The 72,089-nt window shown below is 37.3% G+C and overlaps 4 pseudogenes across 1 annotated transcript; 2 read left to right on the top strand and 2 right to left on the bottom strand.

Annotated features, from left to right (window-relative positions):
• Positions 1–28,631: 28,631 nt before the first annotated feature.
• LOC149160785 (12-oxophytodienoate reductase 1-like) lies at positions 28,632–30,451 on the bottom strand (annotated as a pseudogene). The gene is made up of 3 exons (XR_016261812.1): positions 30,137–30,451; positions 29,645–29,845; positions 28,632–29,508 (listed from the first exon to the last, which is right to left on the bottom strand). The product of XR_016261812.1 is annotated as a 12-oxophytodienoate reductase 1-like (transcript).
• On the bottom strand, positions 30,167–42,663 carry LOC149160784 (berberine bridge enzyme-like D-2 pseudogene; annotated as a pseudogene).
• Position 42,664: 1 nt separating this feature from the next.
• On the top strand, positions 42,665–58,580 carry LOC149160783 (AUGMIN subunit 2-like; annotated as a pseudogene).
• A 4,016-nt stretch (positions 58,581–62,596) lies between these two features.
• On the top strand, positions 62,597–63,584 carry LOC149160782 (AUGMIN subunit 2 pseudogene; annotated as a pseudogene).
• Positions 63,585–72,089: the final 8,505 nt, after the last annotated feature.

Here is a 72,089-nt window from a genome sequence, read left to right as displayed (position 1 = left end):
ATTACTTGCTACTTGTCATGTAATTGAATGGTGTGTATCATGTGCATAACTAAATCTTATTTAGAAAATATCTATGAGTTAAGTTGTTCGTACGTGAATTTGAAACCATTACGTTCAGTCATGTTCCTAGAGCCCAAAATGACTATGTAGATACCATTAAAAATAACATTCTAGATTGGAATTTATCACATGTATACCACAGAGGACAACCATAAACAAACACATGGAAAACCATCCTTGTCATATCAAAATGCATAATCATATTATGCATCATAGAAGTATTTGGAGCCCATATCTCTAAATACATCCTGTACGCCCACAACATACTTGGGGGGCACATAAGCCCCTACATCTCCTTTGGAGGTTTCCATGCCAAGTTGTGTTGAGATGCTTGAATCCCTTTTTCGAGCACTTGGAACATAATGTCACTCCACAAACTCCTCCTGCTACGGGGGCATCATTCCACCATTGCATACCAGATTAGCATCCCATGCTTGGGGGCATGATGTTTTTCCCCTGTCCATATTCTTAATTAAGTGTCGGCCTTGATCCCACCAAATCTAAGTATGGTCGATTATCCTCCCTTTTCTTGGATAGTTTTTCCTATCGGCCTCTCCAGTGAGCCATATGCACATCGCATATCATATACATTTGATACCATATCTTCAAATGTTCTACTCCTTTACCACCTAGCCCCCATTTTTGACTTAGTGGGCGAGGATGATTCTAGAACTCCTCTAGTAGTTCATTCTCATTTTCCTATTCCCTTAATTCTTCACCAGGAAACATCGTTCCAAGAAGCATTCAAGCCATCTTTAGATAAGTAAGGACACTTGCCTGAAAGTTGTAGATCCCGCTTCCAATGTTCATTTCTTCTACTACAATCTCCAAAAGATTTAGGGCCTTTTCCTCCTCTCCAAATTCACCACAGCTCACTTAGAAAATGAATCCAAATTGGAGGGAAAATGTCCTTTCATCGAAAAATACCCAATTTTTCTATCGCCCATTGAACTATACCATATCTCATCTTGACAACCATTAAAATCATTGGAAAGCTCTCACCAAGTTCTATAACGGGTCTTCCTTAGTTTTTGATGATTTGACACTTCACCAGGAAGCCATGAAAGGTCACTTTGTCACCTCTCAAAATCGAATTTCATCATAAAGCGACACATGTACTTCGAGGTCCACATCACCTTAATACTTTTCATATCATTTGTTGATTTTTTCCATGAGTAACCCTCATTTACTCGTGCTTTGATGGTCCCCACCGGGCCTAGTCTGTGTGGCAGCATCATCGAGTCACCCTTGAATTCTTGGAGTCTATTTCATATCCCATCATATCATGTCATAATATTCCATGCATATTTGCATACCGTTCATCCTATGTTGCCCATTTTTGCCTCCAATCATACTATCCCCATCCCCTCCAGAGTTGAGTCAAGCGTTGTTTCTAGGTCAACCATGCACTTTATGCTCTGACAAGGGTAATCATCTATTTGTTCCTCAGTCCCACTTTTTCCCCATTATCCCTAGTGTCAATCCATCAGTCACATTACTACTTTCCGTCGTGCTTTAGTTGAGGATCCTAATTGCCTCATCTATTGCGGGCCCTATTCTGTCAACATCAGCTCATTTATTCTAGAAGAATGGCCTAGAGGGTGGTGTATCTTGGTTCCAGCTTCCATTCTTGTTTAGCACCTTGGATCGAGTAGAGGGTCTCATTATTTCCATTTCACTTGGTCGTTTCATGTTCATGATCCATACACTTGATGCTCCAGTGATGTAGCAGATTATACCAGTGATTCCTAGCTATGTGTGAGATGTTTCAGAACTCTAGAGGGAGAACATTGAGGGGAATCCTGAGACTGACACTAACATTCATAGGGACAAAGAGGAACACATATTAGTAGGAGTTTAGTCACATTACCATAAATCATTTTCCATAAAACCTCAAAGGAGCTAGGTAAAATACTTGTAAGCTTCAGATGTGTGTACTAAGCCTCTGTCGAGAGCTTGGGAGGAGAATTTTGCTGAAGATACCATAGATTTAAACACCAAAACCAAAGGAGTATCCAAACCTACACCTCTATCATAAGGTTAACTGAGCCATTAGCTCGAGGAAAATTCATAGGTAAAACGATAAGAACAACCTAGAAAGTAAAATCCATCAAGGGGAAAGAAAAATACAAACCCCAATTACCTGAAACCAAGCATTAAGTTAGAATTTGTTCCAGAATGAGAGAACATGGGCCAAAGAAATGATGAAATCCCCTATAGAGTTGGACCTGGGACAAATCGTGAAAGTATGGAACAAAAAACTGAGGTAACACCTTCTATTTTTGAGAAGACATCTAGGACATGGAACGAGGGAGTGTGACGAAAGGTTGAAGGACTCCTACAGGCTGCATGATGGGTTTTGGAGGCAGCAAGAGGGTAGATTTTCCACCTGAGTATTAGAACCAAACATGTAGGCTGATCTGCCTAGAGCGTGGTGCAGCAACAATGAAACCAGAAATGGCAAGGAAGAACTTCGCTTAGGGTTTTAGGATTGTCAGATTAGCATTCATTTTCGGATCTCAACCCTCGATAGTCGTTGTTGTTCATGACTCCAGCCTATTTAAACAAACATAGGGTCACCTCACTAGCCATGTGAACCCTATGATGTGGCATCAGAGCATTGGTAGATGCACAGACGCATTCATTCAACCCTTACGACTATGGAATTTAAGGGTTTAGAACAAACATTGACTATTTTCCATCCTCCACCACCTAGGTTGCATAATATGCCCTTGATATCATTAACTGTACAAATCAAGGGTTCAACCTTTGGTAAAGCATAGTTATAGAAGTAACGCCTTGTGAAAAGAACTATTTGTAGCCTTTGGTAAACTTTGATGTCTAGCTAGAAGCATTAGGGGATTTTTGAGGTCTAAAATGGGCCTCCTAAGAAAAATGTACAATCAAAATAAACTTTATATGAACCAATGAGATTCAAGATGATGATGTCAACCATGGGGGATGATTCACCATTTTTGGAGTAAAAGAGTAAAAAGATGAAAAAATAATAAAATAATAAAACTACTTTTTCAACTCATATTTTCAAGTTATCTCCCTAAGTTTTTACTCAAATTTTGAGCGGGAGTACTCATTGGACGTAAAATTTAATTCCTTATCGAAAGAGTACCCATGTTGTATACTTTCAATGGACCCTGCTACACAAACAATGAGAAATACATGAAAAAACATGATTACAATCACGTTTTTCATGTATTTCTCATTTTTCGTGTAGCAGGGTCCATTGAAAGTATGCAACATGGGTACTCCTTAGATTAAGAATAAAATTGTGCATCCAATGAGTGTTTCCACACTAAATTTGAGTAAACCCATAGGGAGATAAGTTGAAAATAAGAGTTGAAAAAATAGTTTTTTCTTTTTTCCCGCTAAAATTTGATGATGTCATCTAATCTTGTTTTATTATTTCCACTATTATCTTATAATTTCCTTAGGAGGCCCATTTTAGACCTCAAGACTCCCCTAATGAAGGGGCATAAATTTTATGTGAAGCCCCAATTTAAATATTAGTTATCCAATGTTAACATAAAACCCTTAATCATAAAGATCAAGTGTTCCTTAGTGATGGTGCATACACATATAAAATGGTAATATAAACAACCTACATAATCCATGTAGTTAACATGAACCTGGCAGCAAATAATTCTTTGAAATACATATGTATACATGAAAGAAAGAAAAATAAAATTATGTAGTGTGTGGAAGGGAGATCTGACAAATGGTATCAGAGCCCATGTTCTTCATTGGGCCTTAACAAACCACCACAAGAGAAAAGTATACACAGGAAATGTACAATAAACTAAAAAATGATTTATTGTGCTGTGTGAATTGCAGGTTGAATAAGTTAAGGGATACAATCAGAAATATGATTGGGGATGCACCTACTATCCCTGCAGAAGGTGGGCTAAATGTAGAACTAGGGGAAGGAGCCACTCCAACTACAAATCCATTCATGGAGGTTATAAAAATTTTACAATGGGAGTTATCACATTTAAGGGAAAGTAATGAACCATTGATACGCTCTAGCGAGGAGCAAGAGAGGATGATCAGAACTTTGATGGAGAATTCAAGCCATAAAATAGTGCAATCGGAAATAATAAAAAGAGAAGAGATGGAATCTAAAAAATATGAGAGTAGAGGGGAATCAGATAAAACTTATTTCTGGAAGTCTAAGCAAAAAATCCAGCTAGAACTTCAAGGATAATTATGAAAGATCAATCCCCCCACTTTTGATGGGGAAAAGGAGGAGGACACAGAGGCCTGGTTATTAAACATGAATAAGTGTTTTCAAGTTTACAATTATGAGAATAACCTGAAAGCTAGGTTAGTTGCTCATAAACTAAAAGGAAAAGTTTCCTTATGGTGGGAAGAGGCAAATAATGTACAAGGAGTCGAGGAGAAAACAATATTGTGGGAGGATTTTTGTAAACACTTCAAGAGTTGCTACTTGAATGAGCGATATTATGATGACTGTACCAAAGAATTACATGAGCTGAGGTTGTGATAGCCCACCATAGATGAGTTTGTGTCCAAATTCACTAAGTTATTAAGATATGTCCCATATCTCAAGGAGGAAAAGGATAAAGTGCAGAGGTCCATGAACTGTTTTCCTACAGTGTACAAGGAGAAGATCGAGTTTGAAAACCCAAAAACCATGGATGAGGTCATGAGAAAGGTCAGGTTATGTGATCCAAAAGCTTTTTCTTATAGATGTGTTAAAGAATTACATGCATAAACTATAGCTTAACATAGAAATTTAATGTGCACATGAGAGAAGAGGAGAAACACATAAAGCATGAAAGAAGACAACAAGACTTGATAACGGAGTTCGTTCGACTTGGACTATGTCTCCAGGCCCTGCTCAATCAATGGGGAGGCCTTCATTCATTAAGTGGGATGAGAAAGCAGAGTACAAGCATCAGTTACAAAAAATGAGTTTTATACCTCCATACTGATAAATGGCCAAAAAATGAAGAACTCTGAAGGAGAAATGGACAACACCATTGCATTCGTGGCATCCAGAAATACTGAAACCATATAAAATTTGTCAAAGTCTGACAAAGTGAAAATTTTGTCCTCCTACAAAATTTTGCCTCGAACTGCATGCACTGCCTCCTCTTTCCCTGGGCGCACTGATAAACTGAATTTAGATAATAAATGTGGGAAGATTTCTCAATAAGTTAGTTGTGTCATGTTGGTGGAAGATCCAGTTAATATGGAGGAGGTCGGGTGGTCAAACCCCACCTCCTCCCTTTTTTTCATAACCGAATGTTAAATTTAAAGTTAGTTTGGGCTAGGCCCACCTTCGGTGGCCCTCCCACTCCACCTACCTGGGTTGTTTTCTTATTAAGGCGGAAGGGTTGGGTCTGTGTTCCAAGGGCCGACCCACCTTTCCCTTGTCGTTTCAACAATGCTGTGGGAGTTCCATTATGAGGGTTGTGGGGTGGCGGGGTCATGGTCGCCCACCCCGTTATGTTGGTTTTGTGGGAGGGGTCGAGGGTCGTGGCCTGTCCCTCCACCAATATGTTGATTGTTACATGGTTATGAGTTGGGGTGGTAGGGTTGGTGGCCCTCCACCCCTTTTTTTATATTTTTTTTGTTGTATAAAACAAAGTGTGCATTTTTGGAAATTCGGTTTTTGACCAAAGGAGTCATTTTAACCAGGCAATGATTTTGCCCGGAATCTGGACAGAGTTGGCCAGAGTCCATCCACCAGAAAAATTCCAAATTGTGCCTTCATTAATCCTACCCAATCATCAAAAAGTCAACCCAAATTTGATTGCCTCTATCTCCTTCATCCGGACTCGGATTGGAGTGTCGTTTGCACTGTTGGAATCAGGGTGATGAGCACTTCAATATGTTTTCAAGTTCATCATCTTTCCGCCACTTTGAATTTTAAGCCTTTTCCATGCCACTGGTGTTTGGAGATCCACCTGGATCATTATTCTACCTATAGTTTAAAAGAAAAGAGGAAGGACCCAAGATTTGACCAAATAAGGATAAGACCAAGGTCAAAATGGGAGGAAGACAACCAAAACCAGGATACCTCAGGAATTTTGGTTGGGATCATCAGTGGAAAAGGTTGACAAAGTGACTGTGAATAAGCAAGAAACTTTTCAGGAAGGGTCAAAAATCACTAATTTAAATGTTAGGAAAGGTAATGGGGATAGAGCGAAGGGATTGCTGAAATGATGGGGATGTGGTGAGCCTTATTTACTGAGAGACTTCCCATATAGTCCCAAGGCTCTACAGAATATACAAACTATTCATGAGGCTACTACAGTAAATGACATGGCAAGGATCATTCCAAGGATAAGCGTAGCCATGGAGGATATACAAGAAAAGCATGAGTCTGCAATGATTGATCTAGAAGGTACTCTTGCCAATCACCATGTCTCTATATTAATTGACCCAGGAGCTAGTCTAAGCTATGTTGGACCACAAATAATAGAAAAATATAAATTGAAAATAGAAAAATACAAAATAGCTTGGTTGGTACAATTGGCCACTGGTACCAAGAGAAGAGTCACTAGCCAAGCGAAACATTACGAATTGAATCTAAATGCATACTGTTGTAGCGGCTACAAACACCCTCCAAAATTTTACCTTAGCTTCGTTTTGGAGTCTCCCTACCAATCTTCACAACAATATGTCTCGCTTTGTCAAGTACACAAGCTCCAATGATTTTATTGCCGAAAGACAACATGTCGATCAAACCTTGATGCATTCCCCTCACAAGCTGTTCATCCAGACTTGATCCAGCAGTAGGCTGAGCAGCTCCTTCAAGAATTTGTGCAAATCTGGAGGAAAACTAGCCTTCCCTCCAAAAATTATGCAATCCTGACTGGCAGCCTATTGGGCCCTAGAATTGTGCAATTTTCCTGAGCAAGATTCACCCAGAAAATTGCGCAATCCTTCCTAGCTGGGCTGCTCAGCCCAAAATTTGCACAGATCTGGGTAGCAGTCAGCTGCTCTGCACAAAAATTACGCAAATATTTTGAGCAACCAACCTAGCTCCCAGCGAGAAGTGTGCATTTTCTCCCATCAATTGAGAAACCTCTTGCATGTGTAGCTGAGTTGACCAGTTCCCTCTAGGACCAACAAAAATAGACTTGCATGTATGTGCTGCTTCTAGCAAGGTAGCAGCAAAGGCATCCCTTGTTTTAGGGGTCTACTTTTTGTAGTTGGAGGTTACATTCAAGGATCATTTCAGAAACCTCCCACCAAGTGTCACTTTCCCTAGATTTGTAGCATGCGCGTCACAACCTCGATTTTATGAAAACTCATCAAATGGACGTTGCACAGCTCATTCATCACATCATCCTTGTAGCTTTGACATCCCACATTACATCTAGGAGTTGTCGACACATTCAACTCAACTATTTTGGGGTAAGCCCGCTTTCCATGTCTTGTGTTGCATTTCTGGCACTTTTGTGTTTCGCTTCGTATGAACATTGTCTACTTGATTTCACTAAGCGATTGTTGTCATTTTGATACATACTAGCTTGTACTAGCACCACTTCATTTTTCATTAACATTTCACTGTTGTCGCATGCATGAAACTATTTTTCACGAATGGTCACTGATTCGGCAAGTCGCCCCACCCACATGCATGTTGTTCAGTTTTCTAAATTTGTCATCCAATATTTGCATGCACGATCATTCACTTATGTTTAAACTCAGTATCGCCATGTATTCACATTCACATTCACTTTCAATCGTCCGTTGGCGAGTTTGGGAAACCTTGGCCCGAACTCTGCCTCACCAAGATAGCATTGCACAATCTTGAGAGGGAAGGCTCTATCTTCTTCTCATGAAATGTGCATTTTTGCCAAGTCACTATCCTCTAGTCTTACATTGTGCAATTCTAAGGGACAGTGACTGCTGGCCTAGAAAATTGTGCAATGCAGTCACTGACCCTACAACCATTACCTGCTGAGATTGCGCATTGCGCAATTACAGCGGTCAGCAGCCAGACTAGACTATGCATTTCGTAGTTCTAGCAGTTAGTTAACCTCCCAACAACCTAGATTGTGCCTTAAGAAGTCTTGGCACTCAGTCTCCCGACCTCTTGAAGGAAATTTCACAACCTTCATGATCAGTCACACAGGTATGTTGCGAGTTAGTTCTCAAGTTCATTTTGGTTTCAATTGACAGATTTGTTACCATGAGTGTTTCCATGTCTCCAGGTATCACAGGTGTTCATCTGCCTCTTAGTAGTACAGGTATAATGGTTGCCAAGAGAGTAGAGTTGAAGACACCATTAAGAGCACACTTGGGGATGCAATAGATCAAGTGTCTATGGAATTGCCTACCCACGAAGACATCAAGTTGTTCTTAGACAAGGACATCAAGATATGATGACAGAAAAATCACGGTGAGCAACATCATGAACAACATCTGAAGGAAGCATATCGAATTAAATGAATTCAAGAGGAAGGTTGTTGACAACACAAAGGTGGAACAAAGTTTTAGGCTCAAGCAGATCCACTGATGATGAAAGAAACTCTGGAGACTCAAACTATGAGGGGATGACATGACATGAAGATCGCAGGAAGATAGAGAATGGAACAAAGAAGGAGTTGCGTGTGCTGAAGCGGAAACTCAAGGAAAAAAATGAGTTGCACAGACAAGTGAATGAGTTGCAGTAAGAACAAGAACATCAAAGGGCACAACATCCACTCACGGATGAAACTGTGCCCATACAAGCTATAGATCCATCACAACAACTGTTACGAAGCAGACATGGTGAGTAGTGTTGTTGATCGTATGCAAAGAAATGCAGTAGCATGCATGTCATTGTGCGCACACATGTCATTGTGCACACACATGTGATCCTACCCATTCAGCACACTCACCAAGTCAAAGACAGGAAGAAAGTCCAACTTGAGCTGAACATGTAGTTGACAGTTGATTCGCATGCCCACCATCACACACTAGAACATTAGCATGGATACTATGCATCAGTGTGTTACCGATTCGGGCATGCCAAGAAGACCATGCACATGTTAGTAAATGAGGTGGATGGAGGAACAATATCAGTGCACCCAGATGCAATGAAGGCAAGAGTTCACTTCAACAAGATGTCACAATTAAGCGCATAGACACCATCATGGACAACAAAGCTTGGCATCAGCTCATCACCTTTGACCATCAGAAGCATGTCAAAGAGTTGGTCTTAGCACAACAGACTGAGTGTCAGTGATGTATTGCATGGCTTTCTCAAACCATTTTGTCTCACATGGGAACATGTGAATTGCAATGTAATGTCTTGTCAAGTGGAAGTTCAAGTGTCAATAGTTGGATGTAACAGTCATAGAATAGATGAAGAGTCATGAGGGTAGATGAACTATCTCAAAGGGGAATCTCAAGGGTCACCCCACCCTTTGCTATAAATACTACATCATAACTTGTTGTATAGGCTTTTGGTCAGCCAAGCTTTTGATAAGGCTATCATAGAGAGAGTTTGGATAGTATTGTAACGAGCCTTGGCTTCTCCACTACACAAAGCTAGTACATCTCTTTGGAGGAGTAGGCGGTTATGGCTGTAACATTCCACTATTGGAACTAGTGGTTGGACATGGATGTTATGGCTGGAACTTACACTTCTTAATATAACAGAGCCAACATCTTTCATGCATATGCTGTATTGTATTCTATTCTATCTATTTTACTCTAAATGATATATGTATTGTTTGCTTACGCATGTATGTATGGAATATTATGTATAAGTATATATGGATCCTTCTGAAATTTGTTGTTGGTTTAACCATCACTTTGGATTGCTCACTAACTTACTTTCCATCTTGTGATGCATCTTTGCTCGTGTGTTCCCTTCCAAGCCAAGTACTATTACAGGTTTCCAAGGGGTGCACTCATCTCAACCCCCATGTGTTAGAACCTCTCATGCACCTTCCTTGACTCACTACAGTTGTCACAACCTTGATACCAATAGATTTCTCTTACCTGCCTTTGTACAAAATCACAGTTAACGCATTACCGTACAACCCACTGCTGGGACTCCTACACCAAGCAGTCTGAGGTCTAATCGAGACTTATTACTGGGGAGATCCCTTGAAATGTTGGCGGGTCCAACACCATCAACATTTCTGGTGTTAGAAGGAGGGCCAGATGACAAGCTGTGTCTGCTTATCCTATTTTGAACCTTTACATATATTTCATGGATTCTTGCACTCTCATCCCTCCGCGATGTTTCTCGAATCATGAAGATGTCACCATCATGAGCAAGTTTTTTGATCACTTGTCCACTTACACGTATGATGGCAAAGGCGAAGTGGCATGGCCTGATTACTTACATGACTTTCCTTACATGCTTCATGAGGAAGATGGGTGTTCTGACAAACAGACCAACTTGCTTCTTGCATACACACTTCACGAATATCCACTTCGATGGTTATGCAGCCTACCAACTAATAGCATGCACTCACTGGAGCACTTATGTGATCTCATTGAAGACACTTTCTATCATTTTGATCCAGACCATATTGACCAAAATCTATTACAACAACGGAAGCCTCTGCATGAATCGATTATGGATTTTTGGGAGTGCTTCTGTCACTTACAGTTTCAAGCTTTGAGGAGCCAGATGAATTTTTTCTATCTTTGGGACCGATTCGAGTATTGCCTTAAGAAATATGCTCATCCCAACAAGATGTTTGAAATCAAGCATCATTCAACATTCTTCAGTGATGGAGCTGCGCAATCTTAGCTACATGCGGTCACTGTCACGGGTGACTATCTGCCATCCCCTCATCAAACAGCTCCACCACTGCCAAGTGATGTTGAGGATCATGGTCACATACTTGTTCAACTTTCACATCCTCCCAACATCACTTCACTCAATTTTCGTGCAGATTTGGTTGTGAGTCCATCAAGTTGTCATATGCATATTTTTCCATGACCTCCATCTTCACACTCGGTTGTTCCTCTAGATGATACTGTCTTGTTTTCTTCGATTTCAGACTCTACACTTGTTATGAATGAGGAAAAAGACACTGATGGAGTTCGTGTTACATAAACAACATGCGCTATTATTCATGAAGAGTATGAGTGGGAGCTTGAGCATCAACACTCGGCGAAGGATGACTCCATTCCGTCCGAGCCTCCTCCATTCTTTCCTGACATCTTTGGTGAACTTGCCATCCATGATTTTGCATGTATATCTCCATCCACGGATAAACCCATTGTTGATCACTCGCAGGACACATTGGATGTTGGTCCATCATTCGACAAAGGAGAGGATAAGTTATTCATTAAAACTCCACTTGAGCATTCATCTGCCTTTTCCGGAAACACAGAGGATGAATTTGTTCACTTCTCATCTACCACTATGTTTGGTTCATCTGATCATGAGGATGTCGATGAAATCATTGATTTTTCTGATCGTGGCTGTTGTGATCCATTCACTTCCATATTTGATCATGATCATGACTCTATCACAGTTGATCTTTCGAAGCCATTGGTTTGTGATGATCTATCTGACGAGGAAGTTGAAACACCCAAGACTATCGAGGCACTTCAGCCCGAGCTGATGGTTATGTCATGTCCTCACTCTCTTGAGGTTAGTCTCACTTCCGATCAGGAAACTATTCAATCACCCGAGGCTCCTCATCACTCATATGTATGCATTGAAGATCAATCTCACACATAGATCATGCTTCCTCCACTCGAACTACATGATCCTATCGCTCATGCATTGGAGGAATCTTACATTGAAAGCACGCGTGCACGATGCAAGTTATCTTTGTTTCTTTTGTTTTCTTGCATATCACAGTCAAGAGTGTGTTTATGCTTCAAAGCTGCACACAGTGTCGCACAACACCATGGTAAGTCCACAGACTGCTCTTCATGCACTTGCACTCACTTATGTCCCACGATCACCTTGAACCACGAAGTGTGGTTGTATTCATTGTTATGTCTTTCTTGCTTGATGGTTCACACAACTGGGTTGCTCGGGGACCAAGCCTTCACTAACATGGGTCAACCAATGTGCCAGTGGATACATTGGAAATATCACTTCACGTGATTAGGCCCATGCACCATTAGTTTAGGAGTAGGAGTAGTGTTTGCTTTCAGTTGTTTTCTTGCATGCTTGTTTGCTTACTTGCTTTGTTTGTTTGCTTGTCTGCTTGCTTGTTTCTTACTTGCTTTGATTTTTCTTTCGCTTATGTTCTTCCTTTGCTTTGTTGTTTGTTAGTTTGCTTGTTTTTTTCATAGGTTAGTTTTGCATGAAACCATGTATGACTCTTGAGACAAGGTGGGTAAAGTATAAGAGGCCTTGTACAACTATCACTACTTGGTTATCTGTCATCTTGCCTATGTATGAAGAACTCATTACTTTTAGTCCATGATATGTCAGAGGAAAATACGTACTGTTAGAAGTGAACCTTGGTGAAAACACAATGCTTGTGTGCTAACTAGTGTCACCTACTCTAGTCAGTTGTTTTTGGGTTAACCCTTGTAAGCTCAGTCAAGTAGAGTAAGGTGAGCGAGAAAACCTTAACATGCACGTCAGAGATATAATAAACTACTTCTCTGCTCGAAAAACCTATTTTGCTCTCAATAAGTGGGGATCCCTTTCCCACCTATCAAATGAATAAATGCCATGCAAAATTACGAAAAGAAAAAAATGAAAAAAAAAGCGAAAAAAAGAAGTTTGAAAAAATGAAAAACGAATAAGGTGAAAGAAGAGAAAGGCTTCCTATGTAGAGAGGTGATGGAAGTAACTCCGCTGGGGTACTGACCAAGCTCATTGGTAGCAGAGCCATGCTTGTGTTCCTTTGTGACTACACCAAGTACTGTCCAGGCCTGCTAACAGCAGAGCAACACCAAAGATGAAACTAAGACTCTGACGATTATAATGCTTGTGCGTAAATATACCCCTCAACCCCAATCGAAACAACTATGTTAACTTGGCTTGAAATGTGTGTAAATCGATGAAGAGCTTGGCAGATGCTACATCTTACAATCAAGCTAGTGTGAAACCAAGACAAGCTGATAACTGAACAATACTTCCAGAGGTGTTAGACGTTTTCTTCAATAACAAGGTCCGTTCAGAGCGCTGAAGTTCTACTAGTGTGTCCCCAAGTTTTGTAGCGACTACAAACACCCTCCAAAATTTTTCCATAGCTTCGTTTTGGAGCCTCCCTACCAACCTTCATAGCTGCATGTCTTGCTTCGTCAAGTACACAAGCTCCAGTAATTTTCTTGCCAAAAGATAGCATGTCGATAAAACCTTGATGCATTCCCCTCACAGGATGTTCATCTCGACTTGGTCTAGTAGTAGGCTAAGCACCTCCTTCAAGAATTTGTGGAAATCTAGAGGGAAACCAACCTTCCCTCTATAAATTGTGCAATCCTAACTGGTAGCCTATTGGGCCCCAGAATTCGCAGTTCTGCTTAGCAAGCCTCACCCAAAAAATTGTGCAATCCTTCCCAGCTGGGTTGCTCAGCCCAGACTTTGTTTAGATCTGGGCAGCAGTCAGCTGCTCTACCTAGAAATTGTGCAAATATTCTAAGCAGCCAACCTAGGTCCCATCTAGAAGTGTGCATTTTCTCCCATCAGTTGAGCAGCCTCTTGCATGTGTAGCGGAGTTGACCGGTTCCCTCTAGGACCAAGAAAAACATACTTGCATGCATGGGTTGCTTCTCCCAAGGCAACATGCAAAGGCATCCCTTGTTTCAGGGGTCCATTTTTGGAAGATGGAGGTTACATGCAAGGATCATTTCAGAAACCTCCCATCAAGTGTCTCTTTCGCTATATTTGTGGCATGCATGTCAAAACCTCGGATTTATCAAAACGCATCAGCCGAACACTACGGAGCTCATTCCTCACATCAACCTTGCAGCTTTGACATCCCACATCACATATAGGAGCTGTCAGCACATTCAACTCAGCTACTCTAGGGTAAGACCACTTTCCATGTCTTGTGTTGCATTTCTGGTGCTTTTTCTATTTCGCTTCATATGAACAATGTCTGCTTGATTTTAGTGAGTGCTTGTTGTCATTTTGATTCATACAAGATTTCACTAGCACCATTTCTGTTTTCATTAACATATCACTGCTATCGCATGCATGAAACTGTTTTTCATGAATGGTCGCTGATTCGGCAACTCGCCCCACCCACATGCATGTTGTTCTATTCTCGGAATCTGTCATCCATTGTTTGCATGCATGATCATTCACTTATGTTTACACTCAGTGTTGTCATGCATTCACATTCACATTCACTTTCAGTCACTCGTCGACAGGTCCGGGCAACCTTGGCCCAGAGTTTGCCTCACCAAGACAACATTGCACAATCCTGAGAGGGAAGGCTCTTTCTTCCTCTCAGGAAATACACAGTTCTAACATATGACTGTCCTATAGTCTTGCATTGCACAATTCTGAGGGACAATGAAAGCTGGCCCAAAAAATTGCGTAATACAGTCACTGAGCCTGCAACCATTGCTAGCAGAGATTGCGCATTGTGCAATTACAGTAGTCAGTAGCCAGACTAGACTATGCATTGCATAGTTCTAGCAGTTAGTCAACCTCCCAACAACCCAGACTGTTCCTTATGTAGTCTTGGCAATCAGTCTCCCGGCCTCTTGAAGGAAATTGCGCAACCTTCATGATCAGTCACACAAGTATGTTGCGAGTTAGTTCTCAAGTTCATTTTGGTTTCAACTGACAGATTTCATGCCATGAGTGTTTCCATGTCTCTAGGTATCACAGATGTTCATCTACCTCTCAGCAGTACAGGTACAATGGTTTCCAAGAGAGTAGAGTTGAAGACACCGGTAAGAGCACACTTAGGGATGCAATTGATCAAGTGTCTATGGACTTGCCTACCCACGAAGACATCAAATTTTTCTTTGACAAGGACATCAAGATATGACGGCAGCAACATCACAATGAGAAACATCATGAACAACAGCTGAAGGAAGCATACCGGATTAAACGAATGCAAGAGGAAGGTTGTTGACAACACAAAGGTGGAACAAAGTTGCAAGCACAAGCAGATCCACTGATGATGAAAGAAACTCTGGAGACTTAGACTATGAGGTGATGATGCGACATGAAGATCGCATGAAGATAGAGAATGGAACAAAGAAGGAGTTGCATGCGCTGAAGAAGAAACTCAAGGAAGAACATGAGTTGCACAGACAAGCAAATGAGTTGCAGCAAGAACAGGAACATCAAGGGGCGCAACATGTACTCATGGATGAAATTGTGCCTGTACAAGTTATAGATCCATCCCAGTAGCTGGTACATAGTAGACATGTTGAGTAGTGTCATTGTGTGCATGCATACAATCCCACCCATTCAGCACACTCACCAAGGCGAAGACAAGAAGCAAGTCCAAATGGAATTGAACATGTAGTTGATAGTTGATGTGCATGACCACTAGCACACACTGGAAGATCAACATGGACACTATGCATCATTGTGTTGCTGATTCGGCCACACCAAGAATGCCATGCTCATGCTAGCAGAAGAGTTGGATGGAGGAACCATATCAGTGCACCCGAATGCAATGAAGGCAAGAGTTTGCTTCAGCAAAATTTCACCATTAAGCGTACGGACACCATCATGAACAACCAAGCTTGGAATCAACTCATCACCTTTGACCATCATAAGCATGTCAAAGAGTTGGTCTCACCACAACAGACCGAGTGTTAGTGATGTCTTGCATGGCTTGCTCAAGTCATTTTGTCTCACATGGGCACATGTGCATTGTAATGTAATGTCCTGTCAAGTGGAAGTTCAAGTGTCGATAATTATATGTAACAATCATAGAGTAGATGAAGATTCATGAGGGTAGATGAACTGTCTCAAAGGGGAATGTCAAGGGTCACCCCGCCCTTTGCTATAAATAGTACCTCATAACTCATTGTATAGGCTTTTGGTCAGCCAAGCTTTCAATAAGGCTATCTTAGAGAGAGCTTGGAAATTATTGTAATGAGCCTTGGCTTCTCCACTGCACAAAGCTAGTACATCTCTTTGGAGGAGCAGGCGGTTGTGGCTGTAACGTTCCACTATTGGAACTAGTGGTTGGACATGGATGTATTGCATGACTGGAACTTACACTTCTTAATATAACAGAGCAAACACATTTCATGCATACGTTGTATTGTATTCTATGCTATCTAGTTTACTCTAAATGATATATGTATTGTTTTCTTACGCATACATGTATGGACTATTCTATATAAGTATGTATGAATCTTTCTAAAATGTGTTGTTCATTTACCCATCACTTTGTATTGCTTGCTAACTTGCTTTCCAGCTTGTGATGCAACTTCGCTCATGTGTTCCCTTCCAAGTCGAGTACTATTACAAGATACCAAGGGGCACTCTCATCTCAACCCCCATGTGTTAGAACCTCTCATGCACCTTCCTTGACTCACTGCAGCTGTCACACCCTGGATACCAACAGAGTTATGTTACTTGCCTCTGTGCAAAATCACAGTTAAGGCATTACCGTATGACCCACTGTTAGGACTCCTACACCAAATGGTCTGAGGTCTAACTGGGACTTCTTACTAGGGAGATCACCTGACATGTTGGCGGGTCCAGCACCATCAACACATACCTTACCATAGTAGAATTAAATGTACTTCCCGTTGGGTCTTATGACATATTAATTGGAATGGATTGGCTAGAGCGATAGGAAGCACTCATAAAATGCCTAGCAAAAAATGTAACTTGTGTAAGCCCGAATATAAAAACTCACATCATTTAGGGTGTGCCAAAAGCGATTTCGTTAAGGGAAATTACCACTCTAGAAGTGAATAGGAGTGTCTGGAATGGATGCCAAATATTTATGTTTCAAACAAAAGAAACTGAACAACAAAATAAAGAATTGGAAGCAAATGTTGTTCCAGTTATTAATGAATTTTTAGATGTATTTTTGAGGAGATTCCCAGTTTACCACCCCATCGAGATATAGACTTCACCATATTGTTGGTACCAGGTGAAACCCTGGTGTCTAGAGCACCTTATAGAATGAGCCCACTAGAATTAATGGAGTTGAAGATGTAGATGCAAGAGTTGCTAGATAAAGGATATATTCGACCAGTGTCACCCTGGGGAGCACCTATATTATTTGTTAACAAAAGGGATGGTACATTTAGGATTGGTATTAACTATCATCAGTTAAACAAGGTGAATCTTAAAATAAATATCCCCTCCCTCACATTGATGATCTATTTGATCAGGTAAGGGGAGACACTGTTTTCTTAAAAATTGACTTGAGAACGGAATACCATCATTTGAGAATCAAGGATGAATATATTTATAAGACAACATTTAGGACTCGAGATGGACACTACAAGTTTGTAGTGTTACCATTTGGCATGACTAATGCTCCTGCAACCTTTGTGTGTCTAATGAATAGTGTACTAAACAAATTCTTGGATAAGTTTGCATTGGTATTTATTGATGATATTCTAGTCTATTCCAGGAATGAGGAGGATCATAAGGAACACTTAAGGTTGGTGCCACAAACCTTAAGAGAAAACAAACTATATGCCAAATTTAGTAAGTGTGAATTCTATAAAACTAGAATCCAGTATCCAGGGCATTTCATCTGGAAAGAGGGATTAGCAGTGGACCCCAATAAACTAAAGGACATGGTTAATTGGTCTATACCAAAGGATGTAGTTTTTGTCTAGTCATTTATGGGACTTGCGGTGTATTATCGTAGGTTTATTGAAGGCTTCTAAAAAATAACCTATCCCATCACATATCTACAGAAAAAGGGGTAAACTTTAAATGGTCAGCCGACTGCCAGTTAAGTTTGGATAAACTAAAGCATTTATTAATCGTGGCTCCTATCTGGAAACTGGCAGCTTTAAACAAAGAATTTATAGTGTGTAGAGATGCATGTATGGAGGGGCTAGGAGGAGCTTTTTTGCAAGATAATTATGTAATAGCATACGATTAAAGGACGTTACCTTCTCTTTTTGGAGAGCACTATTTAGAAATATTGGAATAAGTTAAATTTTTGCACATCCTACCATCCTCAAAGATATGGTCAAACTGAGAGGGTCAATTAGATCCTAGAGGATATTCTTAGAATGTATGTGATGGATAAGCCTACCCAGTGGGAGGAATTTTCACATTTAACTGAATTTGTGTATAATAAAAACTACCAAATCTCTATAAAAATGAAACCCTTCAAGGCATTGTATGGCAGGAAATGCAATATACCTCTCAGTTGGAGCCAACCAAAGGACTGGTTGATTTAGGGACTAGAACTATTTCAGGAAATGGAACAGATGGTATGAAAAATTTAGCAGATTTTTAAAGTAGCACAAGACCGAAAAAAGAGTTACATGGATAAGAAAATAAAACATAAGTATTTTAAAGTCAGGGAACATGTTTATTTGAGGGGAAACCTCAAAAACTCTCTTCGAACAGGGACCTGCTCCAAACTATCCTCACAGTTTTGTGGACCGTTTGAAGTTTTGGATCGAGTCGGACCTGTAGCCTACCAATTATCTTTGCCTAGTCACATTAAAGTTCATAATGCATTTCATGTATCTTTATTAAAAAAATATATACATGATGGTACTCATATTATTGATTGGAAAATTCTACAGGTGGAACTTGAAGGTGTAGAAAATATGTATGTAGGTTAACTGGATAATTCAATATAAATCAAAGAAGAATACTATAACCTACTTCTACTATCAATTTGCGGAAGCTTAAAGATCGAGCTGAATAATATAACTAGAAGAAGAAGAATCAATGCACAATACACATGAAAATACTTTGGGGAAAGCCTCAGCTAAAAACCCCACTATTTGTATTATCATACAAGGTGGAAATACATAGGAATTATACAAAACCTTAGCTCTCACAGCTAGCCAGCTCTCAGTACAATCCTCACAGATGCTCACAGGAAATCTTAACTGCTCTCCAACCTTCCTCTTTGCCCTCCAAGCTCCTATTTCCATATGTTGTTCCTCTGGGATGATTCTCCTTCAACCAAGTGGAAAACCTGATCTCACACACTGTCAGAACTGCGCAATCCTCAAGGAATGATCCTCGACTGCATGTATGAGTTTTATTTATAGGAAAACATATGCAACTGATAGTACAATGTCCTTGTCTTTAATCTCATCTGGGTCTTTCTCAGAATAGACATGCATGAGTTTCTGATGAGGGAATCTTCAATTAACTGGAGTACACTAGTTGAGTGCATGCATGCATCAACTGACTGTTAACTCTCTATTAGTTCCTCAAATAGTTTGGAACTAATTTAACTGGACTTAACTCAGTAAACTGAGTTAACTAATTAAAACTCAAATATAGCTCAATCTTATCTCATTAATTTAAGGGATAACTCTTGCATGACTTCAAAAAGACTTCTAACTTAAATTTCTCCAACTAATTAATTCAAAATGAATTAATTAATTATTTCCAAGTAGTTGTTAAAACTAAATTCAATTTTAATTCAAGGAAAAATTAAATTGGAATATTGTTATTGCCACATTTCAACAGAAGGCAATTTGGAAAGAACCTCTCAATATTCTAGACAAGAAAGATATTTGGCTCTGGAATCGAGTTGTTGCTCAGGTTAAGGTGCAATGGAGACACTATAATACTAAGGAGGCCACATGGAAAGTGGAAGAATAAATGTGAAGAAGTACCTAACATTATTTCAACAAACTGAAACTAAAAATTAAACATAAAGGATGGTGTAAATAAAAGGGAGGGAGAATGTAACACCTCTCCTCCTCTGAAAAAATAATTAGTATTTTTATTAGTGATTGGTACTTTTGGTTGATTGTTAAGAGTTTGAATTTTATGATATAATGATGTATATAAATGGTTATAGATAAATAAAAAATGAAATTGGAAACATTTGCAAGTTCAACATGTGTAAAAGAGATTGTGGATAAGATGGTTTTCCATGATAAGAATTCTAGAAACAATTATGGGTAAACTTGGAGATAAAGATCCATTAAGAACTTAGCTGGAGATAAATGCTAATTTTAAATTAGCATAAACTGTCACTAAAGGTAAAAAAAATGAGCTTTTGGCTAAAAATAAAGAATAAAAACCCTAAAAAGCGTGATGCCACTTTAGGGAAAAATCACACATGGAAAGAAGGCATAAAATGCCTATTCCAAGGATCAATGAGGTTGTTGATCTCCTGGCAGAAAAATGAATCTTTGCATGCGGGTGAACTGAAGAAGAGCAGTTCTATGGTTGGGAGGATGACAGTGCTCGATCTGTAAGTGTTTTCTGACCACAAAGTTTTTGTTTAGGTTATGATTTACATTACTTTTGATAACTACGGTTGTTTTTGGCTATGAAATGATTATTTTTTCCTAGATTAATACTTAAACATAATGTAATGATGTTTGTATTGGTGAATGCTTATAATGTAAGAAGAGTACAATATTTTTATGTAAATCCTAGTGTGTGGTGTTAAGGTCAAGATTATACTGAGTATATTAAGTATAGTAATGATGAATTAGATATACCTTCTATAGCATGTACAATAGAGAAATGGTGTATTGCAGAATGAAAAAAAATGTGCATTTTATTGACTTTTATAGTTAAATTATGTGCTAAACATGAGTAGCATATGCATTACATTACAAATAGAAAGGAATAATAGAAAATTAACCTTTAATCACTGCAATATGAACGGAAATGAATAACAGAGAAACACAACATTTACAATATTGCTAGACTTTTCTTATCCTTTTGCATATAGATAATGAATACACGTATATGATCAGGAAAGGCATTGATAGGTCAAATAGATGAAAACCTTAAATAACTAATGCAAAAACAGTTCCCTAATAGAAAATAAGTATGCCAAAGAAAAATTGAGTTATGTACAAGGGTAGACTACAAATGGAATATCAGTTTTTGAAAGTCTATAACTATAAAACAAGAAGAAATATAACATGAAGAGAAGACTTAGATACAAGGCCAAGACATTGACCAAAAGAGTGGGGCATCCCTCTCACTTCATAGTTGCTCAGTTAGGAATTCTAAGAGGGCTCTTAAATATTAACACTACACACTGGCAGTTATAGTCCTCTAATAAGTGTGTAAGCATTTCATAATTAGCAGTTAACATGAGGTCGAACCCGAACCATCCATACAATGAATACCCAGGATGTTAACAAGTACACATATGTATCTAAAGAATAAAATCAAGAAATTATATCAGTATACAGATTAATTAAATAGGTAGAGATATACAAAAATTGCTAGAGTAGTAAACAAACACAATACTACTTTTTCCCAGTAACAAGAAGTTAATAAATTTCACTCAAATATCGCACATAATGATGACACAACACAAGGAACTATGACTATTTGGAAAAACCATCATAACCCAACAATGATATTTGCATAGAGAAATTCACATGGTTCTATATTTGTATATCAAACCATTACAACCTTGGAGCATGGTTGCAGTATACAAGATTTTATAAAAGAAAAAAAAAACTAAATTCAATGACCTTGAATGAAATGCCAAAAACCTCATATTGGGCTTCCATAATAAAAATATACATCCTCCGGTTCACTCGACATAGTTCGCAGTGAATCAATTGAGTAATAGGAGACTACATGAACAACTACGGGAAAAAACCCGCAAACATTACTTTATATCCAGAAATAAATACAACTAGCAATTGTCCCAAAAGGTGCAAAGAGAGGCTGATAGGATTATTAAAAGGAAGACACTTCTATAGATAGTCAAGCATATATAAAGCTCACTAGTGACCAAGGAAATAACCACGATTTGATATTAAAAGAACAAAACCAAAACCAAACCATTCATATCAATATATTAAGTCTAAAAGAACAAAACCAAAACCAAACCATTCATATCAATATATTAAGTCTAGAACGCGTTCATACTTAAAACTCAATAGATTATTGGCAACACACTTTATTTTTTTAAATAAAAAGTAAATTACAGCGTTTTACATGGTAAATGAAAAGCAGAGAAATTTGTGATTTGCAAATATTAAAACAAATCACTTACATTGCTGGTTGACACTACAACTAAAACATTAACTAATTGTAAGATGCTTTTCCTAAACATTATTATTATTATTTTTAATAAAATTCATTTAATAAAAATAATTTAATTAATTATGAAAATTAATATTATTAAAATTTTGAAACTCATTTTAAATTCATATATTCTATTTTTCAAAGTATTTTGGAAAATCTTCTTAAAATAAGTAATGCAATTGCTTATATAACCAACTTGTATATAAAATATTTTTTTTAATAAGTAATTGATTTTAAAATTAATATATTTACTACTCATTTAGCCTTATATAAACCCACGATAGCCTCATATCAACCTCAACAATTTGCAAGGAAACTTCGCCTCGTCTATAGATGAACCAAAAAATAGTCTTGTGCAAATGGATGCCTCAACTTTCCCTTGTATTCTTTGAAGGCCAAACCCTTGCAAGGAAGTAGGGTAAATATGACCTCTAGGACCTGTGCATGTAGCCTCAGAAAGGGTCCATAGAAGTCTATTAAAAGACAGCGAAATAAGGGACAAAAAGCCCACTTAGTTGATTCCAAAATCCCAACAAAAAAACATAACTAAAAACATAAAAGATAAACCCAATCAACTCCAAAAATGTGACCTATTACTACATGTGTGCGTGATTACAGAGACAATTGGTTTTCACATTGTTGTTGTTTTGGGGAGAGTTTTTCCTTATCACATCTTCGCCTTGGACTTGGGGTGAGTCTTTGGGATTTCTACATCTGGGTGGAAACAATATACAACATGTTGGAAAAAAATTATGTGCGAATGTTATTCTAGTGATAGTAGCATGCAGTTGGGCTCCAAAGAAAATTGTATTCTAGGAGCTTCAATTTCATTTCTTGGAAGTTGGAATCATATTTTGAAAATTTAAATCCAGGAGCTTTAACTTCATATATTGGAATCATATTTTTAGTTGAAGAGCAAATAAGATACAGAAATTTGAGAGTAACCCACTAAAGTTGAAATGGCCCTTACAGAGTTCATGTTCCATTCCCCAAGGATAGAGTTCCAAACACATTACAAGGATCTATCAAAATGAACTTAATAAATATCATAAAAGTAACCTTAACATGACTTGACCAAGAAGGATGTTCAGAGATCACTATCATTATAATTTTATATAGAAGGAAACCATTAACAATTTAAAATTGAAAACTTTAATATTTGGAAATACAGAAGCCCTTACTTTCAACTCCCAAGAGTTTTTTTTTTTTTTTTAAATTGTAAATAGCAATAGATAAGAGAAATTTGCAAAGGACAAATGAATCTGGAAAATACAAATTTGCAACTCCATGGGATACCTGGTTAACTATGTGGATGAGCCGAAAACAAAAAGAACCATGTGTCATGATTTCATACAATATCTTTCAACTTGGATAAAAAAACCAAAATATGGCTTCTTATCATTTGGATTTTTGTCCATATCTGCAAATTTCTAAGCAATTGAGAGTATTAGAATACAGATTAATAGCAGTGTGCAACCCATTATGAGTGTCTGGAGCATCTTCCAAAGCTGAACATCCAAATGATATAAAACTCAAGTATGTGAATGTGACGAAAGGCTAAAATGCTGACATGTTTTTGTTGTTTAATGTAGAAGGAATCTTGCCATTTGGGACTACAATAAAGGACGAAGGTTAGCAAGCAATTGTGAACAGTGTTGCATAACTTGGTTGATTAACTCAGAGTCCTTTGAGTTCGACTTGGCTTGGCGAGAAAATGAGCGAAGTTGGCTTACTGACTTGATAGTCCTCATTGACATTTGAATATTTTATTACGATTTGGTGAATAAATAACCTCGTCCTTTGTTGAAACTGATTTGGAGCTAATTTGCAGTTGATTTCATAGGGGAATCCATTTCTGATTGTTGTCTACCCATTGGCTTGCGACTGGAAGAGGGAATGTGGAAGTTTTTGTTCCCTTTCTGATAAGAGTTGCCCATTTTGTCTCAGTCTATTCAAAAAGTTTCCTTGAACTTTTTTCTTTTTTAATAATGTATCCAAGGACATCTGGTTTATGTGTCTCAGTGCCTCTGCGTATTGGAAAGTTCTCTGTATCTATTGCTTTATGTATCTTGGAACGTTTAATTTATGTATATTGTTTAACCGCAGTTGTCCTGGTGGCATTTATTGCTCTCAGGCCTTTGCACCACAAGTGGTGCCTGCAAGTCTTATTTCCTCTCAACTGACAGTCATTCCCATCGATCCATGTTTTTAACTCATTCTCTCATCTCGGTAACTATAACCAGATGGAGATAAGGTAGGCCCCGTAATATAATTTACTTGGTTTATGTCAACATTTACTATTGTGTGTATCTCGGTAACCATAACCAGATGGAAATAAGGTAGGCCCCGTAATTGAATAGTGTGATTAGAAAGTCAAATTATAATATTCTTAAACCAATACTTATTGTATTCTTATACCTATATTCAATGTATTTAAACCTCTTAAAATATACATCCTTGCATTATAATGCTTCACATAAATATGAAACCTAGTTATCCATTCCCATTCAATGTACTTAATCCTCTTGTCCTACCCGCTGGTGTGTCCTTTGATGGTTTACTATTCACATGAATGTCATATGGCAGGCAGTGAGGTGATGTGATGCTCATGAATGATAAAAGTAGCCGTAGAAGTTCAACAATCTCAAGTAAAGTTCATACAGAATTAGTTTGAGAGTCGATTGAATATGGATTTAGTTCATACCGAAATAGATTCATCTAGGTTTACAGTTAAAGCAGAGTTCAACCAACTAATTGAAGATGTGCATCCTTGCATTACCATGTTTAACATATGTATCAAACTAACTATTTAAGTGTACACATCTATGCATCCTTGCACTATCATGATGAGCATAGACATCAAACCAGGTTACTTCAGGTTAATAGTTTATGTTCAATGCATTCTATACACTGTCTAGAACCAGATCATACTCTGGAACGAGGTTCTTTCAGGGTATTTGTTTGTGTTCAATGCATTCAATACACTGTCTAGAACCAGATCAGACTATCCAGAACCAGGTTATTTGTTTATGTTCACTGCATTCAATCCACTGTTTAGATTCAATACATGGGTTACAAGTTTACTCTAAGGCATGGCCATTGAGAAACCTCAATTTGTAAATTAATATAAGTCCCATCACCCTATTTACTGTCCCTAAATTTTTTAATGAAATTAGATTGGAACTGAGTACAAATCCCATCTCATCACCTCACTTCTTTTACCTAAACTCTTTAGTGAATCTAGAGTCTATCTGCATAGCAACACTGTGCTCTTGGAAGTAAATATTTCCCTTCATTATTGGATAGAGAATATGCAGATCACCTTGACAAGAATGGAACATTCAGGATACCGAAACAAGGTGGTTGAGGAGCCCTGAAGCCTCAAGGTATCTATCCATCCATGTATTTTGAGATTAGAATGTTTAGGTGGTTCAATCTTCGTATGGGTTCAGCAGCAAAAGATAGACTATGTAGCACTGACCTTACAAATGCACGTTGTGTAGTTTCCTGGGAGATGCATAACGGTTAGGCATGTTATGTGGATTTGCAAACTTGCCAAAACATTTTGGGTCTGGATTGCTGCATAGTACAGGGGTGTCTTTTTCTCTCCTTCACATAGGAAAAGAATTTTTTTTGGGGATCAAATGAATGAGTTGACAAATAGTAGTGGGTGAAGGGTGATAAGATTGATTGGCATATTTTTGTTCTGAAAACCAAGAGAAACAATTGGTCCATTCAGCTTGAGAGAAGTTTTAGCTGTTCAATTTTTCCTCTTTTGAATTCAAAGCACTACGGGTCAGATATATCAACTTGAAGAGATTGGGTGCTGCAAACTCAGTTATAAATCATTTCAGTATACATATATACTCTCCATTATTCATCAGGACGTTGATGATCTATTTGGTAAGAAAACATATTTGTTCTACATAAACGAATTTACGGTTTGGATCTTCTTGCAATGAGTAGACCAAAGAATCCAATATGTTCCTCACACAGGTAGGTTGTGCCGGTTGCAGATATGATTCACAGTTCATGGTAGATACATTTCATTCAGATGCATTACAACAAACTGTTTTAATGTAGAATAAGGCTTGATATTTGAATAGAGGAATTAATAAGACCTGAAGACTGTCATTGGAGCCTACGTAGTACTGATCAACAGTCTTAAGCCACCCCACGTCGTCGTGTGTATGGGGGACCAAATGCACATTAAGCTTGCCTTCCACAGGCCCAGCTGTTGTATTGTAGTGAACATACACACCAATAATCCCATGTTGGGATAACAATACTGAGCTTACCAGTAACAAAACCAGTGCCCTTAATGCAATAATCATTTTGGTTTCAGAAACAAAATGGCTAAAAGCATGTTAAATTCAGCAAGAAAACTGATCATTCTGTACATAATTTGCTATATGATCTACCTATTTACAATGCTACACATATCCTTTCATCCCCCACCGAACGTAAAAGCACCAGATGCATTTCACAGACACAAAGGCCAAAACATGTCAAACTCAAACCAGAGAACTGATCCTTCAATCAATAAAAGATCCTTTCTATTTATTTACATGGCTGGAACGTAATAGATCTTTGACATTTTCCAGATTAGGCCTGCATGCATGCACGTTGAGAACATTATTTACTGTACAAATTGTAGATACCCATCATATCACATTTTGACAGTTACAGCCAGTCAAGCAAACGATGGGTTTTCCTGCATATATTCTCCTCTTAGTCCACATCAATAGTGCAGAGATCTGCCATAGAGAGGTCCCAGGTTCGCCTCAAGCAGTTTGATAGACATTACAAAGTTACAGATGCCCGAAGGATCACTCACCAAATAGTTGATCATCTCTTTAGAACAGAGGAGCAATAAGTATAAATGGACATGAGAAGCCCAGCACTGAACATCTCTACCTTGAAGATCTAGCCTCAAAAAGGGAAATAAAAACCCTCTGTTTATTCTTTTTTACCTGTCCACCACAATCAATTCCTTGCCTAACAACTTAGAATCCGAACTAGAGATGCAGCAAAGCAGCTTTACAATGTTGGTATGCCTAATCTTTCCTAGAAGCTCTATCTCTTCTTGAAATCTCTTTTCTTGGACAGATCGTGGGTTCTCGTTATTCCAGATCCTTTTCACAGCAACAATATTACCATTTTCCAGTGCCACCTTGTAGACTTTGCCAGCATGTCCACTTCCAATAACATGATACTCTGTCAATCCATTTAGAATGTCTGACACTTCAAAGTCAACCATGTGAAAGGATGTGAGTTTCCAAGACTCTGTACTTGTGTTAACCTGCACGAAAATCTTGTGTCTCTTATGGAGGAAACCTATACCAATCAAGCAGACTACTATGGCCACAACAATAACCGAAATCAATACCCTATGTCTATATGCCAGATTATTGTAACCAACAGGGACAGAGCCAGACAAGTGGTTGCCAGACACATTAAGAAAGCTCAACTTGAGGTTATCTAATTCAAGGGGTATTTCCCCTGAAAGCAAATTGTTTGAGAGGTTAAGGCTGTTAAGAACAGGCAACAACCCAAGTGACGCAGTAATTGATCATGTGATCTTGTTGTTGGCAAGGTTAAGCTGAGAAAGACCTTTCCATGATATTATCGTTCTTGGAAGCTCCCCATGCAACATATTGTGATAAATAGAAAGCCACGACAGTGAGGATAAGCTAGTAAGTTCCACTAGGATAGTCCCTGATATATTGTTGTGACTGGTCAGAAACTTGTTGAGAGTCCACAATTGTCCAATGCCAGAGGGAATACTTCAGCTGATTTGATTAATGCGTGTGTAAACTAAAATGGTAGAACGTAAAAGTAGGGTATTGGTCTGTAGTAGGCTCTTGATCTAGTCTAAAAACTGTATGCATATTCGTTGCACAGACAAGATTCCTTTGTGATTTCAGAAATGGAATTATTTACATGCCGTACATGCAAGATTTGGTTGCAGAACTATTTCAAACCAAGTGTTTAGCCATAAAATACCAAAATGCATATATGTATACTACAAGGAAAAGGAAAACGCCCAACCTATTTACTGATTACATTCACAGCCATACAAAACTCTGTGGAGAATATAACCACTGTAAATTATGAAGAGAAATTTAAACACTGTAATTCCATGAATTGCATAAATAGATCTTAACAAAACGAGAACAAAACAACAGAGTTTGGTACTAATATTATTTATATGATTTTTTTAATGGATAAAGTATATAGCTATTCAAATCTATCCAGGTATAATTTGAATTTGATGTTTACTGGATATTCACATTTTGATTTAAATCTCTCCCTGTATAATTTGAATTTGATGCTTATTAGATATTCACATTTTGATTTTGAGATGAAAAGTTTGCAACAACTACTGGAAAATTTTATATCAACCTAATTTATTTGAAAAAAAACAATAACTAAAAACCCTCCATATTAGAACAACATTACTCAATATAGATTTCAATATGAAAGAAACAAATAATAAACACTTACAAATTTTGTATCAAAAATATTTATTTAAAATAATAAAAGTACAATAGCTAAATATCTTCATCTAGAAATAACTACTGAAGGTAGATATCAATATACCACATGAATGAGAAGGAAACCAGTACTGAAAATACAGATGGGTTTTCAGAATTGTATTGAAGAGCCCCTCTCTAACCTAAATAATAGCAATGAGGGTGGGGTTTCTTTTGGAGGATGTGATTGAAGTTTATATCCATGGACAGTTCACTCCAGGAATGGATAGTCTGTGTAGCCAACTACAGGATCAGGTATGTAAAAAGTGTTCCTGTTGTATTTGTTGAGAGGGGCATTTAACTCGAATCTTCTAGGCAAATCTGGGTTGGCCAGAAAAATTCGACCGTAAACTACAAGATCAGCCTTGCTGCTTGCAATTGCTGCATTTCCATCTTCTCTGTCATAACCCCCTGCAACCAAGAATGACCCCTTGAACGCCTTCCTCATTGGAAGCAGACTCTTGTTTGTTGCAACAGGTTCAAATGAAGTTACCAGTCTGGGCTCTACATAGTGGGCATACAGGATATTGTATTTATTTAAGGCTTCGGCCATGTAAAGCACCAGCGCCTCAGGATCTTAGTCACTGGATTCTAGATATTGTGCAAATGGAGAGAGCCGTATTCCCACTCGCTCTGCTCCAATTTCATTTGCCACTGCTTCAACAACCTCCAGAGGAAACCTGCACCGGTTCTCAAGTGTCCCACCATACTGATCTGCTCTGTTATTAATGCTGTCTTTCATAAATTGATCAAGAAGGTATCCATGAGCACCATGAATTTCCACACCATCAAAACCTGCCATAATGTCATCAAAACTATGAATGGAAAAATACCACACTTCCCTATTTATTTGCCTTCCGAGGAAGAAAACAGCCCTGTGACCTATTAAGAAAATATTCGAATTCTTTCTTGGGTAAAGATTTTTCCTACAGCCTGTGTACTATGTGTGCAAATATCTAAATTCCAAATTTGCGATTTATTAAAGAACATTCACCTTCTTTAATAGCATTTCTGGTAGCAAGACGAAAGTCATTAATAATCCGAGGAATCTCCTCTGTTTTTAGAGCTCGAGGAGTGGAATAATTTGCAACATCTTTGCCGTTGGGTAACAAAATCTGTCCCGATATTTTTCTATCTGTTGATGAAATGGGAGCCTGGCCATTGGGTTGATAATCTGCATTTCATAGACCCACTCAGCCATTTCTATTCAACGAAACTGACAGCAATTGTTCAAAAAAACTGATCTAATGCAAATTTATTAGGGCAAGAATTAAGAGTTGTCGCTACCCAATTTTCATTATGAGATGCCATGGCCAAATGAACCCCAACATACAGTGCTATTATTAATATAGTGGGAATCATGCTTTGGAAACAAATCAACAGAACTCACTCCACACAGATCTGTCAAGTGGGTACATGAAAGGAATTAATGGATAGCAATGTAATGCAGAGCATAGATACTTACCCACATGGGAAGCCCTTCCAGTGTGCCAAATCTGACAGAAGAAAATGCCCCCTTTCTCATGGACGCCATTGACAATGGGTTTCCAGGCTTGCACCTGCTCCTCGGTCCAAATTCCAGGCGCATCTGGGTACCTGTTAGTTACACACCTCATCATGGTCATCATCATTTGGGGTTTAAATCGTTATATTTTTCGATTACCAAGAGAGATCCCAGTTAACAAGATACGTATTGGGATAACGCAGGTCCGGGGATAACCATAGAGTTCCCGTAAGTCTCAGGACAATCTCACAGTAGAATAGTGAAATAGGTCTCGGTAGGTATCATCAAAGATATCGGGATAGTCATAGGCGAGGTCTCGGTAGGTATAGGAAATGTACCCGGGCTTTTGAGAATACAAGCAGTGAAAATTAAACAGGACTGAGAGAGCTTGAAAATTAAACAGGACTGAGAGAGACGATGACCTTTCATAAATATTTTATTAGAAGCCCATAAGCGTTTAGATTAGCACGGTCGATATTCAGACACACTACGCGCCGAGTCGTCTCGGCTCTCACTTTTTGACAGGAATGCTCTGAGAATTTCTGAAAATAATGTTAGGATCAATGGTACTCTTTACCTTCACAAGTCTATCATAGTGATTCACGAAATATTTCTCACCCTGTAACCTCCCTTCTTCAACGGTGGCCGTCCCATTGGGAGCTACACCCAAATCAAGATCCAGATAGTTCACATAAGCTGCTCTGGGAGAGTTGGAAACATAAGGAGCCATATACTGGTATAACCTTTGAATCCAAGCAATTGACTGTGCATCTTCGCTCGGATCATTCCACGTGATTTGATACTGTATCGAGTGCAAATTCCCTGCTCGATGAGGGAACGGTATCGCAGAGGGCGGTATTTGATCCATTATACCCCCAAGAGGATCGAGAAGAACATAAGAATTTCTAGGCAGCTCTTCCAGGAATTTCCATGCTCCATGCCATGCTGATGGCGGAATAGGGCTTTTGATGAAATCCGATTTCCCTTTGAAGTAACCTTTGTTGGAATCGTATCTGTTGCATAACTCGGCCCTGTTTGTGTATGCAGTGTAGGATATGGAGCCTATCCAGCTCGTCTCTTTACAGTCGCTGCTGACCATGCCCATTTCCGGAAAGCTCTTATTCACACTATGTCGAGGAGTTCATGGAGGGGTCCCAGATACATTCCATTGAAGATCAGCTGAACATCCGTTTGCCCCCCTTTTAATTGGGTACCCAATACAGATCCTCCTCCAATGCGGGCGTGATCGACTCCCATTGGTGTACCAGCTTCGTCACTGTGTCTCGCTCCGTCCTGTCCACGTTGAAGACCGTGACGACAGATGGACTCTGACGAGCTTGATTCTCCATGAAACTCTCTCAAACTCCAACTGAAATTAATAGCCGCAGAACCGCCTTCATGAATATCCATGAATACACGAGGAGTATGACCGCTCGCTTTCAGAACTCTATGGTTATGCCCGCTCTATTCTCGACGACACGTGTTAGCCTGAGAAACAAAGGGACGACGAAAGTCCCTTTCAAAGGAAGGCCTATCGGCCTAACAGCCATAGACCATCGAGGCCATATAAAGTCTCAAGCCATCAAGGCTTCCACAGTGAAGTGGAAGGAAAATGGGAAACAACGAGGAAGAGCAAAGGAGATCTTATGGACAAGCAACAACAAAAAACCACCAGAATAGGAAGCTAATAGACCTGGGAAAAGATACCAGTGCAGTGATGAGTTAGGAAGACAAATGTAGCCGAGAATGAGGACCTTGAACCCAAATCTGAGAGGGTTTTGATACCTAAAAGCAGTGGGTACCAACAACAGCAGAAACATGGCCCAAGAAAGTAGAAACCCAAGAGAAAAATCAAACAACAGAGTATACACAAAGGAAACAAGAAGAAACTAAAATTATAGTTAACTACAAATTGTAGGGAGAACACTGAGGGGAATCCATATACCGACACCAGCACCCATAGGGATAAAGAGGAACACATATTAGCAGGAGTTCAGTCACATTACCATAAATCATTTTCCATACACCCTCAGAGGAGCTAGGTAAGATACATGTAAGTTTCATATGTGTGTACTGATCCCATGTTGAGAGCTTGGGTAGAGCGTTCTGCTAAAGGAACCATAGATTCAAACACCATAAGTAAAGGAGTATTTGAACCTCCAACTCTGTCATAAGGTTAATTGAATCATTAGCTGGAGGAAAATTTGTAGGTAAAACAATAAGAAAAACCCATCAAGTGAAATCCATCAAGGTGAAAGCAAAATAAAAACCCCAATTACCTTAAACCAAGCACTTAGTTAGAATTTATGTCACCATGAGAGAACACAGCCAAAGAAATGATGAAATCCCCTACAAAGATCGACTTGGGAGAAATTGTAAAATTATGGAACAAAAAACTGAGGTAACACTTTCTATTTCTGAGCAGACAGCTAGCACACGGTACTAGAGAGCGGGACGAAAGGTGGAAGGACTCCTACCGGTTGCATGCGAGGTTTCAGAGGCAACAAGAGGGTAGATATGCCACCTAAGTGTTCAGACCAGACATGTAGGTCCATCCCCTTAGAGCGCGACGTAACACCAATGAAACTGGAAATGTGAGGAAGAACTTCGCTTAGGGTTTTAGGATTGTCATATTAACATTCACCATCAGATCTCAACCCTCGATCGTGGTTGTTGATCATGACTCCAAATTGGTTAAGTGAAGCTAGGGCCACCTCACCATCCACATGAACCCTATGATGTGGCATCAGAGCATTGGTAGATGCATAGGTGCATTCACTCAACCCTTATGACTATGGAATCTAAGGGTTTAGGAACAAACATTAACTATTTTCCATCCTCCACCACCTAGGTCGCATAGTATGTGCCCTTGATATCATTAAATATACAAACTCAGAGTTCAACCTTTGGTAAAGCATAGTTATACAAAAAAAACCTTTTGAAAATAACTCTTTGTAACCTTTGGTAAACTTTGATGTCTAGCTAGAAGAAGGGGCATAATGTTATGCAAAGCCCCAATTTAAATATTAGTTATCCAATGTTAACATAAACCCCTTAGTCATAAAGCTCAAATATTCCTTAGTGATGGTGCATACACATATAAAATGGTAATATCAACAACGTACATAATGCATGCAATTAAGAAGAACCTGGCAACAAATAATTCTTCGAAATACATATGTATAAATGAATTTTTTTTTTATGTAGTGTGTGGAAGGGAGATATGACAAATGGTATCAAAGCCCATGTGCTTCACTAGGCCTTAACAAACCACCATAATAGAAAATTATACACATAGGAAAAGTACAATAAAACAACAAATCATTTATTGCACCATGTGAATTGTAGTATGATTAAGTTAAGGGGTATACTCAGCAGGATGATTGAGGATAAAGCTACTATCCCTGCAAGAGATGGGTTTTATGTAGAACTGGAGGAAGGAGCCACTCCAACTGCAATCAATTCATGGAGGCTATACAAAATATGCAATGGTATTTGGTACATTTAAGGGATAGTAATGAACGATCGATATGTGCCAGCGAGAAGCAAGAGGGGATGATAAGAAATTTGATAGAGAATTCAAGTCAGAAAACAAAGGAACAAGAAATAATGAAAGGAGAAAAGATGGAACCTGAAAAATCTGAGAGTGAAGGGGAATCAGATAAAACTTATTTCTAGAAGTCTAAGTGGAAAAGGTAGCTAGAACTTCAAGGAGAATTTTAGAAGATCAATCCCCCCACTTTCAATGGGGAAAAGGAGGATGACGCAGAGGCCTAGTTATTAAACATGACTAATTATTTTCAAGTTTACGATTATGAGAGTAACCTGAAAGCCAGGTTAGTTGTTTATCAACTGCAAGGAAAAGTTTCCTTATGGTGGGAAGAGGAAAAGAATGTACAAGGACTGGAGGAGAAAATAATATTGTGGGAGGATTTTTGTAAACACTTCAAGAATCGCTACTTAAGTGAGTGATACTATGATGATTGCACCAAAGAGTTTCATGAGCTGAGGCTGGGACAACTCACCATAGATGAGTTTGTATCCAAATTCACTAACTTATTAAGATATGTCCCATATCTCAAGGAGGAAAAAGCTAAAGTGCAAAGGTTCATGAATTGTTTGCCTACAGTGTACAAGGAGAAGATTGAGTTTGACAACCCAAAAGCCATGGATGAGGTGGTTAGAAATGGAAGGTTATGCTACAAATAGTTTAAAATAAAAGGGGAAGGACCCATGACTTGGCCAAATAAGGAGAAGAACAAGGTTAAAATTGGAGGAAGATGACTAGAACCCGGATACCTTAAGAATTTTGGTGGGAATCATCAACAGAAAAGGTTTGACAAAGTGAATGAAAATCAACAAGCAACTTCTCAGGGTTAAAAATCATTGATTTAAATGTTAGGAAAGGTAATGGGGATAGAGAGAAGGGATCATTAAAATGTTGGGGATGTGGTGAGCCTCATTTACTAAGAGATTTCCCACATAATCCCAGGTCTGTGCAGAATATACAAACTATTCATGAGGCTACTATAGTAAATGACATGGCTAGGAGCATTCCAAGGATAAGCGCATCCCTAAAGGATAGACAAGAAGAACATCAGTCTGCAATGATTAAGCTAGAAGGTACTCTTGCCAATCACCCTGTCTCTATCTTAATTGACCCAGGAGCTAGTCTAAGCTATGTTGGACCACAAATAGTAGAAAAATATAAATTAAAAACAGAAAAATAAAAAACAACTTGGTTGGTACAATTGGCCACTAGTACCAAGAGAAGAGTCACTAGCTAGGTGAAACAATGTCAATTAAATCTAAATGGATACCTTACCACAATAGACTTAAATGTACTTCCCCTTGGGTCTTATGACATATTAATTGGAATGGATTGGTTGGAGTGACTAGAAGCACTCATAATCAGCCTAGAAAAAACTGTAACTTGTGTAAGCCCGAATGGACATACTCGCATCATTCAAGGGGAGTGCCTAGAATTACTGCTCTACAAATGAAGGCAAGTGGCTAGAAGGGATGCCAAATATTTATGGTTCAGGTAGAAGAATCTGAAGAAAAAAATAAAGAATTGGAAGCAAATGATGTTTTGGCTATTAATGAATTTTTAGATGTCTGTCTTGATGAGATTCCCAGTTTACAACCCCATCGAGATATAGACTTCACCATAGACTTTGTACTAGGTGCAGCCCCGGTGTCTAGAGAACCCTATAGGATGAGCCCACTAGAATTAATGGAACTGAATATGTAGCTACAAGAGCTGCTAGATAAAGGATATATTTGACCTAGTGTGTCACCCTAGGGAGCACCTGTACTCTTTGTTAAGAAAAAGAATGGTACATTTAGGATGTGTATTGACTATCATCAGTTAAACAAGCTGACTATTAAAAATAAATATCCCCTACCTCACATTGATGATCTATTTGATTAGGTAAGGGAAGCCACCGTTTTCTCAAAACTTGACTTGAGAATGGGATAACATCAGTTGAAAATCTAGAATGAAGATATTTATAAGACAACATTTAGGACTCGATACAGACACTACGAGTTTGTAGTGTTACTATTTGGCCTAACTAATGCTCCTGCAACCTTCATGTGTCTAATGAAAAGTGTGCTTAGAAAAATTTTGGACAAGTTTGCATTTGTATTTATTGATAATATTCTGGTCTATTCTAGGAATGAGGAGGAGCATAAGGAACACTTAAGGTTGGTGCTACAAACCTTAAGAGAAAACAAAATATATGCAAAATTTAGTAAGTGTGAATTCTATAAAACTAGAATCTAGTATCTAGGGCATATCATCTCGAAAGAGGGATTAGCAATGGACCCTGATAAATTAAAGGCCATGGTTAATTTGCCTATACCCAAGGATGTAGTTGTTATCTAGTCATTTATGGGACTTGCAGGGTTTTTTTGATTAGTGGTTGTCATTGATGTCAACCAAAGCAACACCAAGGGATACCTTGATCTTGCATGGGAATTTTGACTTGATAACTTACTCTATTTTGAGTCAATGATCTTCTAGATGGATTCTACTAGCCGATATTTTTCCATTGATATATGGCATGCCACATAATTCTTCACGGTTTGAGAGATGCTCGTGTTTGAAGTTAGTAACCCCAATTAGTGGGATAAAACCCTATGGGGTTGTGACATGACACTCACAATTGATTGTGGTAGTTGAATAGTCAATAATTAACAATGTTTTCTTCTCCTAAAATCCATCCAATGTTCAGTTGTTGAGGAGCCTCTCAACTCAAGGCATTCATATAAATAGTGATCCTCGTATCCTCCTCTACTAGGGATTTTATGGTTTCAAATAGGTTGTCGTGGAATTTCAGCTCTAAACTTGTTCTGTGAAGCTTCAGAAGCTAAAATCAAAACCCATTTGAGCTGAAATCCTTATGCACCTTTGTGACCAAATTTCAAATCTTGGTTCGCTATGTTTTCAGATATATGATTTGAGGAATTTAGGGTTTGTGCAGGCACCCGAATTCCATCTCAAACAAGTGATGTTGGGAAAATCATCATAAGTTTCACTTTGAGAATTGGATTCAAATTCCGTAAATAGTGACAGAAAGAGGACGAGCTATATTTTGTTGGGGATGGTTTTCATGGCCAGAGGTCACAACAGTGACACCTGACACTTCATACAAGTTCACTCTGCTGAACCAGTCTATAATCAGGTCATTGTGGGAGATTGGGCATAACTCTTTCTTCAATCCAATCTTGATCAGACCTGTGGGTTTGGAAATAGGAATCAGAGGGCTACCAGAGGATTATGTTTCCAACCCTAGAGATCTAAAATTACATAGATACAACAGATTCAATATCGAGCTCCTAGAAGGCAAGAAAAAACATACATTCAAGGATCACTGCAGTAAGGACCACGCAACAACAATCAAGGGAAAGTCTCCTACAACAAGGTATGTATGATTAGTGTTTACATTTGAATTTTGAGTATCATCTCTGACATATGTTTTTTCATGACAACGTATGTATATAAAGGGTCTCGATTATATCTCTATGTCTTTATATGTCACAGTTAGTTTTGATACCACATTTCAGATGTCCTACTCTTTATACTACACATTTGATGCTACACCAAGTTTGCTAAATCTATATGATGTTGTAGGTTCATCTTACTTGTCTTGTCATAATTGATAGAATGGTCCTTGTTGTTGTACTTAGAACTTGGTTTATCACAAGTCTAAGGTCCATCATCAATTTTTATTGTATATATATTTAGGTTAGCTTTGGATATAGTCTTGCATAGATTCCAGGCCTATATCAAGAGTGGGAGTCTTTTTCTACTGTTGCAACAAGTCAACAACAAAAGTCACAATCACACTTTAGGTATGCATTGTAATTTTAATTTGTATTTATTCATTATTATGCACTTACATGTGTTTTACATGAAGAGGTCAGTTGAAGGGTATTTTGTTTTCTTTTTGGATTCATTTCGTCGGGAAAATTTTGCATGTAGGTAGAAGAAGATTCCAGTACAACATCAAGCAAGAATTCAAGAGAAGAAGTATAAAATCAAAGGAAGCATTGCAGCGGGACATCCTTGAAGACATGACAACCATCCAGATATCGTGAAGTATTGTTAAGGCCAAGATTCATCATTGTAAATTTGTAAAAGTCATTTATAAAAGAGTCCTCATTGTAAAAGAGTCGTTTGTAAAAGAGTCATGATTGTAAAGTTGTAAAAGAGTCATCATTGTAAAGATTGTAAAAGAGTCATTTGTGAAAGACTCATTCTACCTAGAGTCGAAGAGGCAGTGTTGGAAGGTGTAGGATGCATTGTTGGGATGATGTCATGGTTGGGTTGCAGGTCATAGAGTGATTGGGTATTTGGTCAAGTACAAGAAAATCATTGCACATATTATTGTATTGTGGATTAATGTGCCTGGTTTGGGAATCCACAATATTGTCTTATTTCAGTCATTATAGGGTGGCAGGGAGGTGCTAGGAAGGTGTATGAATTCGCCTATAGGTTGGGGCTTGTGGACACTTAAGGGTGGTAGGGTGATGCTAGTGCAAGTTGTGGCTCACTTGGGTGTTGGGGCATCCATTCAGTTGATTACTAAAGAAACCAGGGCATTGGAGCGTCCTTCTAGTGGGAGTTGGAGAAGAATTATTTTCTAGAATTCTAGGAAGTTGTTGCTTTCATTTTAGTTGGGGCTGAAGATTAAATAATTTATTAGAAAAGTGTTCTGTGGTTTTTGACCCAGAGGGGGTTTTCCACCTAAAATTTGTGTGCCTACTATGTTCTTTTATTTACTGTTATTACTGCATAAACATTAATAATAAATGAAGATTAACTAATGCTCTTAAAATTTTTAAAAGTGCTAATTTCTAAGAAATACCGAATCACCCCCCCCCCCCCCCCCCCCCCCCAAGTGTTTCCAATAATTGGTATCAGAGCTTTATTCCTTCAATAGAAGTCTAACAACTAGAAGGATATCATGGAGTATACTAAGAATAGTGTTCCTTAGTTTAATGGAAATAACTGTTCACTTTGGAGTGGAAGAATGCAGGTTCATTTTCTAGCACAAGGATACGAAGTATGGGAAATCGTTGACAAAGGATTCACATAGACCCAGGGTGAACAAGGTAAGAAAAATATGGTATATGATGCAAAGGCTAAAGATCTTATTATGAGTGGGCTTATCAAATCTATTTATCTTAAGGTATTGAGTTGAAAAACTACTAAAGAGGTATGGGGCAAGCTTGAAAATATATATGTAAGTGACTCAAAGGTGAAAGAAGCAAAGCTTCAGATTTTCAGGGAAAAATTTGAGCAACTCAAAATGAGGGAAGATGAAGATATTGTTGCATACTTTCAGCATGTTGATGAAACAACAAATACATTGGAAGGTTTGGGAGAACCTATTGAAACGAAAATTGTTATATGAAAGATCTTCAAAACGTTGTCAACAAGATTTAACCCTATGGTATCTGTCTTGGAAGATAGATCGAATATGACCAATATTATCATAGATAAATTACATGGAATTCTTATGGCATATGAAATGAGGATTGAAGAAGAGGATGAAACATCTCACCTAGAAACAAAATTTTCCACATCTAAGAAGAATAGTAAGGACAAGCAAACTCCGAAAGAAAAAACTTGCAATTGTAAGGATGAGGATAAGGAAGAAGATGAAGAAGAATTCTCACATAAGAATTTTCCTACTTCACGTGGAAAATGAGAACAGGTACGGGAAGATTCAAATGTAAACTTCCATTAATATATTTTTATTGTGGTGAGGTTGGGCATTTTGCAGCCAAATATCCTCACAAAAATGCGGGTGTTACGAAAGGGAAGAAAAGTCCTAAGATGTTCAACAAGCAAGGCAAGAAGAAATGATTTAAGAAAAGTTTCTTCTGCAAAGAAGATAGTTCCTCATCCGAAGAAGACAATATTAATGAAGAATAATTCAATGGAAGAGTATTATTTATGGCCAAGCACAATAAACAAGAGACACCTGATGAAGAAGGAGACGAAGAAGAAGAAATGACTGAAGTCGAATTTGAAATGAAGTAATTAGAGTTATCAATGAGTTCAAGGCCAGAAAAAAGCATGTTAACACTCTTGAAGATGAATTGAAGACTGAAAAGGAGCAGGTCCTCAATCTTAAAATTAAGGTTTAAGAATACAAACGAATTGAAGAATCACTCAGGAAATAAATAAAGGAAAGCAAAAGAGAGAGAAGTATTGGAAGCTGAAATAGTTTCTCTATGAAAGGATGTAAAAAGTGGAAAAAATATTCAAGGCTATGCCAATAGTTCAAAGGCTTTGGACGAACTCATCAACAACCAATGATCATATAGTGACAAGACTAGTCTTGGTTACAAAGAAAAATCTAAAAAGAAGTTGAGTCCTTCTATGACAATTAAAGAAGATGGATATGTAAATATATCAAGAATATAGATCTCTCAGCTAAATCAAGAGATCAAGACTCAGAGGAAGAACCTTGGAAGACAATTCCTCGAAGAATATTTCCTCCCAATTACCAACCTATCTTTTATGCTCATTTTTATTCATGTGGAAGGTTTGGACATAGAGTTGCAGAATGTCGCATGTATGTTTTGAATGAATATAATTCGAGGAGATCCTTCAAAACTAAATATTCCAGAACTCAGCATAATATGAAAAAATTTGATCATTTGAGAGATGATGTCGAATGTTACAAATGTAACAATTTTGGACATATGGCTAGGGATTGTGAAGTTCCATACAGGTACACTATTATCAGAAAAATCCTAGAAGCAAATTTACAAGATCACGAGATAGACACCAAACAAAATCTTCTATGAATAACATCAAATGTTACAAATGTCATAACTATGGACACATATCTCATAGCTACAGGTACAATATGGAATCAACCATGAATGAAAAGCTTGACTACAAGAATAAGAAGGTTTGGAAACGAAAACAGGTACAGGATGAACACATACAAGATGGGCAAGAAAAGCAAGAAGGCAATAAGGTCTCAACGGTTATGCTTTCATGATTCGTAACGGATTGTGAGGAATCAATAGATTCTTTGGTTAGTGACTCAATTTAAGACGGTTCGTTAAATGACACACTATTCTGAACAATTCAGCTTATCGACTCATAGAAATTTTAATATGAGGAGTCTATGCAACAGTATATGACACAAGTCTACGATTGACAGACAAGTAGTTTGAACAAGATGGAAGTTTCATTACATGTTTAGGGTGAGAATAATAGTTGAAGTATTACAGATTTAAGAAAGGAAGCATTGACAAGCAATCTCTATGTGAATGTGGATCAAGACAATCCAACGATTATCTGGATATCTCAGCAGGATAAACGAATATTCATATATCAAATGAATTGCATCAAGGAAATGCTCAAGAAATTCAAGATGGAAGACTGCAAGCCTATCCTTACCCCCATGGAAACAATTTATAACAAGATTCATCAACAGATGTTGATCAGGTTATCAGTATTTAGCTCAAAAATCAAAGTGCTCAGAATCACTCAAACACTGAACATCCACATCCCTCTCAATGATACGATCCTAACGCAACTCATTTAACTCAAAATGGATCTTGTATGAGAAATATATGGCATTCTGTCTGCTTTTCCAAATAGAGGAATTTTGCAAAAAAAGTATAGTCACTACATAGTCAGCAGTCCGTACTACTGACGTGGCAGGTGACTGTGCAGGTCAAAGGTTGGTCAACTACCAGTGAAGTCACTCCAAGTGGCACAATTTGGTTGGTCTATAGTTTGGTGAAATGGCATTTTTTGATTGGTTGGAGGAGGACCAATGAGAAGGAGACATGTGGCAAGCCCAAAGGCCACCACGTGTTCCTCCCCAAAGGCCTGGGCATCGGCACGCAATGAAATTTTTTTATTGTAGGTCAGCAGAGTCAAACCCATGACCTCCCTTGCACAAGCTCAGAGCCTTATCTTTATACCACACTAGTCGTTCTTACAATAGTATGGTTACGATTTCTCTTTTTTATGCTTAACCGTAGCGATTGGGGGAGGAGAGGGCCAGCCCTGCGGGCCAACCCCCTCTTCGCATGTGACCACACCATGAAACCTAAGGTCATCAGTTACACTATCCGTGCACTTAATGTGCTAATCAGGATTAAAAGTTGGCAGAACTTTTGGTGGTTCAATAAATTCAGGATTTTCTCCAAATTTGGCGGAGTTAACTGGAGCTCCTCTAGTTTTAGTTGAGAATTCCTAGGAGAAACTGAAGAGGCCATAACTTTTGCAATTTTTGACCAATTTGGGTTAAGAAAAACTCATACCTAGATGATTTTGATGTTCTGAGCACATTGAAGTAAGTTTCATGAGTAGTAGAGCATTGTAAACAACATTTTATTCCATTTTGAGCTAATATAGAGGCCCAAGCCATGGAAGATGGACTAAGGAGATGTAGCCCAGGAGGGATGAACTCCTTCATCAAAACGTTGTATTAAGAGTTCATTTTGATGGGTTTTTGTATATTTTTTTGTTGTTATTAAACACTTTATTTACATGCTATTTTTCTCATGAATTTGACATAAAACTTGACAAACTTACCTATTACATTCACAAACACCGTAAAGGAAACCTATGTACATAAAGCAAATGATGAGGAATTATTTTTAATTCTAAAGTTGAAATTAGCACAACAAAACTAACATTCAACAACAAATCAGGTTGGTATCAAAGCAAAGGTTATTTTCTTGATTTCTTGAGTTTTGTGCAAGTAGGGTTTTAATGGTTGAAAATTTGTGATGCTTACAAGGTTAAAGTTGCAGAGAGGAGAAGGGAAACTATTGGTTGCAAATCCTGAGGTAATGCCCAGAAGAAGGAGAGCCACAAGGCCACAATCTCCACCCGGAGTTTCAATCCCAACTACACTTGAAGCACCTCGAGTTTTAACTTCAATTGAGATTGAGGAGGTATAAGCAGTACCAGAAGCTAAGATTGAATCCAAATCCATCATGTCTGGAGCAAGAGAGACTAAAGGTCTTCCAGAAGAGGAAGCATACAAGAAAGCTATCTATGATTTAACTGACATGGTTAGAGTCCTCTATGAAGAGAGGAATATTAGAATGGCTAGAGATATTTCTATGTCCCCACATATAGAGGGAAGCTCAGAAGATAAAATAGATGAAAAGAAGGATTCAAAGGGTAATGGAGGAAAGCCTCCTCCATATCCACCATATTCATCATCTTCCTCATAATTTTCATCATCCTCATCATCCCAAACCACATCATGTTCCACTTCCACCACAAAAAATGTTCATACTCATTCAAAAACCCCAAAAGAAAAATCTCCCTTACTCAAATTGGACATTAAGTTTGAACTTCCCACGTACAATGGTGAGGTAAATACAGAAAAGTTAGACAATTAGATTCGACAATTGGAAATTTATTATAGAATTCAGAACCTTCAAGAAGATGACATAAAGATCCAGTTGGATTCATTGAGGCTAGAAGGAGCAAAACTAGTTTGGTGGGAAGCAAAGACTCAAGAGGAAATGTGAATTCATGGTAATATATCCATTTCTCGGGTTGAATTTGTTTCTTCAATTAAAATACAGTTTTATCCTTTAGACTATATGAAAACATCCATTATGAGTTGGCAAAACTTTAGGCAACTCAAGGACCAAATGGTTCAAGACTATACCCTAGAGTTTAGGAAAAGGGCTTTGTTGTTAGGAGTAAACTTGAATTCCCAAGATAGTCTCTTGAAATACATTGGGGGTGTACATTCCTACTTAAAACACACTATCCTTATGTTCAATCCAAGCAATTTAGATGAGGTATATGTGCAAGTCACCCACCTTGAAGCCAGAGGAAAGAACATTCAGGAACAGGGTAGCAAAAAGAAGCCATTCAGGGGTAAGGAGAAAGAGAAGGGTGGAAAATAGAAAGGAAAGAAGAATGCAAGTGTAAAGAAAGAAGGGGAGAAAACTATATGAAAACATTGTTCGAAAGAGGGGCATGATGAAACCCATCCCAAACTAAGGCCTACGAAGCCAAAGAATAAGGCGAAACAAAAGACGACTGCTACCACACAACATCATCTTGGATCTGATTCTAGTGATGAGACCAAGATTTTAGCCATGGTCACAAAGGGAAAAGAAGCTATAGAAAGCACTAGTTACTCACATAGTCACAAAAACACTCCAAATGAAGAATCAAGGATAGAGTAGTTCCATGTAAGGGTAATCTCAAATCATACAAATATTGATGCATTATTTGATAGTGGGTCATAATCGACCTTAATTTCAGAAGACTTAGTCAAAAACCGCAACCTTGAAACTGTACCTCATCACAAGCCATATCCATTGGGTTGGATATTCAATAATGCAAATTTACAGGTTACAAGGAAAAGCTTATTCAGGTTTTCCATTACTGAAAAATTCATTGATGAAGTTGATTTAGATGTAGTTCCACTTGACATCTCAGGAATTATTCTGGGGAGCCCATATTTGTATGATAGGAAAGCGGTATTTTATCATCATGAGAACAAATATCAATTTCTCAAGGATGGAGTGGAGTATATTATGAGAGCCCATCGCAAAAAGTTAAACATTTCTTTGGTTAATGTAGAGTAGATGAAGCAAGTAGTAAATGAAAGTAAACATTTTGTGCTTCTCATGATAAAGAAAAAGATTGATATAGATTATGAATATTTTGAAGGTTGTGATGATAAGTTAAAATCTGATTTATTTGATGTGGTAAGCAAGCATGGCAATATGTTTCAGGAACCAAATGGGTTACCTCCCAAGAGGGGAATTAAGCATGAGATACAGCTACAACAGGATGTTCCACTTCCAAACATTGGCATGTATTGCATGTCGATCATGGAGAGCATGGAAATCAAGAATCAAGTTAAAAAATTACTGAAAAAAGGTATCATACGCCCATCAACTTTGCCATGTGGTTCACCAATTGTTTTGGTGCCAAAGAAGGACGAGACTTGGCGCATGTGTGTGGATTTCCATGCACTGAATAAGATAACAGTAAAGAATCATTATCCACTCCCAAGAATTGATAACTTTCTTAATCAATTGAGGTATGCAAACTATTTCACTAAGTTAGACTTACGAAGTGGTTACCATCAAGTTAGAATAGTTGAAGAGGTCATTTGGAAAACTGCATTTAAAACTAAACAAGGATTGTTTGAGTGGCTTGTTATGCCATTCAGTCTTACAAATGTTCGAGCTACTTTCATGAGGGTTATGAATGATGTATTGAGACCATTTCTAGATGATTTTGTCATTGTTTACTTAGATGATATTCTCATATTCAGCAAATCCAGAGATGAACATGCCATGCATGTGAACAATGTACTTGATGTCTTGAGAAAAGAAAAATTATTTTTAAATATGTCAAAGTGTGAATTTGGAAAGACTTCTTTAGTGTATTTGGACACATTGTTGGAGGAGGTGAGTTGAAGATAGACCCCTCTAAGTTTGAGGTAATTTTGAATTGGCCCAAGCCCAATATAGCTACAGAGGTAAGAAGCTTTCTTAGGGCAGCACAATATTGGAGGAACTTCATTGCTAATTTTTCTTCCATTGCAGCTCCACTCATGCATTGACTAGTGTTAAGAAAGTATTCCATTGGGGAGATGTACAGTAAAAAGCATTTGATGCTTTAAAACGAAAGATCAGTTCAACACAAGTATTGGCTCTTCTAGATCTTAGACAACCATTTGAGATTCAAATGGATGCTAGTCATTACGCCATGAGAGAAGTTATCATGCAACATGGTAAGCCCATTTCATTTTAATCTAAAAGTTTTAATGGTGTTGTGACTAACTATCCCACTTATGACAAAGAACTTTATGCATTGGTGTAAAGTGTTAAAAATGGAAACACTACTTGATGGGGAAGGCGACCATTATCCATACTGACCATCAACCATTGTAGTACTTATAGTCACAGTTAAAGTTGTAGCAATCACAACACTTCAAATGGATGGGTTTTCTACAATAGTTTCATTTGGTTTTCAAATAACAAAAGGGAATCTACAATAAGGTAGTTGATATGCTTTCTAGTGCTATTGTAAATTCATCTATTATACTCAAGCACAGTTATGCTTTACATGAAAGTTACATTGAGAAATATGCATATCATAATGACTTTGAAGATGTGTATGGAAGATTGAGGCAGGGAAACCAAATTGAAGAGTTAGATTACCATGTACATAACAATTTGTTGTATCACTTGGGCAACTTATGTATTCCATAGGGAGAAAGAAACATTACCATAAGGGATGTGCACACTTCAATGATTGCTAGAAATTTTGGTGTAGGAAAGAGTAGTGAATCTCTACAGGTATTGTTAGTGGCCACACATGTTTGATAATGTATCTTGTTTCATTAGAGGATGTTATTTGTGTGAAACAAGTAAGCCTAGCAACAGGAAACTAGGATTGTACACTCCACTTCTAGTACCTTAACGTCCATGGGAGAGTATCTTAATGGATTTTGTAGGAGGCCTTCCATTTTCAAGGAAAGGTCATGATTACATACATGTAGTTGTATTCTAATGCCATGTAAAAAGAAAGTTATAGATGAAAAAATAGCTCATCTTTTCTTTCAAAATATTTGGGTTCATTTTGGTCTTCCTACTTCCATTGTAAGTGATCAAGATTCTCAATTTGTTGGGAATTTTTGGTCAAATTTGTGGGACATGATGGACACTAAATTGAAGAAGAGTAGATCCTTTCATCCACAAACAGATGGACAAACCGAGGTGGTCAATAGGATAGTCATTCATCTTCTTAGAGGATATTGCAAAAAACATCCCAAGTAGTGGGATGAACAGATGCATTACATACAACATGCATACAACAGGGCAAGGCATTCTTTCACAAACACATCGCCATTTGAGGCATGTTTTGGGTACTTGCAAAGATTTCCATTGGACTTCATCTTTAAGAAAGATGTCACTATAGATGGTCATAGTGACATCGATAAGGCAAGGAAGTTCATTGAGAGAATTCAGTTGATACATCACATAATGCAAGAACAACTTGAAAGAGTCAAAGCAGCTACAAGGCAAGGCATGACAAACATAATGTCAATCATAAATTTCAAGTTGCTGATAAAGTTTTGTTATATGTTAGAAAAGAGAGACTTCAAGGGGAAGGTAAAAAGTTGAAGCCAATCTATTATGGTCCTTTTAAAATTCTAGAAAAGATAGGTAACAATGCATTTAGGCTAGATTTTCCTCCTTATATGAAAATATACTCTGTTGTTAATGTTGAGAATTTGAGATTGTTTGAGCCTCCTTTGATTAATAATCAAGGAGATCATGTTCATCTGCCATCAATAGATGATTTCTCACTAGAATATGTTGATGAACTTCAGCAATATCTCATACTTGATAGAAGAACTAGAACTTCAAAGAGAGGGAATGTCGAATACCTTCAAGTGGGACTCAAGGAACAAAATCCTTCTAATGAAAAATGGATGCAGATTGAGAAGGTGAGGCAGTTGTACCCTTACATGTTGAACAACTGATAGTATCTTTTGGGGTCTAAAAGGCTTCCAGTGGGGAGGAATGATCAGGTGATCAGTATTTAGCTCAAAAATCAAAGTGTTGAGAATCACTCAAATATTGAACTACCACATCTAACTTGGTGATACGATCCCAATGCAACTCATTTCACTCAAAACAAAGCTCGTATGAGAAAGATATCGTGTTCTATCTGCTTTTCCAAATAGAGGAATTTTGCAACAAAAAAAGTACAGTCACTACATAGTGAGAAGTTTGTACTACTGATGTGGTAGGTGACTGTGCAGGTTAAAGTTTGGTCAATGGCCAGTGGGGTCTTTCCAAGCGGCACAATTTGGTTGGTATACAGTTTGGTGAAATGGTATTTTCTGATTGGTTGGAGGAGAACCAATGATAAGGAGATATGTGGCAAGCCTGGAGGCTACCATGTGTCCCTCCGCAAAGGCCTAGGCATCGGTGCACAGTGACAAAATATTATAGTAGGTCAGCAGAGTCGAACCTGTGACCTCATCGAGCAAGTCTAGAGCCTTACCATTATACCACGCCATTGGTTCTTTCAATACTATGGTTACAATTTCTATTTTTTATTCTTAACTATAGCGATTGGGGGAGGAGAGGGCTAGTGCCGCAAGCGAACCCCCTCTCCACATGTGACCACACGATGAAATCGGAGGCCAACGATTACACTAACCATGCGCTTAATGCACTAATCAGGATTAAACCTTAATTAATCCATACTTATCCGCTAATCAACATGCAGTTAGGTTTGCATAACTTTTGGCGGTCTGATAAATTCGGTATTTTCTCAAAATTTGGTAGCGTTAAATGGAGTTCTTCCAATTTTAGTGGAGAATTCCCAGGAGAAACTGAAGAGGCCATAACTTTTGCAATCTTTGACCAATCTGGGCTAAAAAAAAGTCATTCCTAGATGATTTTGATGTTCTGAGTACGTTGAAGCAGGTTTCAGGAGAAGTAGAGCATTGTAAACAATTTTTTTTCCATTTTGAGCTAATATAGAGGCCCAAGCCATGGAAGCTAGACCAAGGAGATGTAACCCAGGAGGGGTGAACTCCTTCGTCAAAACACTGTGTTAAAAGTTCGTTATGATGGTTTGTTGTATATTTGTTTGCTGATGTTCAAAACATTATTCACATGTTATTTTTCTCATGAATTTCACATAAAACTTGACAAATCTACCTGTTACATTCAAAAACACCATAAAGGAAACCTATGCACATAAATAAAATGATGAGCGATTGTTTTTAATTCTGAAGTTGAAATTAGCACAGAAAAAATAACATTCAACAACAAATCAGATGTGGACCAAAGGTTGTATATATCCATGATTGGTAGTCTCCTATATGTGACAGTCTCCCTCCCAGATGTGATGCAGGCAATTGGAAAAGTAGCGCAATTCCATGTAGCACCGAAAGAATGTCATATTATTGGCGTCAAAAGAATTCTTCAATACCTTAATGGTACAATAGAATATAGTCTCTGGTATCCCCAATGAAATGATCTGGTCATCCAAGCTTATACAAATGCAAATTGGTTAGGAAGTGTTGATGATCATAAGAGCACTAGTGGAGCAGCGTTCTACCTAGGTGGTTGCCTTGTCTCATGGTTAAGTAAAAATAAGTCTTCAATCTCATTATCCACAGCAGAAGCAGAATACATCGCGGTAGTAGCTTGTTGTACTCAAGTTCTCTGGATGAAACAAAACTTGCAAGATCTTCAAATTAAGTTTGATGAGGCTATTCCCATCTTCTGCAATAACACCAGTGTCATCAGTATCTCCAAAAATCCTATGATGCATTCCAAAACAAAGCACATTCTAATCAAATATCATTTCATTAGAGAGAAGGTCGCCAAAAAGAATATCAAGCTTGAATATGATGGCAAAAACGAACAAATTGCTGACATCTTTACCAAACTATTACCTCATGAAAAATTTGAGTATCTTCGACAAAAGCTTCAGATTCTCCCAAGATCTCCTTAGTATCTTTCTCTTATCTAACTATGTAGAAAGGGGGAGTGGAGGTGTGTATAGGTGTGCAAGATGACACCTTGTCAGGGGGAGTTACCCTTTTCCATTAATGAAAAAAGGGGAGAGAAGGTAGTAGGAAGAGGTGTCGTGACCGTAAGGGGAGTACTTGTGCTACCATCAATGCCAAAGAGGGAGATTGTTTATCAGTGGTTGTCATTGATATCAACCAAAGAAGCACCAAGGGCTACCCTGATCTTGCATGGGAATTTTGACTTGAAAGATTACTTTATTCTGATTCAAGGATATTCTAGATGGATTCTACTTGTCGAGATGTTTCCGTTGATATATGGCACGCCACGTAAGTCTTCACGGTTTGAGAGATATTCATGTTTGAAGTTAGTAACCCCACACTAGTACAAAATGGCTAATTAGCTACTAAAAAAACAACTACAATTTGCATATAAACGATTATTTTTCAATCGGTGACCAATAGTAGCTAATTTATAGTATCTTATAATGTGACCAATTTTTAGTCGTTTTTAGCTTAGCCATTAATTGGTTGTCTCAATTTTATTATCTAGTAGTATATTTAGTCATAAATTTGGTCATTAATTTAGTCATTGATTTAGTCATTAATTGCCACAATTAATGACCAAATATACAACAAAATATGTTACTAAATGATTACTCGAGAAAACAAATTAATGACTAAATAAATATGACCAAAATGTTGGTCGTGTTATAAGATAATATAAATTAGATACTAATATTCATATATATGCAAATTTTAGTCATCGTTTGAAACCAAACAATGTAAACTTTGAAACGTGAAGTGATACAGTTACCCGTTTCATAGAGATAGCAAAAAATTGACCCGATTTTAAAAAGGGGTGATGTAGAACACACATATTTTTTTTAAAGCATAGTTTTTGGCACTTTAATTTTTTTTATGTACATTACATTTTAGAATGTTAGTGATTTGCATACTGATTTAAAAAAGTGATGATTCTGCATCATGTCATTTTTTTAAAAGACTTATTTTTTTACTTTAAATTCATTCTAGTGTCACCCATTATGGTTTTCAACCATAGAACAACAAATTTTATTTATTAATACTTATTTATTAATTCAAAAAAATATTATTTTCCAACCAGAATCAACTAATCTCAATCCCTAATGTTTTAGGTTAAATCAAAACCCTTAATGTCCAAACTATTATCATTATATTTTAAGTGATACCAAAGTTGCTAATCCACTTTATTAATTCCTCATTTAAAAATCAAAGAGTTAAAATGATAAAATAGTAACTTCAGTAACATTAACACACAATCAAATAACGTGATACGTTTTTAACATTAATAGGGAATCAAATAAATCTACATGCATCAATTTGGAGTGGTTACAGTTATAATAATTGCAACATAACAAGATCAAAGCTTTTCTCGTTTATGTTGGGCGATTCCTAGAATCACTCAACTGCCAATATATTTTAAATTTAGGAATTTTGATTTGAATCTAATTCCTCTAAATTTTGGCAAAGTATTATTTATTTTGGTGTCACCCATTATGATTTTCAACCATAGAACAACAAACTTTATTTATTAATACTTATTTATTAATTCAAAAAAATATTATTTTCCAACCAGAATCAACTAATATCAATCCCTAATGTTTTAGGTTAAATCAAAACCCTTAATGTCCAAACTATTATCATTATACTTTAAGTGATACCAAAGTTGTTAATCCACTTTATTAATTCCTCATTTAAAAATCGAAGTGTTAAAATTATAGAATAATAACTTCAGTAACATTAATAGGGAATCAAATAACATGATACTTTTTTAACATTAATAGGGAATCAAATAAATCTACATGCATCATTTTGGAGTGGTTACAGTTATAATAATTGCAATATAACAAGATCAAAGATTTTCTCGTTTACGTTGGGCGATTCCCGGAATCGCCCAGCTGCCAATATATTTTAAATTTAGGAATTTTAATTTGAATCCAATTCCTCTAAATTCCGGTGAAGTATCATTTATTCTAGTGTCACCCATTATGATTTTCAACCATAGAACAACAAACTTTATTTATTAATACTTATTTATTAATGTAAAAATATATTATTTTCCAACAAGATTCAACTAATCTCAATCCCTAATGTTTTAGTTTAAATCAAAACGCTTAATGTCCAAACTATTATCATTATATTTTAAGTGATACCAAAGTTGTTAATCCACTTTATTAATTCCTCATTTAAAAATCCAAGAGTTAAAATGATAAAATAGTAACTTCAGTAACATTAACAAGGAATCAAATAACATGGTAATTTTTTAACATTAGTAGGGAATCAAATAAATCTACATGCATCATTTTGGAGTGGTTACAGTTATAATAATTGCAACATAACAAAATCAAAGCTTTTCTCGTTTACGTTGGGTGATTCCCGGAATTGCCCGACTGCCAATATATTTTAAATTTAGGAATTTTAATTTGAATCTAATTCCTCTAAATTCCAGAAAAGTATCATTTATTCTAGTGTCATGCATTATGATTTTCAACCATAAAACAACAAACTTTATTTATTAATTCAAAAAAATATTATTTTCCAACCAGAATCAACTAATCTCAATCCCTAATGTTTTAGGTTAAATCAAAACCCTTAAATTCCAAACTATTATTATTATATTTTAAGTTATACCAAAGTTGTTAATTCAGTTTATTAATTCCTCATTTAAAAATCCAAGAGTTAAAATGATAAAATAGTAAATTCAGTGACATTAACATGGAATCAAATAACATGATAGTTTTTTAACATTAATAGGAAATAAATCCACATGCATCATTTTGGAGTGGTTACAATTATAATAATTGCAATATAACAAGATCAAATATTTTCTCGTTTTCCTTGGGCGATTCTCGGAATCACCCGACTGCCAATTTAGGAATTTTAATTTGAATGTAATTCCTCTAAATTCCAGCAAAGTATCATTTATTCTAGTGTTACCTATTAGAGTCGGTCTTTACATCCCTCTGTCAGAGATCATTTCTCTTATTGCATTTCATTTTTAGGTGTCTCGCTCGATTCACTCAGTTGCATTCCGCTAGGGGCATGCCATGATCTAACAGAAGGGTCTTGTCAGTCATTTCCCCTCATGCTTTGTACCTGCTGGTTTAGGTCTGTTTGTCAAATCAATTTTGAAATCATTCATAGTCTTGTTTTGGCCTCTTGTCAGCAAAGAGTTATTATAAGATTTTTAGGTCTAGGATTTAACTGATTTAGTCCTCAAAGTGCCCAATAATGCCAGCAGGCCAGAGGGAGGTTCAGATTTTCATTATCAATAATGCTCAAGGATGATTCCTCTTCAAAACTCTGTTTTGAAGAGGAAATCGTCAAATTAATTGTTTGTAATAAATATGTATTTTTAAAGTTTTCCGCCATGGAGTACTTCAAATGCAGACTCTGGTCATCCTTTGCCGAAGTTCAACACCACCATCTCCTGCAAAAAATCAACAGAAGAGCCATCATTTTAGCCAAAAATCAAAGAGAAACTTGAAGAACAGAGTTGTATTAAAAGTGAAGAAATGCCAATTTTAAAACATACAAAAATGGGTCTTTACAAAGACAAAATCAAAGCCATGTCTTTATGAAGATATTTTTATGTGTATTAATGTCATTTTGCATTCAAGGGATCAATTGAAGTCGACTTAAGTGGTGAGGAAGCAAAGCTGTGTTTGAAAGGCCAGACTATGTGTAATTGACAGAGCACGGCACGTTGGGAGTTGGGTGTGGCGCATATAAACTGTGCGGCGCATAGAGCCGTGTTCCACCGTGGAAATTTGAACATGTGCGGTGCACTCATCGGGCGCGACACACTGGGATGTGTGCACAACGCATTGGCTTGAGACCGAAATTTTTTGCCAATCTTCTCAAATATCAAATTTGCTCGGTTATGTTGAAAAGTGTGCAACAAGAAATGCTTGTTGAGAATGCAACAAGATGATGGAGCTTAGTGAAAAGAGTCACCTTCACTAAGTGGTCTCGCAGGCAAATTATGTTGCAAGTTCTATTTTTGGATCCCAGCAGGGATGATCACAGCAGGAGTGACCACAGCAGGGATGATCATAGTAGGAGTGACCACAACAGGAGTGATCATAGCAGGAGTGATCACAGCAGGAGTGATCAAAGTCTATTTTTAGACTGGCTGTCAAAAATAGAAAAGTCAAATATTATTGTCTCATAATAATATTTGGACTATAAACTTGATCTTATTCTCTTGGAGCACTTCAGTTTGAGCTACAGATGTGGCACATGCAGCTGTCAGAAGGAAGTACACTTTCTTTGTGGGTCAGTTGAGTTGTTGCATGCATGACTTCAGTTAGAACTCAATCAGTTGAGTTTGGTGGAGTTGATTGTAGAGTTGATGGAGTTGTGTTCAGTTTGACTTGGTTAAACTAGTTGTAATTAGTCTAACTGCAAATAGACTAATGATGAGTTGTTAAACTAATTATTAACTCATAATGCAACTATAGAATACATCAGTTAACTCAGTTTCATGTCAGTGCATGTTCAGTTCAGCAGGGACAGGTGTTAGAGGATCAGATTGCTATCAGTTGTGACTATAGTTGTGCATGATGATTTGCACAATCAAAGGGATTGAGTATGCCAATGAATTGGCCAATACCAAGTATTATAGCCTCTGATCACGTCTTTACCAGTGTGAGTGATTCTTTGGAGGTTAAATACGAGTTTGGTAAACCATTCTCATTCATTCTTGAGCAGGTATTGAGCTGTGGAGGCAGTCAAGCAGTGGAATAGATTTGGAGATCAGATCTGAGCTGTATTGTGTGTAACATGTGGAGTTGGTACTGGATTGCTTGTGATAAGCATTGTACTTTGTAATGTTACATGATTCAATGAATATAATATAAAGATAGTTGGCGTTTTTAGCGAGATGCTTTCCGCGGGATACATACTGCGTTAATGAGTTTGATTGATGCTTCTATGTGCGCCTGTGAATGTTTTTGCTTCTCTAAATTGATGATCAACGTAGAGGAGGTTATGTATTATGCATGTTTTCTGCAATAGTGTATAATCGAGATAATCTCTGTTGAATAAGTTTCATATCATTCAAAATTTCTACATGGTATCAGAGCTGTTGATCATCAGATCTACTATTCAGGAAGTGTTTACATTTTATTTCTCCAGGCAGAGCCTGTAATCGGGCTAGGTAGCCTCTGGATTCATCCTTCCTTTGGAAGTTGAAATATCCGGTAAAAGCCCATACAGTCAATCTCTATACGAGAAATATTGTGTTCTCACGAATCTTAGATCCGAGGGAGTTGGGTTGGAGCTAGTGGAATTCGAATTTGCAGTAGTGTTTTCTTGGTGGCAACGCAACAATTTCTTTCAATGGATTGCGATTAGAGTATGCTCTTGAGGGCAGCTCAAACTATATTGCATGGAAGGATAGGATGGAGGCAGTATTGGATGATAACGGGCTGAAGGAGTTCATAGAGACGGATGTCCCAAAGCCTACTGATGCTACTCAAGCTGATGCTTGGCAAAAGAAGACCACAAAATGTCGAAGGATTCTGTTGGAGGGCATAAAGGATCACATTGTGTCCAGCCTGCATGGAAAGACTTCTCCATATCTGATGTGGAAGGCTTTAACAGATCTATTCCAAAGCAAGAGCGATCAGAGGAAGTTGGCACTCAAAGATAAACTCAGAAACATCAAATGTGAGAATGGTGACAGTATGCCCAAGTATCTCACGAAGTTCACTCAGTGTCTAGATGAGCTGGGAAGTGTGGGGGTTACTGTCGATGATGAGGACTTGGTGAGCTTGGCTCTCCTTGGTCTTCTGAAGAGTTGGCATTCCTATCAGGACTCTGTTAATGGTTGGGAGAAATTGCCAGGATGGGAGAGACTTTGGTTGGATCTTGTGCAAGAGGAGATCAGACGGAGCACCAGAGACAGTTCTTCATCCATGCAGGATGAGGAGAACTGTGCCTTAGAAAGTAAGGCAAAGAAGGGGAAGGGGAAGGTTTCTCTTTCCGAATCCATTTCTTCCAATGATGGGAAGAAGGTTGACAAGGCAAAGGTGAGATGCTTTCGTTGTCATGAGTTGGGTCATTATGCTACTAATTGCCCAAAAAAGAAGTCCAAGAAGGGATCCGGGGAAGGATCTGAAGGTGAGGCACTTGCTTCACAGTTTGAGTTGGATTTCACACTCTTCGCATGCATGGTTTCATCCATGATGGGAAGTGGTTGATTTCTTGACAGTGGAGCTTCTTTCCACATGACTGGTGACAAAAGTTTGTTCAGTACTTTGGAGGAGAAAGATCTCCAGATACTCATAGGGATGGGTAATGATGAGAAGTATAGTGTCTCAGGTGTAGGCACGGTTATTTTTCAGAGGGAGCATGGAGCTCGCCTTACCTTGACCGATGTCAAGTATGTACCAGGACTGAAGAGAAACTTGGTGTCGATCGCGATTCTGGAAGACAGAGGCTATGATGTAGTCTTCAGTAAGGGAAAGGTTTTCCTTAGACACATCATCACTAGACAAGTGAAGCAGATTGGTTCACGGGTCAAGAACCTGTATGCTCTTGAGGTTCAAGATGCATGCAAAGCCTTGAGCAGTAAGGCAACTGATGGAGACTTGGTGGTTGAGAGGGAGCGTATATTACCTCTCGACATGCAGAGCCAGAAGAAGTCTCAGACGATTGTGGAGGAGCCACGATTGGTGCAGCATCTTCAGGAGGTTGTGGAGGAGCCACAATAGGGGAAGCTGAGAGGAGATTGAGTAGAGACATCTACTCATCCAGAGACCTCCAGTAGGGGGAAACTTCGAGCCAGGTGGGCTGAGGGATCACATGCAACCATACCTCCAGGTAGGAGGTGGGGTGATGTGGATTGATCGTCCCAAGGAGGAGGGGTAGGATCCTTGAGGTACCCAACCTCTTGGATGAGACCTTGCTACGGGAGCCCCGATGTGTAGTAGCAGGAACTGACTGATTGGGTAGAGACAGATGTAGATGGAGCGGCAGAGAGAGGGACAGTGCAGGGAATCCCAGGACAGTGCATAGCTAGCAGGCTGCAGCAATGCGAGAGGCACAAGTGTTTTGCACAGTGCTAGGTGGCGCAGAGAGGTGTGCAATGGTGTGAGATGCATGTAGATGTTGCAGTAGCACAGATGTCAGAGAGGGAGCACTTGTCAGCAGCAGGTAGAGCTTTAGCATCAGAGGATGTTTCTAGCCCAACAGGGAGGTCAGTTGGGAGGTGCAGTGTAGATGAAATGCTGGGAGATAGAACTAGCAGTAGCATAGATGCAGTCAGAGATCAAAGTGACAGAGGCTAGAGCAGTCAGATACTAAAGAGCACAGAGATACAAATTTTTCAGTCGACAGAGGCAATAGCAGTCAGAGACTTTGATGACAGAGCAAGTGGACCGGCCAGATGTGTTGCATGGAGAACATTCCAGAGTTACAGGATCGGGTTTGATAGGAAGCCTTTCTTGTTGAGAGGGAGTGTTGAAAAGTGTGCAACAAGAAATGCTTGTTGAGAATGCAACAAGATGATGGAGCTTAGTGAAAATAGTCGCCTTCACTAAGTGGGCTCGCAGGCAAATTATGGCGCAAGTTCTATTTTTGGATCCCAGCAGGGATGATCACAGCAGGAGTGACCAAAACAGGGATGATCATAGCAGGAGTGACCACAGCAGGAGTGATCACAGTAGGAGTGATCACAACAGGAGTGATCAAAGTCTATTTTTAGACTGGCTATCAAAAATAGAAAAGTCAAATATTATTGTCTCATAATAATATTTGGAATATAAACTTGATCTTATTCTCTTGGAGCACTTCAGTTGAGCTACAGATGTGGCACATGCATCTGTCAGAAGGAAGTATGCTTTCTTTGTGGGTCAGTTGAGTTGTTGCATACATGACTTCAGTTAGAACTCAATCAGTTGAGTTTGGTGGAGTTGATTGTAGAGTTGATGAAGTTGTGTTCAGTTTGACTTGGTTAAACTAGTTGTAATTAGTCTAACTGCAAATAGACTAATGATGAGTTGTTAAACTAATTATTAACTCATAATGCAACTATAGAATACATCAGTTAACTCAGTTTCATGTCAGTGCATGTTCAGTTCAGCAGGGACAGGTGTTAGAGGATCAGATTGCTATCAGTTGTGACTATAGTTGTGCATGATGATTTGCACAATCAAAGGGATTGAGTATGCCAATGAATTGGCCAATACCAAGTATTATAGCCTCTGCTCACTTCTTTCCCAATGTGAGTGATTCTTTGGAGGTTAAATACGAGTTTGGTAAACCATTCTCATTCATTCTTGACCAGGTATTGAGCTGTGGAGGCAAGCAAGCAGTGGAATAGATTTGGAGATCAGATCTGAGCTATATTGTGTGTAACAGGTGGAGCTGGTACTGGATTGCTTGTGATAAGCATTGTACTTTGTAATGTTACATGATTCAATCAATATAATATACAGATAGTTGGGGTTTTTAGCGAGATGCTTTCCCCAGGATACATACTGTGTTAATGAGTTTGATTGATGCTTCTATGTGCACCTGTGAATGTTTCTGCTTCTGTAAATTGATGATCAACGTAGAGGAGGTTATGTATTATGCATGTTTTCTGCAATAGTGTATAATCAAGATAATCTCTGTTGAATAAGTGTCATATTATTCAAAATTTCTACAGTTACTTCGTGTTGATGAAGATGTGCAGAATTTGGGTAATATGATAGGTCTTATTGATACTTTGGTAAGAGTTTTGAGAGACCTTACATTTGCGCAACATGATTTGGCAGATTTGCAAGTGGAACTGTAGATCGACGGGATGATAACAATGTGGCACGTCTCACCCATAGTTTCAGCGCCGATTTTCAGAATTTTTGCTTAAAGCAGCCAGTTTTTATGGAGCCTTAATTACAGCTCCAACAGAGTCAGAGTTTTTAGGATCCACTATCTGTCTGGGGAAATTATACTACCCATTCTAGTTGCCTTGGCATCTTGCACACGCTATTTTGAAACCATATCTGCAATGAGAGAATCAAATGCTGCACTTCACAGGCTATGTGTTGGTTCATCATCTCCAGTTACACCATCAAAAGATCCATCATGAATGTCAGATCAAGCGGATTCAAAATGTGTAACCCCTCCTCCATGGAGTGCAAATTACTGTATGGATGAATCAAACTTAGATGATATTGTGATTCGTAGTTGCACACGATTAGACCAATTAGAGTCTTCCATTGAAAACCCTGATTTCGGAGCGTCTTCTGATGTTGGGCAGTCTAATCATAATGGTCCGAAAGCAAAGGCGGTTATCTTGGCCATTTTCAAGCGCTACACATAATATGGTGTAGTAATGCTAGTAAATCATTGTTTTAGCTAAATCTCAAAAATGTATGGAAGGTTACTCTCAGTCCATAGTAATGCTGGAGGGCCAAAGCCAAGGAATCCGAGAGTTATGGAGAGTCGTTTTCAATTCTACACAGATGTGCGAGATCTGTCATATTTATAACAATATCTAGATCAACATCCTCGTTAGAAAACTCACCGAGGCATCGTGTGAGGTGAATGAAGACTTTTCCTTGGTTAGTTTTGCAACCTTGGACATTCAGGATAAAAAAAAAGGTGTTGGGAATCTTGTTAAGCAAATGGATATGTGGTTTTGACGGAGAGATCGCAGCTGGAATTGACGGAACTTTGTTTCCCTTCATTAAAGGCGAAACCTTAGTAAGAATTAGTTTTTATTCAAACGGCAAAAGGGAAGGTGAAAAGTCAAAGACCGAAATGCCTAAATTTAGAGCGTAGATATCTACCATGGCAGAGAAATAGGATTCAATTACCTATTTTTGGACTTCAGTTATGTTTCAAAGGATCTACAGCTACAGTTTCCGCCTCTTCATCGGTCATCAACAGATTTGAGTAGAAAATGTAACGCTGCTCCCTTTCAGAACAAATGATTGGCTCTTCAACTTTACTTTGCTAATGATGATTAAACTATTCCTTATTTTCATCGATCTGTTTTCCCACATATTGAGTTTATTTATTGTATTGAAAATATTTTGTAAAAGGGTTGGCATTTTTGGGAAAGGGGTGAAAGAAAACTCAGCGCTTCACTGTACAGTTTTGGCAAAGAATTAATGAAATGATGCAGCTCTGATTCATGAGATTCATGTGGTATGAGTTTAGCATATGTTTCTTCTTTCTATTTCATATGTATCCTATTATGTTTTACCATCCATTCATTTCTAGTTGAATGCTCTTAAGTAAGAAAGGTAGAATCCAGTTTATGCTCTGCCTTGTAAAGCATTCATACTTTGTGTGTCTTTGGAAAGGATTCATGTGTATGCCCTTTTCAGCTTTCTCAATAGTCTTTCCACTCCATATTATTTCAGTTTGATTGCTAAATTTCCTGCCTATCTTGCCTCATGAAATACTTTGTGTCTTTGATTTAATTTCCCAGCTCATGCTGTCCTTTGTCCCATACAGCCCAAAAAGTTCGGTCATTCAATAAATTACCTCTTTCATATCTATTTACTAACCTAAAATCAATTTCTCATTTTAAGTCATCTCAAGCCCCATTGAAACACTTTTCGTTGAGATTGACCCAGAGAGAGCCCTCTCCTGTCCTCGTAGGGCTAGCTACGAGGCTGAGCATGGTTTGATGTTGAACCTAGAAGCTTGCCTTTTCAGCTTGAGGCAAATCTAGGCTCTAACATGGTGTCGACTCCACTGGGGAAGAAAATGGTTTGTTTGTTGATGTCATTTGTTTTATAGCTACAGACGGAGCCTGAAGTTATGCCAGGTAGCCTTCGAAACGCTTTTGCTTTGCATTAGTGGAAGTAGATAAACGCTGCTTCAGTCGATCTCCGGTCTAGCTTGTAAACATGACATCTAACTTGTTAACTGCCCCAGTACATGTATCAAGTTCAGATCTGATTGTTGATGGTGGACAATGATCAGACATAAGAAGGCTGAAATCATTCACTTGGCGACTCCATTCACTGAAAAATCTAGAAATCAATCATTCACCTGGTGACTCCAGTGTAGGAAGATTAGTAGCTTTAAGATTTTCAAGATGGAACGGGTTGCAAGAAGATACGCTCCCATGAGCTGAGATCACATTCTAGGTTTTCCAGATAAAATTCCTAAGCTAGATTGGCAAAAGAATTTGCCTATGTTTAAAGATGATGATAGGAAGGATGCTACTTTACATCTGGTTAGATTTCACATGCATATTCGCAAGTTGAAGGTTGATTTTCCTGAAGATTGCTTGATGAAGATATTCCTGGCCACTTTGGAAGGTGAAGACCGATCTTGATATGAAAGTTTGTCGCTTGCTTGTATTTACTGTTTAAAGGATTTTCATGCCATGTTCTTTGAAAGGTATAAAGACTCTTATCCATCATTAAATTTAGTTCAGGACTGTTGCAAACATGCTTATAGTTTTATTGAAAGCCTTGAGAAATATTATGAAGATGATAATTTCATGGATGAAGAGATCATGGAAGCCCTGTATGAAAATCCGTTTCAGCAGCACACAGAAATCTTAGAGGATACTTATCAAGATCAGCAGGTTGAAGATTTCCATATTGCTGAAAATGATGAGAGAAGAAGTTTTATTTCATATCTGTTTGAAATAAAAGATGATACGCAGGAAAATGATGTTCCAATCTCAGATAATGATGATGATAAATCATATCGAGAGATATATTGTGATGAGGAAAAACATGTTGTTCTGGATCTCACAAAAGAGAGTTGCATTGTTGAGGATGCCTCAAATGAAGAAAACAAAGTTATAGACCTAAATGTTCTCATCCCACTGGAACTAGATCTTCACGAGGAGGTAGTTCATTCCCTCTATGAAAAACAAGACGAGATCTTCTTTCAAGTAAGTAAAAAAGTTTCTTTGGACGAATTTATGGTAGATGATAGAAATGATAGTGTTGGGTTTCAAGAAACATCTGAAGTTTCTTTTCTCTTGATTGATGAATGTAATGAGAAACATGACAATCTGGCTGTTATATCATATGAAGATGATCAAAATAGTATTCAGACTACAGAAGATCAGAACATTCAAGACTGTCTTTCAGATTCTTCTTCCTATGCCTCATGTTTTGAAATGTTTTTCCAAGAGGAGATCTGCTCATCTACTTGTTCAGAATTTTTTGAGGACCAGGAACATACTCTTACTGAAGTGCATTATGAAGGAAGATTAGAATCAAAGGAGAAAGACACCTTGCTCTTTCAGCAGGAGGTAAATCTTCATGTTTTTCATGATCCACTAGCAAATCTGTTGCAGTCAGCAGTGAAGGTGATTATCGCAGTATTCAGTGATGAAGGAGATCATGGTCAATTATATTTTTGCATGCCCAGTTACAAGTATCTACTTTTGACCAAGAAATCTGATGAGGAGAATCAATCAAGAAGGCATTTGCTTGATTGGTTACATTGGCATTTTGATATAGTTTGATGATATATTGTCCTGTAAGAAACACAGGTGGTCATGTCTTACCACCAAGCTTTAAGTTTTAAGTTCAGGTCTTAGTATTTTGAGTTAGTTTGTTAGAGTCAAGTTTTTTTTAGTCATTCCAGTTTGCATCGAGTTAGTTTGAGTCAAATTTTTAGTCAATAAATGAGTCAAGAGTCTTGTGTTAATTTGTCAAAATAATGGACTCCATAGCCCAATGGATGAAGGCATTGTCTATCTCTCCTAGAGATCTGCCATTCTTGTCACCTCCAAGGAGCTACCATCCCCATTGGAGCCAATGTTAGAGTCGATCTTTACATCCCTCCGTCAGAGATCATTTCTCTTATTGCATTTCATTTTTAGGTGTATCACTCGATTCACTCAGTTGCATTCTGCTAGGGGCATGCCATGATCTGACGGAAGGGTCTTGTCAGTCATTTCCCCTCATGCTTTGTACTTGCTGGTTTAGGTTTGTTTGTCGAATCAATTTTGAAATCATTCATAGTCTTGTTTTGACCTCTTGTCAACAAAGAGTTATTATAAGATTTTTAGGTCTAGGATTTAACTGATTTAGTCCTCAAAGTGCCCAACAATGCTAGCAAGCCAGAGGGAGGTTCAGATTTATATTATCAATAATGCTCAAGGATGATTCCTCTTCAAAACTCTGTTTTGAAGAGGAAATCATCAAATTAATTGTTTGTAATAAATATGTATTTTTAAAGTTTTCTGCCATGGAGTACTTCAAATGCAGACTCTGGTCATCCTTTGCCGAAGTTCAACGCCACCATCTCCTGCAAAAAATCAACAAAAGAGCCATCATTTTAGCCAAAAAAAATCAAAGAGAAACTTGAAGAACAGAGTTGTATTAAAAGTGAAGAAACGCCAATTTTAAAACATACAAAAATGGGTCTTTACAAAGACAAAATCAAAGCCATGTCTTTATGAAGATATTTTTATGTGTATCAATGCCATTTTGCATTCAAGGGATCAATTGAAGTCGACTTAAGTGGTGAGGAAGCAAATCTGTGTTGGAAAGGTTGGACTATGTGTAATTGATAGAGCGCGGCGCGTTGGGAGTTGGGCGTGGTGTATATAAACTGCGCGGTGCATAGAGCCGTGTTCCACCATGGAAATTTGAACATGTGCGGCGCACTCACCGGGCGCGACGCATTGGCTTGAGACCGAAACTTTTTTCCAATCTTCTCAAATATCAAATTTGCTCGGTTACTTCGTGTTGATGAAGATGTGCAGAATTTGGGTAATATGATAGGTCTTATTGATACTTTGGTAAGAGTTTTGAGAGACCTTATATCTGCGCAACATGATTTGGTAGATTTGCAAGTGGAACTGCAGGTCGACGGGATGATAATAGCGTGGCACATCTCACCCAAAGTTTCAGCACTGATTTTCAGAATTGTTGCTTAAAGCAGCCAGTGATTATGGAGCCTTAATTACAGCTCCAACGGAGTCAGAGTTTTTAGGATCCACCATCTGTCCGGGGAAATGCTGCGACCCATTCTAGTTTCCTTGGCATCTTGCACACACTATTTTGAAACCATATCTACAATGAGAGAATCAAATGCTGCACTTCACAGGCTACGTGTTGGTTCATCATCTCTAGTTACACCATCAAAAGATCCATCATGAATGTCAGATCAATCAGATTCAGAATGTGTAACCCCCCCTCCATGGAGTGCAAATTACAGTATCGATGAATCAAACTTAGATGATATTGTGATTCATAGTCGCACACGATTAGACCAATTAGAGTCTTCCATTGAAAACCAAGATTTCAAAGCATCTTCTGATGCTGGCCAGTCTGATCATAATGGTCCGAAAGCAAAGGCAGTTATCTCGGCCATTTTCAAGTGCTACACATAATATGGTGTAATAATTCTAGTAAATCAATCTTAGGATCATTGTTTTGGCTAAATCTCAAAAATGTATGGAAGGTTACTCTCAGTCCATTATAATGCTGGAGGGCCAATGCCAAGGAATCCGAGAGTTACGGAGAGTCGTTTTCAATTCTACACAGATGTGCGAGATCTGTCATATTTATAACAATATCAAGATCAACATCCTTGTTAGAAAACTCACTGAGGCATTGTGTGAGGTGAATGAAGACTTTTCCTTGGTTAGTTTTTCAACCTTGGACATTCAGGATAAAAAAAAAGGTGTTGGGAATCTTGTTAAGCAAATGGATATGTGGTTTTGACGGAGAGATCGCCATTGGAATTGACGGAACTTTGTTTCCCTTCATTAAAGGCGAAACCTTAGTAAGAATTAGTTTTTATTCAAACGGCAAAAGGGAAGGTGAAAAGTCAAAGACTAAAACGCCTAAATTTAGAGCGTAGATATCTACCATGGCAGAGAAATAAGATTCGATTACCTATTTTTGGACTTCAGTTATGTTTCAAAGGATCTACAGCTACAGTTTCTGCCTCTTCATCGGTCATCAACAGATTTGAGTAGAAAATGTAACGCTGCTCCCTTTCAGAACAAATGATTGGCTCTTCAGCTTCAGTTTGTTAATGATGATTAAACTATTCCTTATTTTCATCGATCTGTTTTCCCACATATTGAGTTTATTTATTGTATTGAAAATCTTTTGTAAAAGGATTGGAGTTTCTGGGAAAGGGGTGAAAGAAAAACTCAGCGCTTCACTGTACAGTTTTGGCAGAGAATTAATGAAATGATGCAGCTCTGATTCATGAGATTCATGTGGTATGAGTTTAGCATATGTTTCTTCTTTCTGTTTCATATGTATCCTGTTATGTTTTACCATCCATTCATTTCTAGTTGAATGCTCTTAAGTAAGAAAGGTAGAATCCAGTTTATGCTCTGCCTTGTAAAGCATTCATACTTTGTGTGTCTTTGAAAAGGATTCATGTGTATGCCCTTTTCAGCTTCTCAATAGTCTTTCCACTCCATATTATTTCAGTTTGATTGCTAAACTTCCTGCCTATCTTGCCTCATGAAATACTCTATGTCTTTGATTTAATTTCCTAGCTCATGCTGTCCTTTGTCCCATACAACCCAGAAAGTTCGGTCATTCAATAAATTACCTCTTTCATATCTATTTACTAGCCTAAAATTAGTTTCCCATTTTAAGTCATCTCAAGCCCCATTGAAACACTTTTCGCTGAGATTGACCCGGAGAGAGCCCTCTCCTGTCCTCGTAGGGCTAGCTACGAGGCTGAGCGTGGTTTGATGTTGAACCTAGAAGCTTGCCTTTTCAGCCTGAGGCAAATCTAGGCTCTAACATTACCCATCATGATTTTCAACCATAAAAAAACAAACTTTATTTATTAATACTTATTTATTAATTCAAAAAAATATCATTTTCCAACCAAAATCAGCTAACTCAATCCTTAATGTCCGAACTATTATCATTATATTTTAAGTGATACAAAAGTTGTTAATCCACTTTATTAATTCCTCATTTAAAAATCCAAGAGTTAAAATGATAAAATAGTAACTTCAGTAACATTAACAGGGAATCAAATAACATGATACTTTTTTAACATTAATAGGGAATCAAATAAATCTACATGCATCATTTTGGAGTGGTTACAGTTATAATAATTGCAACATAACAAGATCAAAGCTTTTCTTGTTTACGTTGGGCGATTCCCGGAATCGCCCAGCTGCCAATATATTTTAAATTTAGGAATTTTAATTTGAATCTAATTTCTCTAAATTCCAGCAAAGTATCATTTATTCTAGTGTCACCATTATGATTTTCAGCTATAGAACAACAAACTTTATTTATTAATACTTATTTATTAAATCAAAAAAATATTATTTTCCAAATAGAATTAAGTAATCTCAATCTCTAATGTCTTAGGTTAAATCAAAACCCTTAATGTCCAAACTATTATCAGTGTATTTTAAGTGATACCAAAGTTTTTAATGCACTTTATTAATTCCTAATTTAAAAATCCAAGAATTAAAATGATAAAATAGTAACTTCAATAACATTAATAGGGAATCAAATAACATGATACTTTTTTAACATTAATAGGAAATCAAATAAATCTACATGCATCATTTTGGAGTGGTTATAGTTATAATACTTACTACATAACAAGATCAAAGCTTTTCTCGTTTACGTTGGGTGATTCCTGGAATTGCCCGGTTGCCAATATATTTTAAATTTAGGAATTTTAATTTGAATCTAATTCCTCTAAATTCTAACAAAGTATCATTCATTCTAGTGTCACCCATTATTATTTTCAACCATAGAACAACAAATTTTATTTATTAATACTTATTTACTAATTTAAAAAAATATTATTTTCCAACCAGAATCAACTAATCTCAATCCCTAATGTTTTAGGCTAAACCAAAACCCTTATTGTCCAAACTATTATCATTATATTTTAAGTAATACCAAAGTTGTTAATCCACTTTATTAATTCCTCATTTAAAAACCCAAGAGTTAAAATGATAAAATAGTAACTTCAGTAACATTAACAGGGAATCAAATAACATGATACTTTTTTAACATTAATAGGGAATCAAATAAACCTACATGCATCATTTTGGAGTGGTTACAGTTATAATAATTGCAACATAACAAGATCAAATCTTTTCTCGTTTACATCGGGTGATTACTAGAATCATCCAGCTGCCAATATATTTTAAATTTATGAATTTTAATTTCAATCTAATTCCTCTAAATTTCAGCAAAGTATGTTATGAAGCCAGCTCAAGAAAAAGATAGAAAAGTTAGATCAACGCCTTAAAATTCAGCCTCTTCGAGGGGGCAACCTCCTTTACATTACATAAATGAACAATTCTTGGATGATACAAATGACAAAACCTCCTTTATATATATAGGAGTCTAAGGAGTCACAATATAACCCAGCCGACCTAGCAATAATAATATAAAGCCACAAAAATAACAATAGAGGGATTCTATGGTGCACAGTAATAACAATATGGGGACAATAGGGGCACAACAATATTAATAAGGGGTACAACTACAATAGTAATGGGGTAATCACTAGTATTATAGGGACCCAACATGCCCCTCTCCTTTAAAAAAGTGTTGTCCTCAACGCTTGAGTAGTTCTGGATGCTTCTGTATAAAATTCTCATCCTCCCATGTGGAATCTTCAGCAGATAAGTTCTTCCACTTGATAAGATACTTTGAAATTGATCGATTTCATAGCTATCATGTTCTTGTTTCTGTGACTACTTCTGGTTCCAATATAATTTTTCCTTCCTCGTCAAGTTCTGGAAATATTGTTTGAACTGGGAGCTTATCGCCTATAACCTTCTTTAAACATGAAACATGGAAAACTGGGTGCAATCAAGAAGCTGCAGGAAGCTCCAATTTGTATGCCATAGTACCAATCTTTTACAACACCTTGTACGGACCATAATATTTTGGTGATAATTTATTATCCTTCTTAGCTTGGTTGAGGGACATTTACTTATATGGTTGTAGCCGTAGGAATACCCAATCACCTACATCAAAACTGCTTTCGCTGCGATGTTGATCTGCCTGTTGTTTCACTCTATTCTGTGCCAACACGAGGTTATCCTTTAAGAGTTGGAGGACTTGTTGTTGATGTTCGATGTGATGTTCCACTGCTTGAACCTTAGAATTTTCTCTTAAATATGATGTGATGGATGGTGGCTGATACCCATAAAGTGCCATAAATGGGGTCATTTTTGTTGCTGTATGGAAGGAAGTGTTATACCACCATTCAGCCAGAGGCAACCATTTGACCCATTGTGTCTGTTTATTAGATACAAAGCAATGAAGATATCCTTCCAAACATTTGTTTACTATCTCAGTTTTCCCATCAGATTGAGGATGATAAGATGAGCTATGAGCTAACTAAGTACCAAGACAAGAAAATAATTATGTCCAAAAATTTCTAGTGAAAATGGGATCTCTGTCACTTACAATAATCTTTGGGTTTCCATGTAGCTTTTGAATTGTTTCCATAAATGCAGTAGAAACTGTACTGGCTTTAAATGGATGTGATAATGCACAAAAGTGTGCATACTTTGAAAGCCTATCAACTACCACCATCATGACACTCTTTCCCTCAGACTTGGGTAAACCTGTGATAAAATCCATTGAAACCTCCTCCCAACATTGGCTTGGAATGGATAAAGGTTGTAATAGACCCGGTGTCTTAATTGTTTCAACTTTATTTTGTTAGCAAACCAAACATTCTGCCACAAACTTTTGAATATCTGATTTAAGGCCATCCCAAAAAAATTCCTTCTTAACCCTGTGGTAAGTTTTTAAAAATCCCGAGTGTCCTCCTAAGGGAGAAGTGTGCAATTCCATAAGAATCTTTTGTTTTAGATGGGAATTCTTACCGAGGTATAAGCGATCTTTGTACCATAACGAATCATTTTTCCAGCTAAATGTATCTGACGTACTGGAATCTTGTTGTAACTTTCGAATAAGTGCCCACACTTCTTCATCATTCTTCCATTCCTCCCTTGCTTCGTTTATCCAATCTGGTTGGATAATAGAAATGGCGTACAACAATGCTTCCACATCCTCATCCTTTCTTGAGAGTGCATCTACCACCACATTTTTCTTCCCTTTTTTGTAGATGATTTCAAAGTCATAAACCAACATCTTTGTGACCCACTTTTGTTGCTCTTCAGAGGATAATCTTTGTTCTAAAAAGTATTTAAGGCTATCATGATCTGCTTTTACCTTGAAGTGTCTTCCCATTAGGTAGGGTCGCCATTTCTTAAGTGCATGGAGTATTTCCAACATTTCCTTCTCATAAATAGCTTTGTGTAAAAACTTTCCCTTGATTGGATGACTTTCAAAAGAAATGGGTCTTTCATCTTGCATTAAAACATCACCAATTCCATTTCCTGAAGCATCACATTCCACAATAAAGGTTTTTGTGAAGTCCGGTGTAGCTAAGACAGGTGCTTGGCACATTGCCTCTCTAAGATGTTCGAAGGCCTTTGTTGCTTTTGGAGTCCATGAAAATGCATCTTTCTTCAATAGTGTTGTTAGAGGTGCTGCTATTCTCCCATAATTCTTAACAAACTTGTGATAATACCTGTCAACCCGAGAAATCCTTGCAGATGTTTTATGGATGTGGGGATTTTCCATTCCTTAATGGCTTTAATTTTGCTAGGGTCCACCTTAACTCCTTCATGAGATACAATATGGCCCAGATATTCCACCTCTTGTACTCCAAAGAAACATTTGGATCTTTTTACATATAATTGTTTCTCCTCCAATAGTTGTAGCACCCTATCAACATGTTCAACATGATCCTTCCAAGACTTGCTGTAGATTAGTATATCATCAAAAAATACTAACACAAATTTTCTAAGGAATGGTTTGAAAATTGAATTCATCAAACCTTGAAATGTTGAGGGTGCATTGGTAAGGCCAAAAGGCATGACCAAAAATTCATAATGACCCTCATGAGTTCTAAATGTTGTTTTCGGAATGTCTCCAGTCTTCATTCTGATTTGATGATATCCTGAACGAAGATCCAACTTGGTGAAGTAAATTGATCCATGCAATTCATCCAGTAATTCATCAATGACAAGAATGGGAAACTTATCTTTAATAGTGAGCTTGTTGAGCTCCCTATAATCTGGACAGATGTGCCATGATCCATCCTTCTTGTGCACCAATACTACTGGAGTAGAGAAAGAACTTTGACTTGGTTGAATTATACCAGCCTCTAGCAATTCTGCAACCATACATTCAATTTCACTCTTTTGGGCATAGGGATATCTGTACGGCCTGATGTTTGGAGGAACACTTCCTGGAATCATATGAATAGCATGATCATGTTCACGAATAGGTGGGAGACCTTTGGGAGTCTCAAATACCTTGGAATGATTGTCCAAGACTTTTTGGAGATCTGGAGAAATAGATGATTCCAATGTGGAAACATCTAGCGAACATAATTGTGCAATTACACCTTTTCGTTCCTTTTTTAGAAGCTTTGTCATACCATTAGAGCTGATTATCTTTCCTGGTTTCCCTGCAATACCCCTTAATTCAACTTCCTTTCCTTCCATATAAAATTTCATGAAAAGTTCTTGAAAATTAAAAGCTATTGTACCCAAGGATTGTAGCCATTGGACTCCCATTGGAATGGAATTTAGGAATTTTAATTTAAATCTAATTCCTCTAAATTCCGACAAAGTATCATTTATTCTAGTGTTACCCATTATGATTTTCAACCATAGAACAATAAACTTTATTTATTAATACTTATTTATTAATTCAAAAAAATATTATTTTCCAACTAGGATCAACTAATCTCAATCCCTAATGTTTTAGGTTAAATCAAAACCTTTAATGTCCAAACTATTATCATTATATTTTAAGTGATACCAAAGTTATTAATCCACTTTATTAATTCCTCATTTAAAAATCCAAGAGTTAAAAAGATAAAATAGTAACTTCAGTAACATTAACAGGGATTCAAATAACATGACACTTTTTTAACATTAATAGGGAATTAAGTAAATCTACATGCATCATTTTGGAGTGGTTACAGTTATAATAATTGCAACATAACAAGATCAAAGCTTTTCTCGTTTACATTGGGCAATTCCCGGAATCCCCCGGCTACCAATATATTTTAAATTTAGGAATTTAAATTTGAATCTGATTCCTCTAAATTCCAGTAAAGTATCATTTATTCTAGTGTCACCCATTATGATTTTCAACCATAGAACAACAAACTTTATTTATTAATACTTATTTATTAATTAAAAAAAGTATTATTTTTCAACCAGAATCAACTAATCTCAGTCCCTAATGTTTTAGGTTAAATCAAAACCTTTAATGTCCAAACTATTATCATTATATTTTAAGTGATACCAAAGTTATTAATCCACTTTATTAATTCCTCATTTAAAAATCCAAGAGTTAAAATGATAAAATAGTAACTTCAGTAACATTAACTGGAATCAAATAACATGATACTTTTTTAACATTAATAGGTATCAAGTAAATCTACATGCATCATTTTGGAGTGGTTACAGTTATAATAATTGCAACATAACAAGATCAAAGATTTTCTCGTTTACGTTGGGCGATTCCAGGAATAGCCCGACTACCAATATATTTTAAATTTACGAATTTTAATTTAAATCTAATTCTTCTAAATTCCGGCAAAGTATCATTTATTCTAGTGTTACCCATTATGATTTTCAACCATAGAACAATAAACTTTATTTATTAATACTTATTTATTAATTCAAAAAAATATTATTTTCCAACCAGAATCAACTAATCTCAATCCCTAATGTTTTAGGTTAAATCAAAACCCTTAATGTCCAAACTATTATCATTATATTTTAAGTGATACCAAAGTTGTTAATCCACTTTATTAATTCCTCATTTAAAAATCCAAGATTTAAAATGATAAAATAGTAACTTCAGTAACATTAACAGGGAATCAAATAACATGACATTTTTTTAACATTAATAGGGAATCAAATAAATCTACATGCATCATTTTGGAGTGGTTATAGTTATAATAATTGCAACATAACAAGATCAAAGCTTTTCTCGTTTACGTTGGGCGATTCCCGAAATCGCCCGATTGCCAATATATTTTAAATTTATGAATTTTAATTTGAATCTAATTCCTCTAAATTCCGGCAAAGTATCATTTATTCTAGTGTCACCCATTATGATTTTCAACCATAGAACAACAAACTTTATTTATTAATACTTATTTATTAATTCAAAAAAATATTATTTTCCAACCAGAATCAACTAATTTCAATCTCTAATGTTTTAGGTTAAATCAAAACCCTTAATGTCCAAACTATTATCATTATATTTTAAGTGATACCAAAGTTGTTAATCCAATTTATTAATTCCTCATTTAAAAATCCAAGAGTTAAAGTGATAAAATAGTAACTTCAGTAACATTAACAGGGAATCAAATAACATGATACTTTTTTAACATTAATAGGGAATCAAATAAATCTACATGCATCATTTTGGAGTGGTTACAGTTATAATAATTGCAACATAACAAGATCAAAGCTTTTCTCGTTTACGTTGGGCGATTCCCGGAATCATCTCGCTGCCAATATATTTTAAATTTAGAAATTTTAATTTGAATCTAATTCCTCTAAATTCCGATAAAGTATCATTTACTCCAGTGTCACCCATTATGATTTTCAACCATAAAACATCAAACTTTATTTATTAATACTTATTTATTAATTTAAAAATATTATGTTCCAACTAGAATCAACTAATCTCAATCCCTAATGTTTTAGGTTAAATCAAATCCCTTAATTTCCAAACTATTATCATTATATTTTAAGTGATACCAAAGTTGTTAATCCGCTTTACTATTTCCTCATTTAAAAATCCAAGAGTTAAAATGATAAAATAGTAATTTCAGTA

Source organism: Pinus tabuliformis, chromosome 5_2 (genome assembly GCF_031772625.1).
Source record: "Pinus tabuliformis cultivar Carrire ecotype Pingquan chromosome 5_2, CPIR1, whole genome shotgun sequence".
Lineage (NCBI taxonomy): Eukaryota > Viridiplantae > Streptophyta > Pinopsida > Pinales > Pinaceae > Pinus > Pinus tabuliformis.
Note: the sequence above shows the minus strand (reverse complement) of the source record. Positions and strands in the feature narration are given on the sequence as shown.